The following is a 70,545-nucleotide window of genomic DNA, read 5'->3' as shown; positions in this document are numbered from 1 at the left end:
GTCTAAGAGTTTTCTGTCTGTGTTTATGGGTGAGATTAGCTTGTAATTTTCCTTATACTGTTATTATCTGGTTTTAGAATCAAAGTTATACTAGTCTCATAAAATGAGTTAAGGAATGTCTTTTCTTGAATGTTTTCTAGAACTTCCTACATGTACTACCTCTTGTGCCCACCTCACATCCTTTTTGCCCTCCAGCTATGGCAGCGATAACCATGTTGGTACAGGTGTAACGTGACAGAATCTTGCCTCAGCTACCCCACCAATCTCTCACTTTCTGTCCTATGGCTTCTCCACTGTGGATGTTGAGGGGAGCCTGGAAAAACCCCTAGCACTTGAGGGTTTGCAAATCTGGAAGTTCAAGAAAGTTAATAACCTACGGGGCAACCCGTGACCAATGGAGGATGGAAACTGGTGGCTTTCCCCTTCCATCCCTTGGGCAAACAATTCTAAGGTACATTCCATGCAGCAAGATTGAGCCTTAGTTGCCCATAGTAGTGACTCCCTTGTGTTGGCTGTTCCTCCTTCCCTGTTTCATTTTTCCTGGTCCTCCATTTCCAAAATAAAATATTTCACTTTCCAAAATAAACCATCTACACCCAAATCCTTGACTCTGGCTTTGCTTTCTGGAGGAACCCAGGCCACAACAATTACCTGTAATTAAGTTGTGTGGCCTGGTGTTTTCTTTGAGGGAACAGTTTTAACTGCCAGTTCAATTCTTTTTCTCTAATGCTTATACAACTATTCAGGTTTCTATTTCTTCTTTAGTCAGTTTTAGCAAATTGTATTGTTCTAGGAATTTATCCACTTCCTTGAAAACTTCAAATTTATTGGCATGAATTTGTTTTTAATATTTTCTCAACTATTTAATTTCCACAGCATCTCCAGTTAGATCCCCTTTTCAACTGCTAATATTGTTTCTTTTCAACTTCTTTCTTTTTGTCTTGATTAATCTTGCCATAGGTTTGTCTATACTGTTTCAAAGTTGTTTCAAAGAACCAACTTTTAACTTGTTGATTTATTTTCCCTATAATGTATCTTTTTCAACTTAATTTGGACCCTGTTCATTTTTTTTTTTTCTTACACTTTTCTGGGGCCATTTTGCTTTTGTTCCTCCCTAACTTCTTAAACAAAATTCTTAGCACATTAATTCTAAGCTTTGAAATTTTTCTAATGTAAGCATTTGCAACTATAACATGTGGACTTGGAAGCCACACTGGCTGAGTCCAAATCCTGGCTCTGCCACTTGCTAGCTGTGTGGCTTCATTCACTTTTCCGTGCTTCAATTTCCCCGTTTACGCCTGCCTCAAGGGTTGTTATGAGAATTAAATGAGTAAAATATGTGGAGCTCATAAACCAATGCCTGCCACACAGTAAATCCTAAGTAAATGTTAGTATTATATATTTTCCTTTAAGTACTATTTTAGCTACTTCCATAAGTTTGGATACATAGTATGGTTATTATTAAATTCTTAGTAATTTCTCTTTTGCATTATAATTTATTCTTCAGAAGTGTGTTTTTAAAATGTTAGTTGTCAGTATTTACAGTTTTCCTACCCTCCTGGACCTATGAGAAGATTACACTTCATAGACCCCTGGGAGTTCATCATAGCCAAGGGACTTGCTTTGCTCAATGAAATGTGAGTGGAAGCATTTAAGAAAGCAGCATGCAATTTTCCATGTTCTTTCCCTTTCTGCAGGGATTGGGGAAATACATGTTGAGATACAGGTGCCACTAGGTCAGAGCAGTCTGGAACACAAAGTCACACATAGTGGGCAGCTGCTCTGGAGGGCTCTCAACACCTTGAGCAAAAAATAAACATCATGGTGTCAAGCTACACAAGTTTTGATGCTGTTACCACACCATAATCTAGCCTATCCTACTTGATATTAATTCTATTTTAATTGAATTATGGTCCAAGAATACAATCTGTTTGAAAGTCATCCTTTAAAATGGTTGGGGCTGGATTTATGGCATACTATGTGTCCATTTTCCATAAACGTTCCTTGAAACGTTTAAAAAGAATATTTATTCTCTAACTGTGTGTGCAATGTTCCTTCAATGCATATTAGATCAAGCTTGCAAACCATCTTCTCCATCCTCACTGATTTTTTGTTTCCTTAATCTATCAATTCCTGACAGAGGTAGTAAAAATTTCCCACTCTGATAGTGGGCTTATCATTTTCTTATCATCTTGTCTTCTTGTTCTATATTTTTGGGGCTATGTTATTAACACACACAAATTTAGAATTATTTTAGCTTCCTGATTAATTGACTCTTAACAGCTTATGTCTGGAATTCTAAAAATCTGATCTAGCTTCATCCTTCACTGGAACATTTATTTAATTACAACTCTGGGGTTATTGACATATTTTGATTTATTGCTACCATCTTATTAAGTGCTTTATCTTTTTTTATGGATATGTAAGGATATTGACAACAACACTGGAATAGCAGAGGAATTGAAAATGCTATACATTGATCAATGGGAAACTAGCTAAATTGCATATACACAATAAAATACCATGAAGAAAGCAAGCACATATATAGTTTTTGGTTGAACCATATACCATTCTAAGTGCTCTACATTACATATACTATCTCACATAATTTCCCAACAATACTACTACTATCCCATTTTACATATGAGACAAGAAGTTAAGTAACATGCCCAAGATGACACATATATATATATTTTTTCTATGTCATAATATTGACATTCAGTCCAGTAATCTTCCTAAGTGCTTTATCTTGATTTTTATATTCATTTCTTTATACTTTTCTTGACTTCTTTTGTTCCCCTTTACTTGAAGTTATCCACTTAATATCATTTTTTTAATGATTAGCCTAGCTATTTCTTTATATTCATTCTTACTTTAATAAAGTGTGCAATGAATCAATTTCTGTGTCTCCCCCTTGAACAATACAAAGATCTTGAAAACACATTAAACTTAATCATCCCTACCCAACCTACCTGCTTTTATCATCGATTCTTTTAGTACTAGCCTTCCCCCACTACACATAAATAAGACGTTATAATTACTATTTTAAACAGTTACTGTTTGTTGGGATTTACCTAGGTATTCACCAATCTCTTTACTCATCATTCCCTCTTGTATTGCAGATGGTCAATCTAAGATCATTTACCTCTGCTTGAAATAAATCCTTGAGAATTTCCTTTAAGTGAGGGTCTGTTGGTTATAAATGCTCTCAATTTTTACTGGAAAATATTTTTGTTTTCTCTCATTATTGAAAGATAGTTGCATTGATATAGGATTCTATGTCCATAGTAATTGTCTTTCAGCACCTTGAAGATACTGCTATATCCCTGTCTTCTGATCCGCATTTTTGCTGTTGAGAAGTCAGCCATAAGTCTAATCACCATTCCTTTGTCGGTGATCATTCTCCTTGCCGATGTTCACAATCTTCTCTTTCTTCTTTGATGTTTAGTTTCCTATGGTGTTCCTACACGTGAATTTTTTCTTATTTACCTTCTTGGCATTCACTGAGCTTCCAGAAGTTCTCTACAGTTCTGGAAACATCTCAGCCATTGTCTTTGAATATTACCTCTTTCCTATCCTTCTATTTCATTCCAGAGCTCTAATTTGGCACTGTTCGATTTTCTCTCTCCTTTATGTCTTTTACTCTTTCATATTTTCCATATCTTGTCTTTGTGGATTACATTCTAGGTCGTTTTTTCAGCTCTAGCTTCCAGGTTACTAATTTTTTCCTCAGCCATATCTAATCAGCTATGAAATCTATCCATTGAGTTTTAAGATTCAACACCTATTATTTTTTATCCAGAAATTTTTTTTGCTTATTTTCCAAGTCCAATTAGTTATTTATAGTCTCTTATTTCCTGCTCACTTTTTTGAGTTTCTCTTTTGTTTCTTTAAAACAAACAAACAAAAACCTTGTATTCTGTGTCTAAAACTTTAAGTATCTAATGCCTTTGTAGGTCTATTTCTGCTGATTTTCACTCAACGTGCTTTATTTCCATGTGTGTTTTGTGACTTGGCCCATAAGCTGTAATTTTCCCTGAGATTTCACCTGTGGCAAGCCTTTGAGTACTAGGATGTGGCTGAGTTCCTACAGAGAGGATTACAATTGATTCAGCAAGTTACCTGAATAGTACCAACCTAGGATAACTTTAAGTTTTCTGTTTGAGTTTTTGGTTTTTGCTTTTTGGGGTTTTTTTTGTTTGTTTTTGATCACATAGCACATGAATTTGGAGTGCAAACCCAGCTGAGCACTGGCTTGTGGTTGTGAATTCTGAGGGAATGTTTATTATTTTTCCTACCATCCAGAATGACACAGGCCAAATTCCTTGCTGCTCCTTTCTATATGGAGGTTTATTTCTCATTCTCTTTACACAGAGAGTTCTGGGGTATACCCTTTGAGAGCCCAAATTTATGCAGGATAATCCCTTGGCCAAACCTCTTGTCCCATGACCTGTGAAACCATCAAAGTAAAATCTCAGGGTTCCCAAGACTCTCTCAGGGTGAAGGCCAGCTTTGGTCCTTGCTTTCCAACCTGTGTTCCTATTTTCACTTCATTTTGAGTTCTGTAGATTTCTTTCTTTTGTGCTAGCTTGGTGATACATTTAAGATTAAATGTTGTTTAATTTAAATGATTGTCTTTAAAATTTTTATTTCAACTGAAAGGGTCATTCAAGGTATCTAATCCATTGTACTATTAGAAACGAAACATCTTTTTTAGACTGAGGTTGAGACAGAGGTAATGCAACCTTGACACATACAATTCTTTGTCAATTGTTCTGGTTCCAGCACCACTCGTCCTCAAGTGCCCTCTACTTAAAGGGTGTATGCTATTTGGGAGAAAGAAACATGGCAATAAATCCTTAATTGCTGCAGATCAAATGAAAATGTATAGTATAAGGCAGTAAGATAACAAGTGATTAGAGGGGAGACTATTATTAATCACAAAGCAGGAATTGTATCTCCTCACATTCAGGGGTTTGACAAGGAAGTAAACCAGCTGTAGGCACCAGATTAGCCTCTCTATCAGGCTAGATTGCATTGTCACAACTGACAGGGTATATGGTATCAGTCCACAGTCTAAGCCTCATGGAATGGGAGAGAAGATGGGAGAGTGAAGTAATGTAGAGACATGTGTTTCTCTAGAGTTCCAGCTCCCAACATGGCAGAAGTGGTTGAATTACTTTGATCATCTCTAGGAAGCTACGGTGGAGATTTTGGTATTTGCCTTTGGAATTCACTTCTAATTCCTGTCAAGATCAAGCATAAGGTTCTTGGGAAGAGAAGAGGACAGGGAACTGGGATACCAAGATTACTTCAAGGACACAGAACAAAGACTCAGTTGCTATAATTCATTGTACTGGGTCTAGCATCCTGCTCGGGAACTCCATCTCAACCCTGTGAGGAGCCTACAGCTGGCGTTTTCATGCCTGGGCACCTGGACTACTTGCCTAAATGTTCTCTCTCAACTCATCCTCACCCATATTTTGGGTTTCACTGGAAGGAAAGGCAGGGAGAATGTGGGGGAGTGTTGGCAACTGAGATACTATTCTCCTTTCTGGGCAGGTCCAAGTCGTAGACACACTGATCATCAGCCCCTGATGGCCTTCAAACTCCCCATTTCTTGACAAATGAGGAACCTGGTGATGAATAAGGTACAGAGGCACGTGAGATATGTGAAGTAAACTGGGGAGCAGAGGGAGGGCAGGAAAGAAGGATCTAGGGAGGAGTAACTGATTTGTCTGGACTGAGAAGATGGGTGGGAAAAAGGAGGGTTAAAGGGTAAAGAGATGGAAACCCCTGATGGTTCAGGCCTCTTCAACACATTCTTTCTGGGCTTGGCAGCTGGCGCTCAGAGGTCAGGCAACCCCTTCTTCCCAGGTTCCAGAAACCCTAACTGAGCGACACCTCTCCTCGAGAATGTGGGTGGAAGGAAGGTCCTTGGTGGTGCCCAAGTTAAGAATTTAAAGTCTATTCTCCTACTTCTAGTTACCCACAAGTGGCCACCACACCCTTTCTCCCAACCCTGGTAGCCACTGTTGGGAGAGCCTGTCCTGTTTGCCTCTCTGGTTTAATCTGGTTGGGGACCTGTGGCATCAGACTATTGGCAGCTGTGGTTCCAGACACACACCACAGTCAATTCCACCTGTATCTTGCCTCAGACTCTGCTTAAATAAGCCAATCAGATCAAAGAATTTAGCTTCCCAGCCTTCAAGAGATTCTCCCTGCCCACCCCCCCACCCCCACCCCCACACAAAGTGCTTCCATTTCTCCACAAAGCAGAGGGAAGAGGATGCACGGGGTGGTGGAAAGAGCAAGACCTGGATTTCAAGGAAGGAGACTTGGCCTCTAGTCCCTGCTTTGCAACTCACCATTTATAAACTTGAATGGGTCACCTAAACTTGCTGAACACTCTGGGTCCAAATCCTGTTTCTCTGTTCTCTAGAGCAGAGATCTCCGAGGGAGGATATGTTACACGATCCACTGGGTATGGGAGGACAATATCAAAGACTTCCTTTTCCTTTCTTTTTTTTTCTTTTTTAAAAATTAAGCTTTAGGACTTCTCTGGTGGTGCAGTGGTTAAGAATCTGCCTGCCGATGCAGAAGACATGGGTTTGAGCCCTGGTCCAGGAAGATCCCACATGCCGCAGAGCAACTAAGCCTGTGCGCCACAACTACTGAGGACTGCGCACCTAGAGCCCGTGCTCAGCAAAAAGAGAAGCCACTGCAATGAGAAGCCCATGCACCACAATGAAGAGTAGCCCCGGCTTGGTGCAACTAGAGAAAGCCCATGCACAGCAACGAAGACCGAACGCAGCCAAAAATAAAAATTAATTAAGTATTTAATTTAAAAAAATTAAGCTTTAGTGTGTTTAACATACAGATTGACACTGAACCCTCACTTGGTCCTTGTATCAGATGGTCTCCATGTCAGGTATGTTGGGTGAGGTATCTGAGTGCAAAGAAGTGTTAGGGAAGTCAGTAAAAAGTATCAAGAACATCAACTGAAATACGAATTTACATTCATTAATGTTGATGATGAATCTCACCCTAACTGTGTAGTTTGACTTGAAATATGAGTTAATGATAGAACTTTTAAAGTCATATTCATATATGGGGATGGCAAAATTTTTTTTGCCAATAAGGTTTTACAATCAGAAATGTCTAGAGACCACTTCTTGGCTGTAGGACATGTGGATGATACAAAGCAGCACAATACCACTATCATTTAGTCCAGAGTAAACTCTGTTGGAAGTGGAGATGGACACCAGAAACAGCAGTCTTAACAACGGTGACATCTCTAACAACATGGAACGATGAGGCAAATCCAAGGAGAGGGGCGTCCATGCTCAGTAGTGTTCGTCCCAGGTCAGAGGCCAAAGGCAAAGGAAAACAACTGTCAGTAGCCACATCTTTCTGGAGTCAAGGCCCCAGGGAAGAGTTGTTTAATGCATTCCCGGGCTGCTTACGGAATGTTCTTCCTGTTCTTCTGGAGAAAGAAGCACGCACGCCCAGGATCGGGCTTGTGAGGCTTCTGCTTCTTGGTATGAAGAAAAGGAGAGCTTTGCATAATCGCCTTCGTTGGAGACTCTCCTCTGGGTAAAGGGGGCTTCCTTAGAAAACAGTCAGTCATTTCCTACTGACTTCTTCAGCAGTGATGTGACACTAAGGGCACTCTCACCTGCTCCCAGGATACCTACTCCCACGCCTCAGAGCCTCTCCACCCACCTGCCTCACTAGGCTCTCCAAGATATGCCTCCCTAGAGGAGCAAAATAAGAATTCCCCAAGGGCCAGGGGATAGGGTCACTTCATTTCCTATTAGAGTGATCGTAATTGTTGCAAAACTTACAGCCACAGACCCTAGGTGGGAAAGAATCTTGAGCCTCTTGTTTATTCCATTGGTCTCTGTAGTTGATGTCAGGCCTTGAAGAGTCATCATTGTCTGCTGGGGTTTGGATGGGAGCCCAGCAAATACCTGGGAGCCTAGGAGTGCTCTGGAGCTCCCTCTGCTTGGAGACGCAGGTGGGAGTCTCCACCTTCCTTCGTCCGGCCCCTAGGCTCTGCTTAACCATGCCGGCAGACGCTGTGTGCAGGCCAGCAGGCAGGCAGCCTAGGGCTCAAGGATGTGGGAGCAGATGGGAAAGACAAGTGCCAAAAGCCCCGAGGATGGAGACATGAGCTGGGCTACTGGGAATGGAGCCCTGGAGCCACATGCATTTGGATTGAACAACCGGGGGTGAGCTACACTTTCTAGGGCAAGCGGAGTCTGTGGACACTCACTTCTCGTGACATTGCACAGTACTCCTCCACAGCTGTCCTGTTCTGGGGAAGTTAGGATCTCTGAGATGCCATAAACCTTCCTGAGGCTGAAAGAAGCCCCCACGCTAGAAAATGCAGGAGCATGGTAGGATAACAGCTGAGTTAAGGCCATAAAGGCAAACATTGGGTAGATACACATTGCCTCAGTGACCTAATCCTGACAATGTGGCCTTGGAAGTAGAATCCTCCAAAGCCTTGGAGCCCCCATGGGCTTCTGAGGGTGCTCTGTGCAAGCCAGGCTGGGCTCCCAAAGGCCTTTCTGTGAATCTCATGTTGCAGGATCTAAATGAAGGGATCTCATGATAATAGGGACTTTTTCAAACTTTGGGTCACAACCCACTGTGGTCTGTGAAATCAGTTTGGTGGATCCGAAAAGATCTGAAAGACAGAAAGACAAAAAGAAGGGAGGAAGGGAGGAAAGAAGGAAGGAAGGAAGGGAAAAATAATGGAAAACATTGCAGGGCATCTCTTGTTTTATAAAATGTATATCTGCATGAGTATACTAGGTCATGACAAAAAATTGTTTCTTACTACGGGTTGCAGTTAAAATTTTGGTAAACACTGTCCTGGGAAGACCCTTTTGTTTGGGTTGCTTTCATTGCTTACAGCTTCTTCCATTTATTCATTCCATTTTCACCATCCGGAACATAAACAGAGAGAACAGCCCTAACATGGCTTAGAAAAGATAAATAAGTTCACCTTTCTGGACTTGATTGTTTTTAATCTCTAAAACAAGAGAACTAACGGGGATGGCCTGGTAGCTTCTGTCTTTATGAATCCATGACTCTGTGTCTCTCAGATGTTCTGGAGTTTGCTGAGTGAGAGTCTTTCCTTCATTCCCACCATACCTATAACCATAAAATATTTAAGGAGAAAAAACGGCCCTAAAAAAGGGAAAAAGAAACAGATGGGAGTGCTCCAGAGAGGGCTCAAAGGGCACATTTTTACCTGGAGAGCAGCCTGGAAGAAGACAGGGTCTGGAGGGACAGGTGGGAGGTATTGGGGGAAGATAAAAAGAAGTTGGTTAGGGATAGAGAGATGGGCTGATGAGTGCGTATGCTGGGCGCTGTGATCACATCCATAATCCTGCAAATCTGTCTGACTCAGAACCTCTGAGTTCTCCAAGGCTGGTTTGAGAGGCAGCACGGAACAGTGGAAAGTGCAGAGAGATCTGAGTTCAAGTGGCTCTGTCACTCACTGGCTATAAGAGCTTTGGCAACTCCACACATCAGTTATACAACGGGGAGAGTACTTTCTAGCTGGCCTGACTCAAAAGGTCATGATGAAGATCAAACGAAGAGCTGTGAAAAGACACTGCCAATTACTGTGGAACACTTAGGACTCATCTTCTACCACTTTTTGATAAGGTTTATTTTCAAGATGCCAGGTTCACCTGTCTGGCCAATTAAGCATTACGAAAGTGACTTCTGAGTGATCAACCTCTTCCAGAGGCTCATGAAACTTTCTGAGGATGTCCCAAAGTGTTGGTTGTTAGAGATTTCCTCTGACACTTTCCTGCCCACGAGATTCACTGCTAGCTTTCCCATGATGCTCTGGGCAAGGGGATTCTTTCTTTTACTTTCATTACAAGCAGCTAATCCATCCATCAGACTGGCAGGACCTCCAAAGGGGCACTTCCTTTCATCTGTTTCTCAGAATGGATAGCCCATTCCCAAGGTCAATCAAACAATCTGTGTCTCTTCTATTTTTTTTTTTTAACCTGTCCAGAGAGAAAGTGTCCATGATACTCCCTTAATGAACTGTTATGGTGCTTAACAAACGTCACTGTTTGAAGGTCCTTTTTTCTGTTTAGCCTCAGTCCATTTCTCTTGATCCAGTTACTGAGAGTCTGAGAGGGGCTGCTTATCATACAGTCTCGCATAACTGTTTCAGAAATGGATCAGAGGCTATTTTGCTGAGCTCTAGTACTACCCTTCATTGAATAGGTATGTAATGTTGGGCAAATCAACCTCTCTATACCTCATTTTCCCACCTGTTCAGCTTGTCCCTCTGAGCCATGGTTTCCTCCTCTGTAAAAGGTGAACGACAACATCTTCCCTGCCTAAAGGGGGTCACCAACTGCTGGATGACTTCCTGGGCATCTCTATTATAGAACATTACATTGTAATTACTATTTATTTCTATATTCTCCCACTGGACAGTGAGCTCGAAGGAGGGAACCACATCTTTTTCGGCTCTCCTCTAGCGTCTAGAGTGGTGCCTAGCACATAGCCAAGGAAACAGAGTTAATTTTTAGCCAAGATTTTCCATGGTGAATTTTCCGCATCCACCTACAATCCCAGGTCTCAGATGTACTTTTTTTTTTTTTTCATTTTAACATCTTTATTGGGGTATAATTTATTTACAATGGTGTGTTAGTTTCTGCTTTATAACAAAGTGAATCAGTTATACATACACATATGTTCCCATATCTCTTCCCTCTTGTGTCTCCCTCCCTCCCACCCTCCCTATTCCACCCCTCCAGGCGGTCACAAAGCACCGAGCTGATCTCCCTGTGCTATGCGGCTGCTTCCCACTAGCTATCTACCTTACGTTTGGTAGTGTATATATGTCCATGCCTCTCAGATGTACTTTTTACCTCCTTCCATCCCTTCACACCAATGTCGGATGGGATGGATGGTTGTGTGGGGCTGGGGTCCAGGGCCCAGGGAAGCTGAGACTAAACTTGTTTGGATGAGGTTCGCGACGGGCCGAGAACGTGGTCGGCCGTGGTCGCGCCCGAGGGGACATCGAGTAGGGGTGACAATGCAAATCCAGCCTCCTCTTCGGCCCCGTTTTCGTTCGCTCTTTTATACCAGCGTGTGGGATCGGGCTGGGCTCCCTGACGCTCTGCAGGAGTAACACGACGGCGGGCTGCACTGGGATTCTCCAAGAGCGCTCAGAGAACCTTTGGTGCCCGCCGCAGCTCCTCTCCACCCCCACCACAGAGCCCCGCAGACGACGGAGAAGTCCTGGCCGGGTCAGCCCAGGTGGGGGTGACACACCTGGAAGAGGCGTCCGCAGCAGGCTGGGTAGAACCACTGCGGTGGGGGGAGAGGGGAGGCATCACGGATTATCGCAGGCAAAATCGTGGATCTGCACACACATAACCATCGAAAGCTCTCACGCACGGAGGGCAGAGTTTGCCTTGCCCCGTGGACGGCAGTCTTGGAGGACTGGGCAGAGTCTCCCAGGAGACAGTGCAGTGGTTGATTCCAAGTCAAGATGGTTGCAGCGCAGTTGGAGCGCTGGGCAAGAGAGGACTAGATCTGTGGGCGGGGCCCAGGGGCGGGGTGGGGCGGGGCCTTGAGAGGGGCGGGGCCAGGAGCTGGGCTGTCTCTGCTTGTCAAAAGGCAGCCGCCGATCCCCAGGCGCCGGGAGCGCGGAGCAGCGTGCCCACACGCAGTACCAGGTGCGGACCCGGGACCGGCGAGGAGAGGGGGCCCCAGTATCGGGATTAGGCGCGGGGTGGGGGCGTCGGGGGTACCGGGTCTGAGTGCCCGTGTGCAAGCCCTAGAGTCTGGGCGAACTTGGCGACCGAGATCTGGGCTGTCGTGCCTTGAGGCTGGGGCACTAAGGGGACCCTGAGGTCTGAGAGAAAGCTGAAGTTCGTGCCAGGCTGGAGAGGGGAGCAGCGACCTCCTCGGGGCTCAGGCAGCGGATCACAGAAACGTTCCTCCAGCAGGGTGCTCGGCACTTGGGCAACAAGAAACATTTGTTTCCTTCCTCTGTCGGGCCGCCTCGGCATGAACTGGAGGAATAAGAAAGGGAGGGATGGGCTCTGTAGGGTGCTGAGGTCTTCTGGGGATGGAGTGTGTATAGCCTTGCTATCTTATAGGACCCACGCATGGTTACCTGCGATGATGGAATTGGATCTTTTAAGTAGAGTTTTTTTTTTCCTTTCCTTTTCTTTTCTAGCTTTTTTTTTTTTTTTTAAGCCACCAATTATTTTAGACCTGGTTGATCCAGTGCACTGGACTTATTTTCTCAGGAAAGCCCATCCATAGATGTCCACAGGAATTCAGGGGCAAGCATTTAACTGAGGAGGGGGCTCAAGGAGTAGCTTCTATTGGGGGAGTGAGGAGTCCCACATCTGTGGGTGGCGGATGAAGAGGATTTCAGGGGAAGTATCTAGGAGGGAACATCCTATGGTCGCCGGGGAGCAGTTTGACCTGGCCCCCCTCCCCCCATGGACCACTGAGGCTGAGACCTAGGCTGCCTGGGCTGGGAGAGCCCTGGGTCTCTGAACCCAGGCCCTTCCCTCATCTTCTCCTCCTCTTCCTCCTTCTCCATGCGGTGTGTGAGTCAACCTCCTGTCTGGGCTCAGCAGCCAGAGGGGCCAGAGCCCAGGCAAGCAGTTGGGCAGGCATTTTCTGAGCATTGCAAAAGCTCTCCTGGGCAGAGTTCAGCTCTGCACCAGCTCCCTGCTGGAAAGCTGGCTTCCTCATGGCTGGTGGTGGCCACTCCTGAAGGGGACACTCTGCACAGCAATGATTATGGGATGGCTATGGTATGACTCCAGAATGGGTTGACTGGGAAGGGATTGTGGCTTTGTGGTAAATCCACATCTCTTATTCTCCTGGGATCAGGAGGTGCATCCCAGCACGGCAGAATTTTCCAGCCCCTCATATGCCATTTCTGCCTAGTGATCTTGTTAGCTGCCTATGTGTGTTAGGGAGGTGGGTGTGCACAAGAGATTGGGAAAGACTCTGGGATAAGGGAAGCCGTGGTGCTGGCAAAGGTTTTAAGTCAGGCTGGGAAGTGGGGGTGGTTTGCTGAGGTGGGAATGGATTATCTGGACACTGGAGCCTCAACTTTACGAACCAAGAGTGCTGTGTTTCGGGGGGACCTTCCTCATCCCACCCCTGTCCAAGTGCTGGAGGGGATTGTGAGTCCTTCTGGAATGGTGTCAGTATTGTATGCAGCCAGACCAGGAGGCTATTAAGACTGCAGATTTCTCTCTGGCTTTTGCTTTGGGTGTTTTAGATCCTTGAGCAGAAGTAGGGGCCCCATTTGGCCCCTACTCAGTGGCCTCTCTGGACCCATTTGAAGACAATCCACAAGCAGGCTAGGGGGCTGACTCAAACTGCAAACAGCTGGGGAATTCACAGCCTGTGCTCTGGCTGGGTCCCATGACTTCAGTTTGGCTGTCCCTCATCAGCCATGACTTGGACCCTTTCCAGGGTAATGGATAAGAAAGGGGGGAAGAGAAAAAGGATGAGAAAAGAGGAGAGTGGGGTAAGGAAGGAGGGAAAGAAGAGGGTTAGGGTTAGGGAGCTTTCCTCACCACTCACAGCCAAGACCATCACACTCTATTTGTATAAATACTGTGGAAGGTCTGATGCTGTTTGAGGTGCCCTAGTTACTTGTGTTCATGGTTTCTCGGTCTTCTTTCCCTATTTGACCTCAGAACTGATCTCCTTTGGGCACCGAGTCCCAGAGGAAGCACCAGGAGGACCTCTTGGACCCACACCGTCCACTCCCAGAACACATAGCCAGTGTTAAAACCAATGTCTTTCACATTTGGAGGAAGGCCTGGGGTCTAGTGGGCCAGACCAAGTGGTTATCCAAGACAGGAGAAGGACTTGCAGTTGTTCATTTCTTTACCCCACATCCTGAGGAGGCAGAGGTCATCCTGCCTGAGAGCCAGAGTTTCTCTGCAAGAAACTGGCCGGTGCTTACATCCAGCAGGTGGGCTCTAGTGGCCAGAGAGCCAGAGTCATGAGCACCTGGAGGTCTGAGCTAGGATGGCACTCCAGTGTGTTGCTGGACAGGATGAGCTATAGGAGCTCCAGCTCTCCATTTGTTACTGTTTACGTCTGGTTTGGATGCAGGTAAAGAGAAGTAAGGAAATGACAAGATTTTCTTAAGAGCCTCTTGTGTGCCCAGCATGGTACTAGGCCCTCTGAGGGATAACAGGGAACAGAGCCCACCAGACCGGGCCTCTTCCCCCTAGACGGTCTGAGCTCAGACTGGGCAGTGGCTGGCGGTATCTTCTTCCACTACAGTCCAGTTCTCAGGGGGTCCAGCTGGACAGGAGCCAGCCTGGCTGTAGCTCTGGACCACTAAGGTCTTGCTTCTAGTTATGCTTTTCTCCGGTTCCCCATTGACTGTCTCCTGTCTCAGTGCCCTCTTGGATGTGCTAGAGAGAGTGACTGTATAATTTATTGCCCAAACTGGGAGAATTTTGAGAGTGAAAGGGGTGTGATGAATAATTAAACCCAAGCTGTTCAGGACAAATTGGAACATTGAGGCATTCTAGCGAACCCCACCCCAGACCCAGCGGAGGTCACGGTGATGAGGGGAAGATGGGTGGGTGTGGGTTTAATGAGGAGAAGATGGGGGTGGTGCTTAATGATGAGGGGAAGATGGGGGTAGCCTGCTCTGTGGTGTTATCGCTAATTGCAGTCTCTCCCTGAGGGCAGCACTGCCCTCGGCCACCCTCTCTCTGGACTAGCCTAGTGTTCACTCCCTTCCCCTTGCCTGCGACTTCCCTTCACCCTTGACTTGTGAGTGGCCTCCCTTTGGTTTTCCTGCCCCACCCCTACCTCAGACAGGGACAGGAAGGCCTGCCAACTTGCCTTCAGGTGCCCCTGGGGAACTGGGATTTATACTGAAGCCAAGACTCAGCCTCACGCTTCCTCTTCTCTCTTCCCCCAAACCTTTAGTCTCTTCATTCTGTCCGTCCATCTTCCCAGACCTCCGGGGGCCCCACTGTCCTGCGGGAAACTCAGCATTAAAGCGGGTAGACAACCAGGAAGGGTAGGGTAGTCAAACCTTGCCCATGTGGATAAAGGACACAGGTCACTTGTAATCAGGTTCTGGGGAAATGGTAAGCAAAGTGGAAGTCAGGGCCGAGAGAAACTGCATAGCAGGGGAGGGAGCCAGGTCCCCTGGACACTGGAGCTTGACTCTTGGCTTGTCTGACTACTGGGGAAATGGTCCAGGGTAGGGACAGACTCCTCTCAACCCCGACTAAAGGGGTTGGTGGTGGCAGGTGACTGCAGCCTGCTGTGGAGACATGTGGAAGAGAAACTGCCTTCCCTCCTTGGTCCTTGTGGCCCAGATGCTCAGGGTGGGTTCCCTGGAGAGTCCCCAGAGGTTCAGCATGAGAGATGGGGCGCCGGTCATGGGGGTGGAGCCTCCTTGATGACTGTGTAGTGACTCTGTCCACTGTGGCAGGAAGGAAGTCGTTCTCATCACCGACAAATGAAAACGGCAGGTGAAGACCTCTTGGGAAGTCCCACCCTTTGAAGCAACTTATGGGGAGGGGAGAGGAGAGAGCTTCAGGGGTGGCAGGGGTGGCAGGCTGGTAGGTAAATGGCAAAGGCAGAAGGAACAGACGCTCGGGGAGTCTGAGTGTGTGTCATACCTTCGCAAACCTGCCCGACAGGTCCCGTGCCAAGGAATAGACCAAGCTGTCTATTCCACAGTCTTTGCCACACAAAGTCCCCATTCTGCACAGGGCAGGGGCCTGGTCCTGAGCATGGCGTAGGCAGCTGCACCAGTGAGAAAGTGGAGTTTGGGCAGGACCCAGCAGCCAGTTCCTGGGAAGCCGCTGCCTCTCATTGGCCTTCTGATGACAGGTTGAACCTTTGAGGTGTTATGCAAAGTGTGATATTCTAGGCCCTGTGAGGCACCCATGAGGCCCAAAGCTTAGCTGGTGACACATCCAGTGTGTGCCACCTGCTGGCACTGGAGCTGTAGCTCCAGGAACAGCTACTTACAGAGCACTCAGCCCAGTGGTACCAGGTGCTGGGCCCCAGACGCCGCGTGCACTGCCCCCCAGAGCTGTCACAGCTTGTGAGACAAGAACCACCGCCATGTTCATTTTACAAAACTGGGGAAACCGAGGATTGGGGAGGTAGAGCCATGTGCCAAGGTGACACAGCTGGTGAGAGGGAGTGTCAGGACTCACACTGGGTCTGTCTTAACCTCAGGGAACCCTGCCACCTCTGCCCTTACCAGGTGGCCGCAAGCATTCAGGGCCTGCCTCACACATAATAGGCCTGCAGAAATGTCCCTGAGCAGCAGGCTTAGATTATGTAGCAGTTTGAATGAATTGACCTGGGAGCAAGTTCAGTTTGTCCAAAGGTTACTCTGGGGACAGTGGCCTCTCAGAGGAGGCTCCCTCTGCCATACCCTCAGGCCTCGGTGCCTCTCTGGCAGTCTTGGGTACCTTATTTGGGTAAAAACAGCAGACAAGGGCTTCCCTGGTGGCACAGCGGTTGAGAGTCCGCCTGCCGATGCAGGGAGCACGGGTTCGTACCCCGGTCCGGGAGGATCCCACATGCCGCGGAGCGGCTGGGCCCGTGAGCCATGGCCGCTGAGCCTGCGCGTCTGGAGCCTGTGCTCCGCAACGGGAGAGGCCACAACAGTGAGAGGCCCGCGTACCGCAAAAAACAAAACAAAACAGCAGACAAGAACCCGAGGGAGATAGCTCTGTGTGGAGAGATTGCAGGGATCAAAGAAGACTTGGGAGGTCTGGAAGGCAAATAAGAAACTCTCAGTTTCAAACAGACCACTTTATTGATGACCTTCTATGTGCTAAATGCACCAAGGAAGAAAAGGCCATTGTCCCACTGGCCAACTGGGAGCTATTCTCACCTTGTTTACCTCTTCCTCTCCTGGCTACCCCTTAAGGAACACTCCCCAACCTACCCACCTGGAAAGAGAAACAGACTCCAGCCTCACCTGACGGCCTCTGCCAGGCACTGTGCTGATCACTTTCCTTGTCTCCTTTAATCTTCCCAGCTTTTCTTGGGAGTAAGTTACTAGTGTTCCCTCCAGCATGCATACGGGAAATGAAGGTTTAAAGAGATGCAGTAACCTGCACCATGCTGTAAAGTGAACCCATGACCACAGCTCTACGCTGTGTGCCGGTGATGGGCCTGGCTGTACAAACCACTCTAAACGCCAGAGCCAGAGCCTGGAGACACGTAGAAGGAGGAGAAAACACTGAGCCAGCCCCTCAGCTGGGGTTCCCAGGGTTTCTTGGTAAATGGCTGAAATTTTAGGCAGTGCTATTAGGAGCTGTGCTAGCCGCCTTGCAGAATGGGAGAAACGCTGGTTTTGAGTTAGACACACTTAGGTTTAAATTCTGGCTTTGTGTGTCACTTTGTAAGGTTGAAATTCTGGCTTTGTCACTTTGTAGCTCGTGACCTTGGGCATGTTTCTTAATCTCTCTGAATCTCAGTTTCCTTATCTGTAAAGTGGGATAAGAATAACTCCCTTGCAGTGTTGTGTGAGGATTAGAGATGATACAAGTGGAGCGCCTGGCACGATGTAAGCCCCAGAAGAGCTTGTGCAGACAGTCATTCACTAGATATGCGCTGAGCACCTACTGGGTGTCAGGTACTATTCAAGACACTGGGAATTTAACAGTGAAAAGAAAAGACTCTTGCAATTGTTTTCAAATTTCGTAGACCAGAAACTTATCATTTCTGAGAGGTCCTTTTAGAAGCCAGGAATGGCTAAACTCAGATTCAGTAAATTGATTTCTCTTGCTGTTATTTGTTAGCTGATGAGCTTGGAAAAGTCGTTTAGCTTCTCCAAGACTCTATTTTTTTAAACTGTGAAATACATCATACACACAAGAGTATACAATAGGCCTATGTATACATTAAAGGGTAGTGTAATATATCCTGACCCACCACCTAAGTTTGGAGTGGAACGTTTACAGAAGCTTAAAAGCCCCCTTTCCTCTTCCCAGTTGCATCCCCTTCCTCACTCTCCACCACACTGTAACTAATATTATGAATTTTAGTTAATATTTTCTTGCTTTTCTTTGCAAGTTATCATCTCTGTATGCTTTACAAAACAGTGTATTGTTTAGTTTTACATCTTTGGAGTCTACCTACACGTGTATTGTCTGCGATGCACTTTTTTCACTCAATAGCGTGTTTCTGAGATTCATCCACTTCGAAGCACACAGCTGTATTGATTAGTTTTCAGTGCAGTGTCGTATTCCATAAGAATATGCCACAATTTGTTCATCCTTCCTCTTGTTGATGAGCATCTGGGCTGTTTCCGGTTTGGGGCTATTATGATAAGCTAATACTGCTAGGAAGATGTTGTGCTTGTCTTCTGGTGCATGTGTAGGCTTTTCTCTAGGGCACATACCTAGGAATGGAGTTGATGGGTCACACGGAATTCCCTGTTTGGCATTACTCTACATGTCTTCCACAGTGACGGTACCAAAAACACTCCTTTAAGTAAACACTCCTTTAAGATAAAAGTTCCCATGGTTCCCCATCCTTTTTAACACTTGGTATAGACTTCATTTCTAAAATGAAAAAGTTGTACTAGATGAGCTTCCTTTTTTTTTTTTTCTCGGTACGTGGGCCTCTCACTGTTGTGGCCTCTCCCGTTGCGGAGCACAGGCTCCAGATGCACAGGCTCAGCGGCCATGGCTCACGGGCCTAGCCACTCCGCGACATGTGGGATCTTCCCGGACCGGGGCACGAAACCGTGTCCCCTGCATCGGCAGGTGGACTCTCAACCACTGCGCCACCAGGGAAGCCCTAGATGAGCTTCTAAAGTCTCTTTCGGCTATAATAAGTGTATCATTCTTAACCTCAGGACCTGGTTTCTGGCTTATGTGTGTGCCTGTCTGATGTGTGGTGTACAGGTGGCCCCGTAAATGCCACAGCCTGACTCTGAGAGCCCTTTGCGAGGTCTCCAGGTGCAGCTGAAGCCCTTCCTCACTGGACTTCCCCTGACAGTGGGTGAGGGATCCCGTGGCTCTACATCCTTCCCAACACTTGCTGCTCTGTTCAGTTCAACCGAGAGGCTGATGTCAGGGCTGAGGACATACCAGGTGCTCAATTAATACCCACTGAATTGCATTTTTGCCAAATGGATTGGGAGGGATGTATATTTTCCCTGAGCATTGATTTTAAGAACAAGACATGCAAGTATCAGAATCATGTATGTGCTAGTTAGTTAACACATGTATGTGTTAGCTAGTGCTAACTAGAGCGCTGGGGCTGGGGACAGGGATGGGATTTATGTCTGTCTTGGGCTTCTTGATCATTTGAAGGCTCTAGGTGAGGTGAACCGAGGTTAGTAGTCTCCACTGACCAATTGTGCAGAGTCTGGCCTTGAAATTTGACCCTCTGGCTTGTCTGGTTGGAGAGCAGGGGGCGTCTGGAAGATGGGGTGAAGAGAACAGAGGAGGTGCCAAATAGGCTGGGCAGAAGTAACTTCCCACCTCTGGCAGAAGTTCGGAAATTCAGAGCCTTTTGGAGCAAAGACCTCTGCCCCGAGGGTGTTTTCCAGCATCATCCTGGCCAGCCTGGAACCGTCCCATTCCCCCTCCACTGGCACTACCTGCTACCACAGGAGGAGGTGAATGCCCACAGAGAATCCCCTTCCAAGAGTTGAACACTCTGCCCGGGAGTGGAGGGTACCGGTTTGAAAGGTGTTAGATATACTCAGTGTCCTGGAAGCCAAATAAGCAGCCAGCTGCCCACCCACCCAGCCACCCACGGGACAAAAGAATGTGGCTGGTCGGGCAGTAGCATGGGCCACCCCAGCCCACAATCCCGTAATTACCCATCGAGTCTGTGCCTGTCAGCTCCACGGGCAGGCGAGTGCCTCTGCCCTGGGCCTTATCTTGGTCACCAGGCCCATGCTGGGCTCAGCGGCAGGGCCTCACCTATCCTTCAGCCACTTCTACCCCCAACTCTGCCCCAGTGTCTCTCTCTGTACCAACCTTTGACCCTTTTGAAGCTCGCATATCGTATAGTAGCTGATAATCATAATAAACAAAAAGGTTACTATAACTTAATATGTTCCAGGCACTGGGTTAAATGTTTTTCGTGCATCTTCTCATATATGCCTCTCAATAATCCCATGAGGTAGGTAATATTGTTATCCCCACTTTACAGAAGAGGAAACTGAGTTTGAACAAGTTAAGAGGCTAAATTTCTTGCCCAAAGCCATCGAGCTCCCAAGTCAGAACCGGAACTTAAATTCAGGTCTTTCTAAGACCCGACGTGGGGTCCTTCTTCGCCTGCCACTGCCTGTCCTGCCCTGCGTCCCGGTCCTTCAGCTCCCCAACCCCTTCCTGTCTGAAGAGGGCTGGAAAAAGAGGCAGCAGGTGGTGTCAGTGGAGGGGGAATTGGACGGTTCCAGGCTGGCCAGGATGATGCTGGAAAACACCTTCAGGGCAGAGTTCTTTGTTCCAAAAGTCTCTGAATTTCTGGACTTGTGCCAGAAGAGGGAAGTTACTTCTGCCCAGCCTATTTCGCAAGCTTGCCAACTTCTTGGGCGCCATGATGTTGAGAATTGGGGGATGGGCTGCCTCAGGTAAAATTCCATTATAATGAATGCCATCTAAGATCTGAATGGCTTGGTTAAAATGGAATTATTTTAACCTGGGTGCAGTGGAAGAACTCAGATATGCAGCCTGAGAAACTAGAAATGAAATGGAGTTGATTCACCCTTGAGTGTCTCTTAGGGAGGCTCTGGGAGGGTTTGGAGCCTAGGAGAAGGGTCAGATGCACCCCAGTTTCTCCTTGAATGCCAGGCTCCCCGGTGGTTGGGCAGGACTTGGAGGGAGCAAGGCTGTGACTGTCCAGTTGTCTATTTCCCCCACTGTGCTGTGAGCCCCTGAGAAGATCTCTGAACCCCATCTCTGAGGTGTCACCACTCCACACAATACCTAACTCATCATGGATATGCTCAGTAGATGTCTATTGGGTTGTTTTTTAGGTAGACCGGGTCCCCTAAGCTAGAAAAGAGAGTTGGAGGGCAATCACTTCGTGTGACTAAAACATCCTTAAAAATCTGGATTGCAGCTCAGATGAATTGAACCAACTGTGCATAATAACAAGCGCTAACACTGAGCAGGTGCCACGCACCAGGCCCTGTGCTGAGCACTTTACATACATTATCTCATTTAATCCTCACAGATGAATGAGGTAGGTATTGTTATTTTTCTCATTTGACAGGCGAGGGAACGGAAGCGTAGAGAGCTCAGGTCATTGGCTCTGGTCACACCTCTGGCAGGGAGGGAAGGCAGGGTTGGCACCCTGGCAGGCTGCCTCCAGAGCCTCTTCTCTCAAGTGTCTCCCTCATCACAGAGCTCGGCTGAAGCTGGGGGCTTGTTCCGGGAACTAGGGCCAGGTAGGTAACAGTGAGTGCAAACCCTGGTGGGATGGCACAAGCCTGGTCTAGAGGGACAGCCCCGCCTCAGGCCAGCAGGGTGGCCACTGGAACTTTAGCACAGTGTGGCCAGATTATACAATATTTTTAATAGGAAGCGGGACATCCAGGTTTTTTCCAAAAGTCAAATCTCTCTCTTTTTTGGAAACATTGACAGCCAATCCAAAAAGGTATAATCACTGGTGGTGATGGGTAGGGGGGTGACAGACAGAACTCATTCATGGTCAGGTTTAGCCTGTAGGCCTCCTGTGTGTCCTCTGGTAGTTTCTTTCCTTTAAGAGATGACTGTTACCTGGAGAGGGACCAGGAAAGCCCTAGTGTATATAGAATTCCTTACCAAAGGCATGAATGATTCCTCTCCATGGGTACTCCTCCCATCGTGTGATAATACTTTACAATGCAGAGTGTTTCTTTCTAGAGAGTTATAATGAAATCTTTCAGTCTGATGATAAAAAATAAATCCTCCCCTTTCCTCCTTATCTTTCTCTCTCCCTCCCTCCTTCCTTCCTTCCTCCTTCCTCCTCTACTGTGTCTTCCCAGTCAGATATTTCCCTATAGATATTAGAAGGAAGGTTCGATGTAGAAAAATCAAAAGGAAACTAACAGTCAAAGAAAGGGTCTCTAGCCCCCGCCCCCCCCTCAAAAAAAAGTGACATTTTTGGATTGGGCTCGGTAGGCAATGAATGACGCTTATCAGGCCGGGTCTGAAACCCTCACTGCACTGTGGGCTCTCCCGGGCTGTGAGGACCTCATGCTGTCAGAGACGGGATCACGCTCCATGTTATACTTCAAAATGTTTTCTCACAGCTTTTCCCTTTATGCCTGAGAATAGGCCTCCCTCTCCCTCTTAAATACCTGGGAAAATAATTGTAAACTAAAAACTAACATTGGTATGCAGTATAACAATTTTATAACACACTTTTTTTTTTATCTCAGCTGATACAACATTCCTGTGTGATAGGCAAATGGGTGTAGAATCCCCTTTTGGAGGCTTGGTAAAGTAGCAATGTTTAATTCTTTTCCTTCCATTCCATAAGACAGCCATAGCCAGGAAGGATTGAAACCTGGTGTGCGGGGAGCCCCTGGCTCCCCCAGGCCTTCCCATACCTGCCGCCCTCACCCCTCACCTGGCATCCACAGGTGGGAGGGTAGGCGGGACAGCTGGTAGTCCGGAGCCCCTGACTGAGGTCTCCACCTCCCTGAAATTCCCGCTCCAGGGTGAGTGTGGTGTGGGGCACGGGGAAGGCCCTAAACCAAAGAGTGGCCCGTGGCCAGCCTCCTCTCCACGCCCACCCCGACTGCCTGTCACCCTGAGCTATTATTCCCCAAGCTGGGCAGAAAATATCTCACTCAAGAGAATTATTTTTGTCTCTGTTAAACGTCAATCCTGGATTACTGAAAAGCCTGGCTGCAGAAGTGTGTTTCAGGACAGGAGGAGTACTGGGAAAAGTGGTGAGTCGGGGAGCAAAGGGGAAGCGGTGGGTGGAGGGGTACCACCTCTTTCCCCAGGGGCTGCGATGGCCTTCTTCCCTAGAAATCTGCTCATAGGGCTGCCTGACCAGCGGCCACTCCAGCTGACCGTGTGCAGCCTGCCCAGCCAGCTGGAGTGCAGTTCACTCACAGCTCCTTTGATTGAGTGCAGGCCCTGAGCTGGTCCATCAGATTCCTTCTCCAGGGATGTTTGCCTCTGCCCGAAGGAGTGTTGAGTGAAGGGAGTAGAAATTCTGTTACCTGGTGTGGAGGTCCAGGTGGGCAGCTGGGGGGCTGCAGACAGCCAAGGAGGGAAAGAAGTTGTTGCTCTGGAGTATAGACCTCCTCCCCCTCTTAAATACCTGGGAAAATGATGGTAAACTAATAACTAACATTGGTACGGAGTATAGCAATTTTATAACACGCTTTTTTTTTTTTTTTTTTTTGCGTTACGTGGGCCTCTCACTGTTGTGGCCTCTCCCATTGCAGAGCACAGGCTCCGGACGCGCAGGCTCAGCGGCCATGGCTCACGGGCCCAGCCGCTCCGCGGCATGTGGGATCTTCCCGGACCGGGGCACGAACCCGTGTCCCCTGCATCGGCAGGCGGACTCTCAACCACTGCGCCACCAGGGAAGCCCTAACACGCTTTTTTTTTAAATCTCAGCGGATACAACAATCCTGTGAGAGGATTGTTGGAGACCTGGTCTCAGCTTCTCCTGTACCCTGAGGCAGCATTGAATGCCACTCTGTGTGGCGAATCTGTTCCATCTTTGCCCCTGGGTACCAAAGAAAAACAAGGAAGAGGAAGATAGCCAATGGGTAGGGTTAGGGTGGAGGGTTTAGTTTGGAGAGGGTTCATGGGTTAGGACAAAGGCCACTATTTCCTACCACTTTGTGGCCCCAGGGAAGAATCCTCCAGCGGTTTGGCCTGAAACATTGAAACAAGAGGGTTATCTTCAATGATAGCTCTAAGGGGAAGGCTGTGCTTGTGTCATGTCATGGGCCAGCAGTGAGCGTGGACGTCTGGACCCAGGGTAGGGGCTGGCGTGTGCCCACACATGCAGCGGACTTCCCACACATGTCCATGGCGCAAGTTGTTCGTGACCATAGTGTGTGTGTGGTTGGTGCCCTTAGAGGGATTCCTGGCAACAGGGAAGTGACCTTGTTGACTGGGAGAGAGGAGTAAGCCGAGCGCGCTGGTGGACGCAAATGTGGGGACCGGTGGGTTCTGTGGTAAGGCAACCGCATCTGGCCACCCTGGACAGATTGATGCATCAAATAAGGATTGACTGGTGACGTGCCACTGAATTGTTCACAACTTCCATCACAACTTCCATTGTTGAATCTTTTGTTCTTTCTTTGGGTTTTCTCTCACAAAAAGTATGTTTTCCTATTTAGCTGGGCAGGATTTTCCAGAATTCTCTCCTCTACCTCTCCCTTCCAACTCCATTACTGATGGAATAATCCCAGGGGAAAGCATCCCCCCCCAAAGGAGAACAAGGGGTGTGCATTAGTGCAGTAGAAGAGGCCCGCTGCCTTCCTGACCTGGGGGGCCCTTTCTCCGTGAGCAGTTGGGAAGGAGGCCCATTTTTACTTCCTTCACAAATCTCAAGGTCAATTCCGGTTGGAATGGGAAGCTGAATGGAGTCTGAAAGTCTTTGGCTGCAAAATATCATTGCAGTAATTTAAAATTCCTGGTATTCAAGACTCAGTGTGTTTACGAGAAGTACACTCGGTAGAGGAAAGAATGGAATTTACTTCCGACTGAAATGAGTGTGGTCAGTTGGTTTATTCCTTTCTTGCGTCCCCTCTCTCTCTCCAGCCATATGGAGCTAGTTTCTCCGCCTCCAAAATGCTCTTTCCCTTTTGCCTCATAGCCTTTGCTCACATGGTATCACCTGCCCGGACCCCTCTTTACCCTTCTCACCACTGCCATGTTAAACTATGGTCCTTTCTGTCTCAGTTAAGGCGCAGAGAAGTGACGTCCTCTAAAGAGCCTCTCTCCCTCTCCTCCAAGACCAGGCCAGGTGCTCTCCCACGTGCTCCTGTCACACCTGTGCCTACCTGTATTGCAGTGGGGATCTGAGTTGGAGATTCCTGTTTGTCTCCCTCAGTAGACTGTAAGCTTCATGAGGGCCGGGTCTCTGGGCGGCTCACCGTGGTGTCTCTGAGTCCTAGTATACAGCATGCCACATAGTCAGTGCTTAAAACCAGGCAGGGGTCACCATCATAGATAAGGCATCAGAGGCCAGAACCAATACCCAGCACAGTGTGAGGCCAAGAAGAAATGCTGTGGCCTCCTTGGCCCTCCAGTATGGTCCCCAAGAAGAGATCTACACAGCACAGCAGGGTGGCTGGAATTCTGACTAAACAGAAGCCCTGGAAAAGCTCTATTGGGGAAATCATTCACACAGGAACTGAATAGCAGCTTGCGGGTGTCTGCTGCTACCCTCTAAGGTAAATGGGAGCCTCCCCACTTGGCCTCTTCCTGGGAAGCCTCATGAATACGTGAGAAGTGTTCACCTCTTCACTAATAATGCAGAAGAGAGACAGGATGCCTTTGGGTAAATCAGCCCCTTATGGGACTGGAGCTGTCTGGTAGAGAGTTACCCCAGCCCCACCCCTCTCAGAGGACCCTGGGATCCCTCATGGATTCTGACACAGGCCTCAGAATCTATCCTAGAATAAGTGAATGGCTTTCCAGGGCTGCCAAGAGCCAGGGTGGCTGCAGCCCTTACTGCCCCGCCCCCGGCTCCGACCCCCTGGCCTCTGCCAGCCTTTCCCATCACTCTGCCTTCCAATGCCTGCTGTGGTGGCCCTGAATGGGGCGAGGAAGTGCCGCTGCCCTGATAACCGAAAGGGGGCGCCCCCGGGCTGCTGAGCAAGGTCCCACTAAGGGGAGAACAGATGCCCTATAAGCCCTGGATGCCGGAGAAGGTAGGAAAGAGACTCACGGGGTGAGAGAGGGAAAGGACGCGCTATGAGCAGAAGCAGTGAGCAATCGGTGGCACCTTGGGAGTCACGGCCTCATCTTCCTTGTGGAGGAAAAGTCCAGATGTGTAGCCCAGCTTCTCTGCTTGTCAGGGAGAGATTAGAACCATCCGTTCTCCCTACCCCGAGCAGCCGGATTTTTAGGAGTCGCAGCCAAACGGGTGGGGTCGTCCGTTTTTTCCCAGTTCGGCAGATATGTGGCTCTCTGGGCAATGTTTGTTTGGGGTGGAGCCTCGGGGATGGAGAACAGGCTTCCTGGCCTCCATGGCACCTCTCTGGGCCCTGAACTCTCCGCAGTTGTACTAACAACAGTAACCGCTCTAATAATGAGAGCAAACATATAAGCTCCAGTGTGCCGGGCCCTGTGCTGAGTGCTGCGCAGAGATCTTGGTCCCCGTGACCACCTGTGACCTGGGCACTGTCATGTCCCTATTTGTAGATGAGGACACAGGGACGGGTTCTGGGGGAAGCTGGACAGTAGTCAGGTAGCCAAGGGTGTCAGGCTGGCCGAGGTGATTGTGGAGGTGAGCAAGGGATCTGATGCCAAGGATCCCGAATATCTCGCTTGGAGTTGGCAGGACCTGGGACTTGGGTACTACCTTTCCCACAGTGCAGGAAGAGGCTGAGGGATTCAGAGATTGCATTGATCCCAGCAGGCATAAACTTGGGCCTACATGAACTTGGGCTGGGGACCAGCAGTCAGAAAGATGCTTAAGCTGGGGAGAGGGTCATGGGGCACTAAAAACTGGCCTTGGGAATCGCTTGGGAGAAAGAAGCAGCTCTCTCCTGTTGTCCTGGGGCCATTTTTTTTTTTTTTTTTAGAAAATCAAGGAAAATCCCATTTGGCCATCGGTTGCATCAGCGATCCCAGGGGTTCAGGTGTCCCCAGAGGAGGGCTAGATCTGCTCTCCCTGTATTCTTGGTCCTCTCCCTTTGGGCTGCCTCAGTTTCTACTCCTTGGTCTCCAAGTCACTGAACAAAGAGCCTCCTTGTCCCATCAACTTCCACCTGTGGCAGATGCCCCAGGGAAGTACTCCCACCCTAGTATCCCAGGAAAGCCACCCAGAGGAGCGAGATACGCCCAGGCCAGGTGTATCCTGCCTCCCTCTAAAATAGTCCCGGACTGTCTTGAGTCCTCATCCATTTTTTCAGGCCAGAGAAGCCGGATGTGGGAGCAGAGTTGGTCAGGCAGGAGAGAGTGGGTACCCCTCACCCACCACTTTGTTTTTCTGTATTGCTCGTAAGGATGGAGTCAGTGCTGGGTGGCCTCACTGCAGTCTGCCTCAGGGCCTCCTCGTGGCCTCTCCACAACTCCCCTCCTCTGAAGAATGAAATTCGTGCCCCCTTCCGTGGCCTGTTTCTCTCCCACCTCACTCTGTTCCCCTGGGAAGCTGCTCGGGCTGGTGATGGGAGGTCTTGGGACCTGGCCAGGGTGGGGTTGGAGAAGCATCCTCCCTCCTTGTGTGGCCTTTGACAACTCGCTTCCCCTGTGGTGGCCTCAGTTTCTTCTGCTGTAAAACCAGAGAGATTGGGCTGCAGCTACAAATGGGCCAGTTCCCTATGCTTCACCGGCCACTGTCACTGCCCACGCTTTCCGGCGGGGACGGGGCATGGCCTGCCTGTTACCTGAAGAACAGTAATCAACCCAGAAATCTTGTTGACAAAGCTGAGGGCTGAGTTTCCACTGGAAAAAGGCAGCTTGCAGGAATAATTGTTGTTGATAAGAAGTGGAAATATATCTAAGTAAGCTACGTATCTCCTGTCCCACTGCCTAGAGCTTCGTGGGTTCCTGCCTCTGGGTTTTGCTCAGCTCCAGGAAGCTACCAGTACTCCCAAGAGTGACAGGACCATCTGCTAAGAAAGAGCCTTGATGAATGGCCAGTAGAGTGGGAGTCTGTAGCATGGCTTCTCTGGAGTGACCTGCTAACCCGTGACACCGTATGGGGTGTCAGTCCATGACCTTTACCAGGTTCTCAAAGGCGAGGTATATTCCCCAAGAAGTTAATTAAGAAGCGCCTTCAGGGGTGAAGTTATTCCTGAAACTGCTGGGTCATCAGCCACTTAATTTCCCATCCTTCAGTCAGTCGTTAAACAGTTTGGTCCACCTCAGGCGTGTTCTTAGAGCTGCAGTGCTGGGGGCCAGCCTCCCCTGGAAACAACTGAGCCTAAGACAGAGGCGGCAGGCTGCCTCGGCAGGACTTACTCACACTCTTCCACAGGGCCCTTTTCTTGGGCTGGAAACTTCTCTCCAGGTGAAGCCAAGAAGGCAGATGCTGTCCACACTCACCACCTCATTCACTGCCCTTGTGGGAATCATGATCGTACCTGGGACGTTTATGAGGTCTAAATCAAAGTTAAATGTAGCCAGGCTAGCTTCCTGTGCTTCTTTTTCTAACGTGTGTGGTAGTATCACACGATGGCCCTACCAGCGCCTCCTCCAGAGACACTGTGGGAATGGCCTAGTAGATTCATCTTAGATGGCTGCGGAGGGCTGGTCTAGGACCAGTGGTTGAAAACTGAACACTGTTGAAAACTATTTCATCTGTGCATAATGAAGAACTTTCTAAACATAGAGCCATCCAAAGAGTATGGATTACCGTGGGAGATAGTTCTCCAACAGAAAAGATATTTAAGTCCAGGCTAGAAAACTGGCTAGAACATTATAGAAGCGATTTGAGATGGTTGGAGTAGGTGGTGTTGAGTTTCCTTCCAATCTTGAGATATTCTGAGATGACTGGTATCCTCTGGGTTTTACTTTGGAAATTGTAGTCTTCAGAAAATAATTTCCGAATGTCCTCAGCCATGTTTAAAGTGTGTGTGTGTGTGTGTGTGTGTGTGTGTGTGTGGAGGAACTGGGGAGACAGTGGGGAAAGAAAGAATTGGGCCAAGATCTAACTCTACAGTACACTTTCCTCTTTCCTTGCCCTCATTTCCACTCTATCCCCCCTCAGCTTCTTCTGGGAAGTAATGCTGAGACTTTCCTGGAGAAAGAATGTGGGCTTATGTTGGGGATGGTGAAGAAGGAAGAAAAGGCATCACCTCAACTGGCCATGATACTGCTGTGCCTAGGTTATGCTAGGATAAAGAGACAGCAAGTAAGAATTTGGGTAGGTCATATAGCGTTCAGCACTCTATGGGCAGAGTTGCAAGGATGATGAAATGAAAACAACAAGAAAAGGGTGTGCACGCATAAGCACATGTGCACTTGTGGCTGGCATGCTCACAGGCCCATCCGCTCCAGAGAGAGCCCAGCGTGTGGTTGATTCCATGTGGGCCAATTTTAGGAAGAAGAGGAATTTTCTCCCCCTCTGCTGGGAAATCACTTAGCTTTGCATTTCTTTCTAGAAGGAGAGGGAACTTTGAGCTAATGTCAACAATTAGAAAGCCCGTTTTGATCAGTCCAGTCCCAACCGTGCTGAGGGAGGCCCCTCTCCTGGGCTCCCAGTCCCCACAAGACCCAAAGGGGCCACATCACTCCCGCCCTTCCTGCCCCTTAGCATCTGGGGGTGAGTGGGCCTCACCTGTTACTGGGAGGGCTGGGGAGAGCGCTCAGTGAAGGAATTTCACTTCCTGAATGGCCTTAAGGCCTCATCATGATGGGAATTCAGCCTTGGAGTTGCATACTTTCAGAGCTAGAAAAGACCTTAGAAGTCAGACCTCTGTCTGCCGCTTGGTCCTCCTAGAGTCACAGCTTTACTGCCCTCAGGACTCCGAAGAGGGTCTAGTGAATGCAGCAGAGTTAAACTGAGCCCGGTAGCACACTTCGATCCTTGTCTTGCCAGGGCTTTCCCCAGGACACCCTGCAGTCCCCACCCTACAAGACTGTCCTACGTGAGACTTTGCCTGGGGATGCCCATGCAGCAGAAGTCACTGGAAGTTGGGGTGTCTGTTGTGTGAGCTGACGGGCAGATGTGTGGGAGAGGCAGCTGTGGCTTCGATGACTGGAAGGAAACACATTATCTCCTCATTTCTTGCTAAAGCAAGGTCAGGCCTGGGGTCAGGCTCAGGCAGGGGTTTTTTTGCTTTTTTTTGTTTTTATTTTTTTTATTTTTGGCTGTGTTGGGTCTTCGTTTCTGTGTGTGGGCTTTCTCCAGCTGCGGCAAGCGGGGTCCACTCTTCATCGCGGTGCGCGGGCCTCTCATTGTCGTGGCCTCTCCCGTTACGGAGCACAGTCTCCAGACACTCAGGCTCACTAGTTGTGGCTCACGGGCCTAGCCGCTCCGCGGCATGTGGGACCTTCCCGGACCAGGCCACGAACCCGTGTCCCCTGCACTGGCAGGTGGATTCTTAACCACTGCGACAGGCAGGGGTTTTGATGTAGGATGCTGACCCCGGAGGAATGGAAGCCAGGGGCTTTCTGCAGAGCTGAGCTGCTACCCCTCTGCTTCTCCGAGGCTCAATACTAGGGGTTTGGGTATTTCTAAAGCAGGGCAGGAGGGGTTGGCTCTGGGGACAGCCCCAGCAAAGGCAGTGGGATGCTCTTATACTCAGAACATGAATTGGGGGTGGGGGGTGTATGACGTGGCAAAGTGGGTGGTGTTAAGCTGGGGGTTTTTCCACTTGTTTTTTTTCGCCCTGTGTCTTTGCCCCACTTTCCATGCACTTGGACCTACAGGCTAAATCTAGGACAATCTTTTCCTAAAAGGACCACCCAGTAGTGCAAAGTTGCATGGGGAGGAGAGGCCCATCTTTTGAACGGGGTTTTCCCAGGTAAGAGGGGTTGGCTGGCAGAAGAGAGATCCTGGCTGATTTGGGAGCCTTGGAAGGAAAAGTGCCACGACGTTCTTCCGTCATGACCTGGGGATTGCCATGTCTGCTCCTCCCTGACTTAGTGGAAGTGAAGGGTGTCCCGGGCACAGGGTGAGGAAATGACTGAGTTATCTCCCTTAGGAAAAGTAGAGCAGAGACTCGGGGCTCAGCTGCCTCGGTTCAGATCTGGGCTCCAAAGGCAATCGTCTCTGTGCCTCAGTTTCCCCATGCCTAAAATAGGGGTAATAACAGTACCCGCCCGCGAGGTTGTTGTGAGGATTAAATGAGGGAGGGTACAGGAGGAACTTGAAGCAGTGCCCGGCGTGAGTATTAGCACCTGTGCTGGTGATTATCGCTGGGATGGGTTGAGTTGGCAGGAGGCAAGGGCAGCCCTTGGCCATTGTGGGCAGCCAGCCTGTCCTCGTTTGGTCCCTGGCATCACCACTGGCCTGGCCGTGGGACCCTGGGCAAGTCTCTCAAAGTGCCCTACCTGGAGTTTGGTTTTGCCATCTGTAGAATGAGACTGCCCCTCATCTCACAGGACTGTTCGGAGGTTACGTGAGATGCCGGGTGGCACATAGTAGATACTCAAACACTTTCTCTTTAAGCTCAGGGCTGGTAGGCTACCTGGATCTCAGGTCTGACTTCTAAATATCTTAGGGGCTGAGAGCAGGAAAGCAGTAGTCCTTTCTGTACCCATTTGGTCCTTACCTCAGCCTTCCTGAGGAGCAAGCAGGGAGTCTGGGAAATTGCTAAGGCCATGGGATAGAATCTAGAAGAGCCCGGTTGGCTGGGGGGCCTTGGGCAGTACAAGCAGAGGGAGCAGAGGAGAGCCTGGCTTGGAGGAAGCGGCCACATGTCTGTACCCTGCAGGTACCCCTCCTCCACCCACGGCGCTTGGGAGTGGGCCAGCCATGTTCATGTTATCTCAGCAGGGTCCACTGACACTTTCCTCAGTTGTTCCTTGGGGGTGGGCAGTGCCTGAGGGGCTGGTAGATGGGTCAGTGGGCTGGCAGTCTTTGGACTGGGCCCAGGTCTTGGATGCTCCTTGGACTCTCCCCTTCTCTGCCTAGTCGGGCCACTAGGAGGCAGTGAAACAAAAGCTGGGGGTCTGAACCTTCCCCACATGGAGTTTGCCTGAAAGGCCTTCGCCAGGGTTCCGGGTCAGGCACCTGCATATCTATTATCTCCCCAGCCACTTCCTATTGGCGTCAGCGAAGGGAGGAAGTGTGTGTGTGTTTGTCTGTCTGGGTGGGCAAGTAGCACTGAGTGTGGGTGGAAGTGGGAAGGGTGAAATTCCACCAGCCCCACCTTGGTGACCCATCACGCCACTAAGACCCAGAGTCTGGACACTAGAGTCAGCCCACCGTCTGCCTTCGCCGAGGCCGGAGGTGTTGAGCATGTCTGGGGAAGAGCTAAAAGTGGCAGAAAACATCCTGTTTGAAAGCAGTGCGTTGCTGTATTTAACCCCTGCAGCACCTGCCCCGCCTACACCCAGTCTCCACAGACTGCAGATCCCAGACACCTGTCTTTGAAGCTATCCCAAGAGGCCAGGGCTAACCTGCACCATTCCCAGCTCCCGAGTGGCCTCTGCCATCGCCCGGGCGCCGGTCTCCTTCCCGCTCTCAGCAGCCTGCCAGGCCCCCCTCTGGCTATGCTTTTCCGAGCATCCCTAAAACCCCGGCGTGGGGCCGTGGGAGCAGTCGCGCTCCCTTGGAAGAAGCCCTCCCTCCCTCCCAGCCCTCTCTGCTGCGCTTTCCATTTGCCCATGTGCTGGATGCCACTCCCACTCCTTCCCACTGCTCTTGCTGCCCCCGGCCTCAAGGGAGGGCTGTTCCTGGCTGCCGCTGGGCTCCCACCCCTTCAGTCCTGCCAGGGATGACACCCCCAACAGATCACTTCCGTCAAGTTTTCAGTCCCTGATCTGGGGACTAAAGCCCCTGGAAAGAGCCTCTCATCCTGCTGGATGAGCTCTCTAGCGGTGAGGTCAGCGCTGAGCTGTAAAGTGCTTCCCCTTTTTCATTTCAGGGTCCTTTTGGTTGGAAGCGGCTGTGAGCCCTCACAGAAGGGCCCTTCTGCGCTCGACTTCCCTTCCCTCCTCTGCTCCTTCAGGTGGGTGTTTCCTCCTCAGCCTCCTCCTGGCTTTCTGTTATCCGGGGGCGAGGGGAGGCGGGCATGGGCAGGCGGCGGGCAGGGGGAAGAGGAGATACTCCCTTGCCCTTGGCAAACGTGGGTCGGTCCAGTCCTGTGTCAGCAGAGTCCTCAGCATCCCGCGGCCAGAGACCTGGAGCCAGGCTGATCGGGGTGAGGCCTCAGAGGGAGGGGCTTGCAGATGCCCAGGCCAGGACCCCAGGGGGCCAACCAGCATGGTGAGGTTTCCTATCCAGCTCCCAACTCCTTTCTCTTTCCTGCCCTTCACGGTCTCTGCCTGTCACTCCTGGCACTGCCAGCTCTCAGGCCATATGTGCCTGGGACTCTTCTCCACCTCTGGACTCTTGGTCCTGGGCCCTGGCTTCTTGGTAGCAGCGCATAACCCCAAGCAGGGCTGAGTTTTCTCTCAACTCACCTGAAATTGTCCTGTTCACTCTGGGCCTCCGGCTGCCGGGTCCAGCCTTCTGTCAGGCCTAACCCAGGGCCTGGGGTCCCACCCCCGGGCCAGGAGCCTTCCTGCCATCACTCTGTTGCAGGAAGGCGCAGTTGCCCGGCTGTGGTGCCGTGTTGTTTCAATTCTCTTGCATCATCACATCTCCAGTGAGGCCAGATGATGCTGAATACTTGTTGGACTGATCTGACTGATTCCCTTCCACTCTCACATTTAACTTCTCTTTTTTCCACCAAATCCACCGGATGTTTGGTCGCTGGATGACACGGACTCTGTAGCAACATCACGATGACTGGGAATTGCATCATCTCAGCTGACCTGGGGTCAAGCCACAAGCATCCTAGACAGTTTCTCTTCTTACCCCAATGGTATTGGGCCTCTGGGATCCCTGCCCACGTCTGGGTTGTGGGTGACACTCCAGGAGCCTGGAATCAGCCTGGACTTAATATGGGCTATAGGGACAGTGTTGACAAATCCAAAGGCACTCTCTTTTATTTTTAGTTGTTTTACAGTTATGCAATGTTTTATGTAGCATATAAAACAGAAAATAGAGTTTTAGTAGTAGTAATAAGAATAATAAGACACTGTATACCTACCACTCAGAGAAATGGAATATGGTTGCTGCATGAGGCCTCTGCATGCCCTCCCCAATCTTACTCCCTCAAAAGTTTCTGTTATCATTCCTTTGTTCTTTTTTTTTTAAAGTGTTTCTCTCTCTGTCTCTGCATGTGTGTATATATATAAACATTACCGTTTAACAAGTATCAACCTAGCTGTGATAGGGATGGGCAACAGGGTCACTATTATTACTTTAAAGTTCCCAGGAAAAGAAGAGCTGAAAGAGAAAGTTAGGGAATCCAATACATCCGTCTGTGATCAGGGCCCCTCTGCCCCTGCAGGACTGACAATACCTGTCCTTATCTGTCCAGCTTCCTTTGTTTGGCTTGAAGCTCTTGGTGAGATTTTTCTTTTTGTAAAATTAAGTATCTGTTTTGTGCACTTTGTAATTATAGTTGCTAGAAAACCTCAGTGTTTGGGCTTCTCTGGGCCTCGTTTGTAAAACAAGTGATAATAATAGTACTTGCCTCACTGGGGTGAGATGAAGATGGACTGAAATAAGACCTTACCAGGCATTGATGTGTCAAACCTCAGCTCAGATTGAGAGCCTAGTCATTGGAAAGAAGCTTGGAGCTTCCCAAGGGCCCCCGGAAGCTACCTCTCCCACTTAAGTGGGAGGACGTGGCGCCAGGGTAGGAGGGGTTAGGGTGCTTGTCTCCTCACCACTGGCTTTCTTGTTTTTCTTCTGTCCAGAGGGACCCTCCTGCCCTGGAGCCAAGGCACTTAAACCTGTAACAACCCATGTGAGAACTCAGATAAAACTGGGAGGCAGCAGGGTCTGAAACCATTTCAGGGAGGCAGGAGGGACCCCAGAAGCAGCTCTGAGCTGACAGCAGTGGGGGTCAGAGGCAGCAGGTGAAGCCAAGGCCCCAGTTTGCCCAAGGGAAGACCTGTCAGCAGCTTCCTGAGAAGGATCTCCCAAAGCTATATATTTTGTCCCCTCTATCTCTTCCCCCCTTTCTTCAAGTGTGAAATCCATCTCTAGATAATGCCTATTAATACAAGCCATCTCTGAAAACAAAATTAGTTCACTGTATACGACTCACATTACTCAGAAGGATGTTCAGAACAATGTGTTGAATTGATATTGAAAAAAAAGAGAGAGAAAAAGAGTGATGAATTTGGCACCAGGACCGCAGGAGCACAAGTCCCGTCCGTCCTGAGCTGCAGGGTGGCGAGGACCTGACACGATAGGGTCTGATTTGGGCATGTAGTCTATCCTCTTCCCCTCGCCCTGAAGGAAAGAGGGGCTGAGGGTTTCCCTCTGCGTTGGAGGCTGTTGGAGGGCCCTCGTCCCTCCTGGAGGGGACACTAGGCAAGAGAGGCCTCTGACCTGCGGCAGGTCCGCTGCTGAGGTGGAGCTGAGGCCAGTGGTGTGCGTATGTTCATTCGCATAATCCTTCCTCACACCCGGTGAAGAAAAACACATTCTTCAGATGAGGATAGTGGGGTGCAGAGAGGCTGAACATCTCACCCAAAGCAGCCCAGCCTGTAGGCAGCAGGCGCAGCCTCTGCTCCCTGGCACCTTGGTTCCAGGCCACGCCGTGAGCATCACTGCAGCGCCCCTCCACAGGTTTGCTCCGAACTGGGTTAGGAGCCCACCTTCTGCTCGAGGCCAGCGCAGTGTCAGGAGGGTGAGCTGGGGACCGAGAGCCACGAAGGGAGGGCACCAAAGAATCCTGCTCCGGCCTGGGCCCCGGGGAGCTGCCCAGCTTTGCTGAGCTCCTGGCGGAAGGGCCGCCAGCCGGCCCTGGCACTGTCTCACCCCTGCCTGCTGTCCTTGCAGGGATGGAGGCGATGGCAGCCGGCGCTTCCTTACCTGACCCCGGTGACTTCGACCGGCACGTGCCCCGGATCTGCGGTGTGTGCGGAGACCGAGCCACCGGCTTCCATTTCAACGCTATGACCTGCGAAGGCTGCAAAGGCTTCTTCAGGTAAGTCCTCCCCAAGGGCGACGGGGAGGAGAGCAACGGGGTTTCCCAGGAAGAGACCCTGCGTTTTCCGCGTCTCCTTCCCTACCAGGCCCGGGAACACGCCAGCTCTCACAGCCCCCGGGGGCGATAGGGTCTTGAGGCTGTCTTCTTCCTCCTCTGCCCTCAGCTCCAGCTCGTCCTCTGACCCCCTCTGAAACTGCTTTCCTGAGGTGGCATGTAGGTCCCCATCCTTCCATTACCCCTTGACCCGCAGCCCCCTGCACCGACCCACATGTCTGTCCTCCCGGAGCAAACCTCCTATCAGTTGATGATCACAGCTTCCTAATCCAAGAGGCCGGCATGGCCTCGGGGAGGCCCAAGAACTTGGCCTCAGAGCTTGCCCTCTCCCCACCCCCCATCCAAATCAAACCATTCCCTGGAACAAGGGAAACTGCATCCCTGATTGGACCTCCATAGTTGATCTGTGCCCAGATCTGCATCCACGGCTTGCTTGTCCCAGGTTGGAAAGCCAACCTTAGGAAGCACAGGCATTCCTGTTTGGTCAGGGCCAGCTTCTCTATGAGCAGCCTTCTCTCTTCTCATGTGAGCCCAGCATTACCAGTGTAAACAGTGTGGGAAAGTACTAGAAAGGCTAGACAAAGGCTGTTCCCATCCGGAACCAGGGAGGGAGCATAGGGAAGTGATGAATTACAGGATGGGATTGTGAACCATGAGAAATTGGCATTTGGCATATTTTGGAGAGAGAGAGAGAGAGGGAGAGAGAAGCCTGCAAGAAGGTGGCCAACAAAGAGCTTCTGTATAATGGTCTTGTTGGAGGTGAGTAAAACTAAGGGCAAGACTTTAGCCATCAGAGAGAGGAAAGAGTCAATCAGGTCCAGAACAAGGACTCCCATTTCCCTGAACGGGCATCGAGGGCAGAGTGAATCAGAGGCCTCAGGATGTCTGCGGTGCTCTCCTCCAGCTCGGGGACCCCTGGGCTCTATATATACAGGCTCCCGACTCACCTGCCCTCTGTCTCGGGAGCTGGCAGGCCTGGAGTTTCACTGCCTTGAGCAACCGCTGGGCCACGGGCAGGGCTCCTGTGGGTGCTAACTGCCTGTGTGGCCTGGCACTGGTTGCCTACTCAGCTCGGGAACCAGACGGGCAGCGTCGCCGGTTCCAGGTCCGGTTGCCACGTCTCTTGTTCCTCTGGCCTGAAGCCCGTGCTTTCTGCAGGGTGGGCCTTCCCAAGCCCAGGCCTCGTGTCCCAGGTGCCACCTGGACCCTTTGCTGCTCGGGCCTGGGGATGGGGGAGCTGCCTTCAGAGTGAAAATGGAGAAGGGGTCTGGGTGCTCGCTTCAGGGCCTGTTTCGCATCTTAAAACCAGGCAGAAATGTGCGGGCTATAGTGCTACCGTGCCGTTAATTAACTGTCTGTCTTTGCTCAAATCTCTCGACTTCTCTATGTTTCAGTTACCCCGACCCCTCTAGGATATAGAATAAACTGAGGATTAATGAAATAACATATACAAAGGTGTTTTGAGAAACAAAGCACAATAGAAATATATACATATTTGAGCCTGATGGGTCAATACTGATGTCCTTTGTGGAACCTTGCCCTAATAAACAAAAGCCTCTCCAACCATCCACCCTCCTTTCGTTTTCTCTTTCACACACTGCCTCCCAGATTTTAATGAGCATCTGTGATCCGAGCATTGGACTAGGAGCTAGGGACATGGAGACCCAGACAAAGGTCATATCTCGTCAATCTGTAACCCAAACGTCTCCAGCTGCTCTCAGGGCTGTTTGGTTGATTCATGGACCCCACCCCAAATCCCCTCTCTTTCCAGGTCACCACCCACTGGGGTTCTGCTCTGAGAGATGGGACTCTTAGGTGGCTGCTTATTGGATTATGACATGTGGGAGTTCCTCACTAGAGTAGCTCCGACCCCTGTGCACCTGGGCTTGCTGCCCTCAGACACACCACTAGGGGGTGAATCCTTGGGACAGACCCATTAGGCATCCAGGTGGAGGGAGGACAGTCTCCCTCATGTCCAGAGCCGGGTGTGGGAGATGCCAAAAGGACAGGGACGGCAGGTTTGCACCTCCAGGGCACCACGGACCAACAGTGTGGCTTGCTGCACGTGGGCACATTATGCCACCGTAACCCAGCCTTAGCCCCCTCTCTCTGAGATGCCTCAGAGTTCTGCTGCTGGCTGCTGGCCACAACCCCCACCTGCAAGGCCTGGCATTACCGGCAGCAGGCTGCTTTTATCTTGTTACCCTGTCCTCGGTCTACCTTATATCTTTACTATCTCTGCCTTGATGACTGAGCCAGGCTGCACTTTCTGAAAAGCCAACATCTCTGTTGTTTGGCTTGAATTTTGTTTTATAAATACACACACAAACGCACACACGCATGCACGCACCGTTGATCTTCACTGTTTGTGGAGTCCGTATCTGCAAATTTGACTACCTGCTAAAATTTACTTGTAATCCCCAAACCAATACTTGCAGCACTTCTGTGCTCATTTGTGGACACGTGCAGAGTGGAGAAAACTTCGAGTCTCCCGATGCACACGTTCCCAGCTGAGGCCACGCAAGACATCCTGCCTCTGCTTCGGCTCTCATGCTATAAACAAGTGTCTTTTTCTTGGTCTATTTAGTGCCACCCTTTTTGCATTTTTGTACCTGATGGTGATTTCACTGTTCAAGATGGCACCCAAGCCTGGTGCTGAAATTCTATCAAGTGTTCCTAAGCACAGGAAAGCTACAAGTTGCCTTACAGAGAAAAGACGTGTTAGACAAGCTTTGTTCAGATGTGGGCTATAGTGCTGTTGGCTGTGAGTTCAATGTTAATGAACCAACAATATGTATTAAATGAGGTGCCTTTAAACAGATAACACACATGAAACAAAGTTATGTACTGATGGATTGATGAAAACGTTGTGACCAGAAGCTCTCAGGAACCTAACCCGTATTCTCTTAGGAGCGATGGTTCAATATTTGCTGATGGTTCAATATTTGCTTGATAGAACGTAACTACCTCAAATAACAAGAATAGACTGTCTATATGTAATGTCTTCTCTTCTTTTCCCCACTCCTTCCCCTACTTCTCCTCCTTTGCTTCATACAAATTCTGTTTGATATTCTTCCACTTCAGTCTATTTCAAATAGTTGTTCGAGAATTCCATTGTCACTTATATCTGTTTGTGAAATCCTGATCCTGGGAAGGAAGGCCTCTGTCAGTGGGAGGTACTTCTCTGTGTCGGGTACCACATCCTTGAGAACACAAAGATAACACAAGTCCTTGCTCTCAAGGAGCTCACTCAACCCTACGGTAGCAGTTCTCAAGGCAAGAGCATTACTCTGGTGTTGAGTCACTGGCTATTTTCTAAGCCCTGGGGTATAAGCCCATTTGACCATTTAGTGTTTGATTGACTTTTAAGTCAAGCTAAACCGCTCTAGAAGCTAGAGCTCTGGTCATCCCAGGAGGTCCAAGACTCATAATCAAACCACAGTGTGATTATGGAGGTTGGTCAGTTCTATTGATCCATGGTCAGACATTAAAGACTATTGCCGGCCAATTCCTCACACACACATATATATAGTGATGATCTGTGGATGTGGATGAATCTCTGATCATGAATGGCTTTGTCCAGATTTTGATATAAGGGAAAGGTGTAAAGGACAGAGAAGAAAAATCAGAAAGACCCTTTTGATCAAGAGAAGGAAGAATACTGGTGACATTTAAGAGGTGGACTTGGAAGGCAAGGTTGAGAAACAGATCACTGCTTGCCTCTGTACGTCATCTCCCTCCTCCTCATTAGGACACCGTGAAGCTGACATGTGCAGCAAGTACCAAGCCAACAAAGACAGTGTGGAGAAATGCCTTCTTGTTCGTGAGCCCCAAGGTTCTCAGGGACCTTGTTAATGACGGGCCTTGGGGAGCACAGGCTGGTGACGATCCAGGAACATGAGGAGTGTTCTGGCTTTCAGGAAGTTCATCCTGACAATATTTGCAGGAGCTGTGCTGTGAAGGGAGCAGAGCAACGGGGCAGGTGTCCAGTGACTCAAAGTGCTAAAAGGCAGTAGAGTAAATAGAGAGGGGAGGGGTGGTCGCTTGGGGCATTCTGTGGGCACAAGTGAATGAGTCACAAAGAGGTTGGTGATGCTGGAGAGAACTTTGTCCAGGCCAGCTTGGCATCTGGCCTCTCTCCATAGCTGCTCAAAGATGTGAACGGAAGAGAATGAGGGGGTCAGCTATGGATCAGCTAAGAGTGATGTTTGGAAGCTTCGGCGGATGAGGCCAGAGTAGTTGGAGAGGGAACGCCACTGGAGGTGTCAAGAAAGGCAGCTGGGCTTCCCTGATGGCGCAGTGCTTGGGAGTCTGCCTGCCGATGCAGGGGACACGGGTTCGTGCCCCGGTCCGGGAAGATCCCACATGCCGCGGAGCGACTGCGCCCATGAGCCATGGCCGCTGAGCCTGCGCGTCCGGAGCCTGTGCTCCGCAGCGGGAGAGGCCACGGCAGTGAGAGGCCCGCGTACCGCAAAAAAAAAAAAAAAAAAGAAAGGCAGCTACGTGGACATGAGGAAGAGGGTACATCTATTTCTGGTCAGTGTTTTATTTCCTTAGGAAGCCAGCACTCTCCTCAGGGCTCACTGGTGTGAATTCCCTCTCGACACACACTGGGAATCCTCTCCGTGCGATGGCAGTAGAGGTGCCAGTGGAGAGGATGGCCATATGTTATCCCCTACTTCCAACCCGCCCACCTCAGATCCTGCCTCTATCCCAGTGGCTTCTCTGTCCTATAGAAGTCCTTCAAACAGCCCCTGCTTCCTGCTCGTGGACTTTGGAGGGCATACTTTTGACGGCTGCTCTGGCTTGGATTGAGATATGGTGGATTCATGATAAGGACCATATTATGTAAGAACACCAGAGGCTTTGGAATCAAACAGATCTTGATTCTAATCTCAGCTTTTACACTTTTTAGCTGCGTGACATTAAGCAAATTATTTAACTTTCCATTGCCTTTTTGTACCACCTGTAAAATAGGGATAATACCTATCCTAATAGGTTGTTGAGAGCATTGGAGAGAATATGTAAAGTACTGGCAGAGAAGGCGCTCAATAAGTGGTACCTATTATCACTGTCCCTTTGTAGTGTCTGAGTTTCTGAGAACAGACAGTCCCTTCCTCTCCTCCATCATGGAACCTGGAACATGTGTGACTTTGTGTGTCAGCAAGGGTCTCTGATTAAAGGTCCCCAAACAGGAGTTAAATATCAGGTATGAGAAAGAAAGGGCTGGTCCGGGGGCTCTAGATACCTTCACGTCAGTCAAGGACTCTGTGAGACCTGGTTGGTGCTCAGAGAAACTGGACATTGCTCGCTGTAACTCACACAAAGTCTGTGGGTCTAGACATCAGGTGCAACAATACATGAGGCAAAGCAACGGTACGTTTCGAGTTTCTCTGCCTGCAGAGCCCCACACCAGGCACTCCAGGCGTTGGTGTGAGATGTGCTCTTTGCTTCCAGGGTCTCAGATTCTCACTGCTTTCTTCAGCCACCCTTCAGCTCCCACTGCCCCTCCCTGCCAGCTTCTCTCCCTTCCCTTTATTTAGTGCTTACTTTGTACCAGGTCCTGCTTCCTTTATTTAATCCTTACAGCAACCCGCTCTGTAGGGTTGTTTCCATTTTACAGATGTGGAAACTGAGGCATGGGCATGGGGAGATTAAGTAACTTACGCAAGGTTGTACATTAGAGTTTAAACCCAAACAGATCCAACTAACCAAAGTCTGTGTTTCATTTAAATTTTTAAAATAGCTATAAAGGGTGGGGTTTTTTGTTTTTGTTTTTTGTCTGGTTAAGTAATGCCTGTGAATGGTTTTTTTTTAAAAAAGATGTAGACAGTTCAAAAGGGAACATAAGTGAAAAATAAGTCTCCTCCTCAACCCAACTCTCAGGTCCCTACCCACAGGATGAATTCCTGGAAGTGGCTTTACTGTGTGAAAGGCTCTGTGCACTTTATATATTGGTAGATACAGGCATACCTATGCAGATACTATGTTTTTTACAAATTGAAGGTTTGTGGCAACCCTGCATTGTCAGATGATAATTAACAGTGTTTAACGATAAAGTATTTTTTAATTAAAGTGTATTCATTGTTTTTGTAGATGTAATGCTACTACACACTTAATAGGTCATAATATCGTGTAAACATCACTTTTATATGCACTGGGAAACCAAAAATGTGCGTGACACGCTCTGTTGCGATATTGGCTTTATTGCGGGGGTCTGGAACCAAACCTGCGATGTCTCAATGTGTGCCTGTATTGCCAAATTGCCCTCCAAAAAAGAGGCCTGCGCTCTTTACCAGTGCTAACCTACCTTCCCTTAAAGTTGGTTTTTCTTTTTTAACCCACCTGCTGAGAACCCCTTGATGTCACCACACACAAATGTGCCCAGTGGGTCTCATTATCAGACCACACAGGCAGACCTTTCATATCAGGAGCTCTGTAAGACATCTGCATTCAGACTGGGCTTCTGGGATTTCTGTGACACTAGAGCTGCAGTGGAGACAAAGCTCAGAGCTAGTATTTGGCCCCAGTTTTGGGTTTTACAAGGTGTGTCTCTGCTGTCAGGGGTTACCTACTGAAAAAGCACCCTCCTGTCCCAGGCCCGAGACCCTGGCCCCAGGCGCTCGATGCTTTTGTGAGCTGCTTGTCTCATGTTTTGATGAGTTGGTCTCTGGTGCAAGAATCCGTCAATGTCTTTTCTCACCCTGGCTTTCTAGAAACTGCGTCTATATTTAGCCTGGTTGCACCACCCCTACCACCACCCCCCTTCCTGAGCTGGGGTATAATTGCCAACCATCCAGAAAATGACAGGGTCCAGGCTGAGGGCGCTGCTGAGGAAATGGGCTCCCTTGGAAACCCAAGGCTCCTGTTTCTCAAAACCAAACCAGCTCCCAGACAATTAGTGTTAGGAGGAAGGTAGGGCAGGGCATGGACCTTCAGGACAAAGCACAGAGCCAGGCCTGGCCAGTCTGGCTGCCCTAAGTCCTCGTGGGCAGAGGCTAGCTGACAGCCACATGTGTGCAAGTGCCCTTAGAAGGCGGGAGAATGCGGAAGAACTGGGCTTCAGAGACCAGGGAAACTGTGTCCTGCCAAACAGCCATGCTGGGCCAGACAAGCCAGAAAGGCCGGCCCCAGAGCCCAGGCTCCGGGAAGGGCCTGGGTCTGACTGCTGGAGTTGGTGAGAGAGCTTTCCCCGCCCCAAAGGCTGACCCCACAACCCAGAGCATGATGACGTTGTCCGTGATGTGCAGCCTCTGATTCTGTCTGTAGAGGAGCCACGGAAGGGCTGGTTACTGTATGCTTTCATAATAATAACTTCAGAGCTCCATATGTTTACAGGCTGCTTTCTGCTTTGCTCAAATAATGTGCAGACACAGTACAGGGTTGGTGGGCTTCAGGACAAGGTGTGGCAATGGGTGAAAACCACAGGCTGCATTCTTACCACCCGTCTGAGCCCTGCCGTGAGCCTGGCCAGTAGAATTTCTAACATCTTTCTTCCTCCCTCCCTCCCTCTCTTTCTCCTTTCCTTCCTTCCGTCCTTCCCTCTCTGTCTCTGTCCCTTTCTCTCTCCCCCTGTCTCTCCCTCCCTCCCTCCTTCCCTCCTTTCTTCTCTCCCCCTTCCACCACCTCCTTTCTCTCCATCTCTCCCTCCTTGTCATGGTCTTGGTCCTCCTCCTCTTTCAATCTCAATCCTGTTGGGCTTCATACTCCTAATATAAGGTTGAAAGCAAGGACACTGGTCCCCCTCCCCCAGTATTTTCTTTTAACCCGGCTCTGCAACCTCTGGATTCCCACCCCAGCCTCTCTGGAATCCACTGCTGTCAGACAAAGTTGGGCTGAGCAGCTATCTTCCACTCTCCTGTGTGTGGAAGCCTGGGTTAGGCTTCAGATTTACAATATGAGAAAGGTAAAAGAAAGAGAGTGAAGTTTCAAAATCTTTTTCCAAGCAAATTTGCAGTTGGGGGAGGTGCGCACTGGTGAGGGGCAAGGGGCAGGCCCCGTAGAGCCTGAGGAAGGAGAGACAGGCCTCGAAAGGACGCTGGGGCCCCCTCCCACCTGGGGCCTCGGGAAGCTCTCAGCCCCCAGCGCAGGGATGTGAGAGGCTTTGGCTCATGTGTCTAGAGGTGCCGTGATGTGTGTTCTTCTTGGTGCCCGCGGCCCTAGAGAATGAACAGGGTGACCTCTGAGCCAGACAAGACAGTGGGTAGGAGGACAGAGCAGCCCCTCAGCTCAGCCCCCAGGCTAAATGTGTGGTTGTTTAAAAAAAAAAAAAAAAAAAAAGGAAATGAGAGTTTGCTCCAATTAGAAACTTCTGGTCCTTGAGTAGGGTTAGAGAATTATGGGCATTCTGGGGCCCGAGCATTTGTGGTATAACAGGTGGCGCCTCAAGTGGGAAGGAGAGAAGGGAGTAAAAGGGGAGCCAATCTCATGTCCGGGAACATATCGATGTGCCCTGTGGTGATGACAGTATCTCATTTCAGGTTAACCAAGGTGCTTCTGTGTTCTTCTGTTCCTCTGGGAAGCTGCGGTAAACGTATGGAAGCACAAGGAAAAAAGGCTTTCTGTTTCCATAGGCAAGAGCCTGGGATACAGTCTCTCCCTGAGGAGTCACTGCAGGGGCAGGACACGGCCTTCAGTGGGCTGGACTGGGGGCTAAACCACCCGAATAGCTAGCACTCCTCCACCTCCCCGTATTGCCCAGTCTGCTGGTGACCCCTTGGGTGTGAGGGTTGTGATGGGAGGGTACCAGGGCCGAGGTCCAAAGCCAACAGCACCTGCTTCCCAGGCCACTGGGTGTCGTTTGCCTTGAGCTGTGCTCAAGGGCCAGCTGCCTGAAGCCATTCGCCTGTGAGCTCAGCTTCATCGAGCTCCTTGAGTTTCTGGGTATGAAACAGTATGTCCAATCCAGGAAGCTAAAAGCTGAGCCTCACATTCCTAAGGTCCCAACTTGGGAGCCTCAACTCTTTGCTAAATCGCCTCAAGTAAGTCTCTTCACCTCAGGGGTCCTATCCGTAAAATGAGGGGCGCCCTATGGGTCTTAGAGTCTGACTACCTATGGCTTCCTGTTCCTCTAGTCTCTTCTCCCCTCTCCCATGGGTCAAGCTGGTTTGGTCCCCGTATGTCCATGTCGACTGATGAACGTGTTTGTCCTAAATCATATGTGTTCCAGTGACACATAACTAGTATATGACAACCGGAGAAGACGATATCGGTAGCTTATCTCCACGAGAGGGAAAGGGTTGAGCCCGGACCTTGGCTTCTAAGGCTTGGGCATCTCCACAGCTCCTTGAAAGATGCTGCTGCTCACAGAGAAAGTGATTCTGCCACCATCTTTCCCCAGCTAAATCCTGGCACCTGTCCTGGGGCAGAAAAAGTGGGGCCTGCCCTTGCTGGGGCTGGGGAGAGTAAGAGGAACCTCTAGGATACAGATGCTGAGAAGCCTCTGGGGAGCTGTCCTTTACGCAGCCTCATGAACGTCCCATGTGCTGTGGCTGGGAGCAGGGGAGAAAGCCAGAATTAGGAAAATGAGCCTTTGGGCTTGCACGCATGCCTGTGCACGCACACACACACGCACACGTGTGCGCACACACACGCACACGTGTGCGCACACACACACACATTTACATAGGCTGTGGGGTGGAGCGGTAGGTGCCAGCTAAGAGCTAAGAGCTCTTCGGTAGTTTTCTGTTCTTACAGAACTCTTTAACTTCCTCTACCTTTCCGAAAGCCAAGGCCAAACCTCGAGGCACCCACCTGCTCATGTGGCTGCTTCTCTTTCTGGGCAGCTTGTCTGGATGTCTGAAGCTATGGTTTGGGCCCTTTCTCGCTTCTCTGTGCACCTGTGCACATGTCTGTCCCTGAACCGGGGATGCTCTAGTCGCAGATCTCTGACTCTAGAAGACTTAAAGCTGAGACCAGCTTCATCGCCTCTCATGATGGCACTAAAGGCAGTGAGGGCAACTCTGCAGATTTCAGTATTAAAAATTTTTTTTGCTAGCTAATTCACTCATATTTCCTGTGTAATAAAAAGAAAGGGAGTAGGAGAGTACTGTAAAGGTAAGTAAAACCAATGATGGGGGCAGAATAGGAAATGACTGGGCTGGGCCGCCATCCTCCTTGGGAGACATAGAGCCCCGGTGTGGGGGGTTGGGGGGGCATTGGCAGGTCTCCTGATCACAGCCCTCTCAGGCCACTCTCCCACAGGCAGGGCCGAGGGGCTGGGAAGCAGGTGACCCAGCCGAGGGTCTGTGCTCTCTCCGCAGACGGAGCATGAAGCGGAAGGCACTGTTCACCTGTCCCTTCAATGGAGACTGCCGCATCACCAAGGACAACCGCCGCCACTGCCAGGCCTGCCGGCTCAAGCGCTGTGTGGACATCGGCATGATGAAGGAGTGTGAGTTTCAGGGGCGGGGCCTGGGCGGGGCGAGGGCGCGGTCAGGGGGAAGGTGGCTGCCGTTTACGCAGGTTTGGCCAGCAATGTCCTCTTGCCCTTCCTCTGTAGCTGCTGGCATTTGGGGCCTGAGTCGGGAGTCCGGGCATGAGTGGGACCAGCAGCATCAGGCAGGGCGGCTTGAACTCCAAGATCAAAGGCCCAAGGAGTCCTGCCAGCCTTTTTAGGATCCGTGTGTGTGTGTCCTGAGACCCAGGAAGGGCCCGTCCTGTGCGAGCCTGTGAGGAGGGACAGGCAGGGCACTGCCTACATGAGCCCCCCCCAGGTTTGTCTTCCTCTAAGACGTCATCGCCATTCTTACAGCAGCCTCTTTCCAGGACCTTCGCGGAAAGGATGAGGCTCAAGGACCCCAGCGTTCTTTGGACTTTGGGAGAGAGGGCTGCTGTGAGTGGGGAGGGGCAGGAGTGATGGAGAGGAGAAACATTCAGAGCCTGGCTGTCATGGGGGTTCTGCCCCACCCTAGCCTTCCAGCCACTCAGGCCCAGTGAGCAGATCCGAGGGCTGGTGTCCAGGACTAGGTGGAAAGATCCTGTAAGGGGAAGCCCTAGACTCTAGGAGGACCCTCTAGATCCAGATGGAAAAAGAGGATCTATCCTCTAGGACTTCCTGCCCAGCACTGGCATTGCAGAAGAGGACCAAGGTGGCACGTTAACGTGTTCTGACCCACTGTTAAAAACAACCCTTGGGGGGCTTCCCTGGTGGCGCAGTGGTTGGGAGTCCGCCTGCCGATGCAGGGGACACGGGTTCGTGCCCCGATCCGGGAAGATCTCACATGCCGTGGAGCGGCTGAGCCCGTGAGCCATGGCCGCTGAGCCTGCGCGTCCGGAGCCTCAGAGCCTGTGCTCCGCAACGGGAGAGGCCACAGCAGTGAGAGGCCCGCGTACCGCAAAAAAAACACAACAACCCTTAGGGACTTCTCTGGCGGTCCAGTGGTTAAGACTCCGTGCTTCCAACTCAGGGGGCACGGGTTGGATCCTTGGTCGGGAACTAAGATCCCACATGCTGTGTGGCATGGCCAAAACAAAACAAAACTAAGCTAAACTAAAAATAACCCCTGGACTTTGCATCTGAGCTCTAGTGCCAGTTACTTGGTAAGCAGAGTAACCATTGAATTCAGTAGACCCTGGGAAGGGCTGGCCAGGCCCTCCCCTGGGCTGGAAGCAAGGGCACTGGGCTGGCCTGGTCATGGGTGCCCTCTGCACACTCTTCCCTGCTCTGTGCCTTTTGCTCACCCCCGTCTGTGAACTGTACCCTGATCCCTTCCAGGGCCGGGGATGGGGGCCGTGCCCTGCTAAGCTATGGGCCTGAGGAGACTCAGGAGGGACATTCAGATACAGCCACCCCTGGAGGCCCTCCTGGCCATGGGGCCAATTCTGGGGGGCGGGGGTGGGCATTGGAGACATTAGGTACAGGGAAGACGTGTCTGGAACAAGGAAAGCGCCACAGGACAGGGCTGAGGGGATGGGAAATTTCTTCCTTGATGGGAAAAAATGCTCTGTTTTTGGGAAACAGAGGCCAAGTGGTGGCCCCAGTGAGGCCTCCTCGGGCTTTGACAGGCTCCCTTCTGGTGGGCCATGGCCCCTCACTCCCGATACCAGCTCCCCAGCCAATGCCAGCAGCCCTGGAAGAAGCTTCCAGGCCATCGTTCCTCCTCGCCCCCATGGGAGCATGCAGGCCTGGGCACGCTGATCACTCCTAGCCCGGGTCCCCTGCCCCACCCAACTCCTGTTTATCCTGGAGTCATGGAGGCTCAAGGCCTGGGTGCCTCGTGGAGCTTCTCACACGTTGGCTTAGTGCAGCCTGCTCTGTTCAAGGTGCTGGGCTGGACGTAAACAGGAAGCAGTGTGTGCCGCCCCTGCCCCCGCCCCCTCTGAGCACACAGCCTCCACAGGGCAGGGGGCTATGGTTCTAAGGCTCCAGCCAACCAAGAATGGCCCAGGGTTACACCTGGAGCTCAGTAAGGCTCTGCCACGGGAGTTCTGGTCAGGGCCAGCCTCACTGATGTCCCAGAAGTGCCTCTCCTTTGTCTCAGGAGAAAAGAGATGTTCCATCCGCTTAGAACAGGAAGCACACTTAGAAATCATCTGAGACCCAGAAAGGCAAAAATATTAATACCAGGATTGGAGTCAGAAAGCGTGTTGGGACTAGAATCCAACTCTTTGTCCCTCCTAGATCACTCCTGGTCCCCGTGGAGAGCACTGCATCCACCGTGATGAGCAGGCCTTAAGTGTTTCAGGGTGCTTCCACCCCAGGAACACCACATGGTGGGGGGCCAGCAATCCAGAAGTGGATGCCCACCCCCAGCCCCTGGTCAGCTTTGTGCCTCAGCCAACCTAATCTCAGCCTCAGTGCCTCGGACGGAGCCCCGTGCTCCTCTCCTGCTCTATGCCCAGGGCAACCCTGTGCCCACCACTCTCGCCATGCTAGTGCAGGGAGCTGTGCTGAGTTAGGGATGGGCTGGTAGAGCTGCGCTTTTGGGGTCTGGGCCCCAGAGCTCCATTTGTAATAGAAGTGTTGGGCCAACGCGAGGCTTATTCTTCCCACTGCCCCAAAGGGAAGGTCCTCCAGGAAGAGCTCTATTTCCTGCCTCAGGTTAGCCAGCTTTGGGGGGCCTGGAGCTCCCCAGCTCAGGTCCCCTAGGAGAGCTGCTTATGTATCACCCAGGCTGGCTGTCATCACCAAGGCCTAGCCTCCTAGAGACAGCTGAGTGTCAACATTAGTAAAACCACAGGGCACCCCAGGGCTCCCTTTGAAGGGAGCTGCAAACCCAGGCTCCTTTCTGGTTGGGACAGGGAGGTGGCCGTTTCCTAGAGGAGGCAGAAGAAGCTGAGGAGATGCCTGTGGGAACCAATGTTTATTGACCACTTACTGTACCAGTGTCAGGCACTAGTACTTTCTTGTGAAAGTCTGACAACAATCCCTAAATATGTAAATGCTTCTGTTTTTATTTTTTGTGATAGATGAGCAAATTCAGAGAAATTAAAATATCATGCCTCCAAAGCTAATAATCTAGGCCTGTTTCCAAAGGTCAAGCCTGTGGGCTCCACCCCAGCACAGCCCCTCGGCCCCCCTCCCCTTTTCTCCCCGCTCCCCTCAGTGGGCCAGAGCGCCTCCACTGTGCATGTCCAGGCACTGCCTGGGGCCCTATAGGACGGGCGGAAGAGAGTTTGTTCCCACTAAAGATTCTGTCTCTCTTCGAGTCCAGGTTGACTTGATGTCCTTGGAGCCCAAGACATTTCACAGTTGAGCTCTGGCCTCTTGTAGACCTGGCCTGCACATGTGAACTTGTTTAATGTTTTTATACATGTACATCTTTTCTGCCCAGCATGAGCACAGCCCCTGGCACATAGTAGGTACTCAGTAAATATGTGTTGAATGATTGAATATTAGCTCCCCATTATGCTTCTTTGTATCTCTGCATCTCCCACTGATTTATATATCAGGAAGATCTCCCAATCTGATATTGTCAATGTCATTCATTTGGGAAAATTTTATGCCTGTTTCCCTAATGCTGTTCTTAGGCCACCTGTGGCAAACTGAAATGTTTTTACGTTGTTCGTGCTTTCAGATCTTGACTCCCTAACTCTATTCTAGACTTTATGGAACAGGGAATATCTTGCATGGGATTAACTTGAGCAAAGCCGTTTGCACACTCAGCGAGGACCTGGGAAGCGACTAAGTAGCCATATGGATTTCGCAAAACCCCCGCGCACAGCTCATGTCCTTTATTCACTGGAGAGCCCATCGATGGGCTTTTAACTTGAGTGGCTTTTAACTTCAAAATGTGCCTCCTAGTGAGAAATAAATTTCTATTGTTTAGCCAAAAAAACCACAAAAAATAAAACAAACAAAAAAAGTGTCCTCCTACATGATAATAATGGTATTTTTAGTAGCAATTCATTGAGAAAATGATTCTTTAAATCCTATGAAATTAACAGCCCCTTTAAACAAATGACTTATTTCATAAGTCACAACAACATCTGCATATGTGAGAGAATTATGACTTATTAGTCCCCAGAAAATGTTGCCTGGAGGGAGGCCCATGGATTGGCAGCCTTCATTTGAAACCAGCGGATCTTAGCATTTCTCCCTCTAGTACCGCACATGGGATGGTGGTCACTGTTCGCTAGAAGTGAGGGAGAAGATCAGTGTCATAAGGTTAACCTCAAATCTCTTAACTTTTTCCTTTTAAGGTAAATCACTTACAAGCTTTGCGACTTTATTTACTTTTTCATACTCTTCAGATGGATTGGAACACCTTGTGTGTCAGGACTCCATGGCTGAGGACCAGGGTCCTGCTGAACATTCATAGCCAATTATAGTCACAGGCAGTATGGGGTAGTGGTTAGGACCTTGGACTGTAGAGCCAGACTGCCCAGGCCCAAATACCAGCTCCACCACTTGTTTGCTGTGTGACTCTGAACAAGTGTTATAGTCTCTCTGGGCCTCACTTCCTTCATCTGCAAAGCGAGGATAATAGTACCTGCCTTAGGGGTTATTATAAGGACTAAGTAATGTGAGTTAATATATAGAAGCACTTAGAATAGTGCCTGGTACATTCAAACAAACCTCTATGTTTATTAACAGTATTTTTTATTACACACAGCTTGATCACCAGGATTTCCAGCTCCCAACAGATGAGAAGTAACTCTTAAGGGGGATAAAGGCATACTTCTAGAGACACACAAATAAGAAGAGACAACACATAGCTGAAGAGAGCGGGCTAGACTGGTATGAAAAGTAGTACAAGAACTCAGAATCACAGCTGGGTGAGTCATATAGTGCATATAGGAAAACAGCTCCATACAATTCTGAGGTCATAACCTTGTCCCTGCAAAGTCCAAGAATTATTCAGAATGATGCCTCTGAACCGTCAGGCAAAGGTTACATGATGTTACGGGTGTTCTGTTACAAGGTATTCTGTCTTGAAAATACTTCTGTCACAATGATTTAAATGAAAAATGTAAGCTTTGCTCAGTGATCTGGTGGACTGGCATGCGGCGTGTGCCATTCCGACGTGGTAGGGAACGCGCAGCATTGCTATACTTCGCACCATTCTTTCCTGAGCCAGGATGACGACCAGCACATAGTAGGTACAGCCAGTGTTGGTGTGTTGGGCGTCCAGTGCGTCAGACTGTTGAGGAAGCCTCGCTGGGCTAGCCTTGGTGCGGAAGACACAGGCATTGTAGGATGTGGCCCCCACCCTTAGGTAGCCTGCGCTCCAGTGAAGGAGACCTTGAACTTCTTAGGCTCTCTCTATAAAGGTATTTACTGGGACCTGTACTAACCGTAAATGTAACAGAGTGAAAAACGATCGGGTGCCAGTGTGTGTGGGAAAAACGGCTCACTGCACATCAAGGTAATAAGAAAGCCTCTCGTCGTACGGGAGGGCTGTGAACTGGGTGCTGGAGAACCAATAGAGCTTGCATGGCTACTGGGGAGAGAAGACCCAGCTGGACAGGCATCCAGCACAAGGAGAAATGCAGTGGCAGGTCACGTTCACAGGTCAGCAGTCCCAACGTGACTAGAGCAGAAGCTGTGTCCAGTGGCACCGGGAAATGAGGTTGGAAAGTTAGGAAGGAGGGGAATCACGGAGAATCTTGACTTTAGTTGGGGCATGGTAAGTAGGAAGGATCCAGAAAAAGTTTCTGAGCAGGAGAGTGACATCATAGAATCACAGGGGCTTATCAGAGCCCTGTTGGGGCTGAGAAGCATGCCTGTGGGCACACAGAGCCTGTCCACCCCCCCCTCCGGCTCCAGCCTCATCACCTCCTCCGCCTGCCCCGCAGGTGAGCAGGAAAGACCCGACACCTAATCTCGGCTTCCCCAGGCTAGGGCCTCGCACCCTGCCTTAAATGGGATGCTCCCTCGCCCACCCTGCTCGATCTCTTGGGGTCTGAGCAGACACCCTCTGTGGGAGGAGGGCTGGCAGCTCTTCGGGCAGGTGAGTCAGTAACCTGGGCGTGGTGTCCACCCCAGTCTTCCTCTTGGTATAGTTTGTTTCAGCTCTGGAAGAAACAGGCCATCTTTTGCAGCAGGCTTCCCTTTCCTGCTGTGCCCACTCCCACTCCGGACAGGCTCTCCCTCCCCGCCCCCGCCAACTTCTCTCATCCTTCCCCCACCCAAGGGGCCTAGGCCAATAGGCCTTTCTCGAAGCCGGGCACCCACCCACTCTGGGGTTCTGGTTCCTTTTCTTGCTCTTGTGAAACTCTCAGTTCTGTGGGCAGATGCCCTGGTAAGACCAGCAGAGAGCAAGCAGCTGCAGACTGAGGGCCCCAGCGCCCACTCCTGCCGTCAGCGCTCTGCAAGCCCCAGCCGGGAGGTCTGTGTGCCCGGCTGCTGTGTTAAACACCCCTGCTCCCAGCCCCGCCCTCCCGGCAGCTACCCCAGCACTGGGAGGCCCGGAGCCCCTGCACGGCCTGCAGGGGACAGGGGATCCCCGAGGCGGTATACACTGGCCAATTGCTGGAGAGAGCTTCCCAGATTACAGCTGTGAGCTGCTATGCTTGGGGACTTCCAGAGGACTCGAAAACTTCCTTGGGCAGTCATTCCAAGACTGGATTGGCTGAGGCAGGGGTTGTTTGGGCCCAACCAAAGAGGCAAAGTCTTTCTACGTTGGTCATAGTAGATCACAAACATGGAAACTTGGATGTGGGGAAGGCCGTGTGAGGTCTTCTCAGCACCTCCTAGCCTCTGTCGCCGTGACTGTGCACCCTCCCTCCCCCCAGTGTCTCCCTCAGGATCAGGAAATACAGGGTGGGGGTAGAAGCTACAAGAACAAATGTTTGGTGAGCGTCTGCTCTGTGGTAGGCCTGCATTCAGGTCTCAAAGCAGTCGGTCCTTTGAGGTAGGATCCCCACATACGCATGCCTTATGGAGGAAGGAACAAAACAGGGACTTAGAAGAGATTATATGGTCCAAACTTCTCATTTTAGAAACAAGCAAACAAAAGCCTGGAGAGCTCAGTCTGTGCAGAGTCAGACACCTTGTTATTGAGATCCCAGGCATCCCATCTCCCCAATCCTCTATCTCCTCCTCTCTCACGCGCCTGCCTTTTCAACATAGAACACGCAATCTTCCATTCGTATTGTGGGCTTGGGGTCCCCGTGGCCGGACGGCCCGGTGAGCTCCAAATGTGAGGCACAGCCCCTTCCATCTCGTGCCTTTACCTGGAGGAAGGTTCCTTGGAGGTGCTGCAGGGGAGCCCTCCTGACTCCCCCCTTCCTGCCCCACAGTCATCCTGACTGATGAAGAGGTGCAGCGGAAGCGGGAGATGATCCTCAAGAGGAAGGAAGAGGAGGCCTTGAAGGACAGCCTGCGGCCGAAGCTGTCCGACGAGCAGCAGCGCATCATCGCCATCCTGCTGGACGCCCACCACAAGACCTATGACCCCACCTACGCTGACTTCAGCCAGTTCCGGGTACAGCACAAGCCACCAGCAGAGCCCGGGCTTGGAGGGGGACGGAGGGCAAAGGGGCATCTGGGCACAGAACCTGAGAAGGGACGGAGGCTGCTCCGGCCTTCTGACACTGGGGAGGACTCCCCCTCCTGTCAGAGATCAGGGCTGGGGTAAGAAGGTGACCTCCAAGTGTGGGCCTCTGACGCTCCACCTTTCCCTCCAGCCTCCGGTTCGAGAGGGTGAGAATGAAGGGAACCATCCCTCAGGGCCTTGGTTCATGCACACGCCCAGCTGCTCTGGAAACTCACCCTCCGCCTGCTCAGATCGCTACACCTCCTCTCCAGGTAAGTGGGACTGCGCGCCCCCTCCCAGAGAGCCCAGCGCTTCCCCAGCCCACCTGTCCTTGGCTGCAGCTGGAAGGACGGCACTTACATACTGTGTGCCAGGCAACGTCCTCAGAGAAAAACCGTTTTTAGAGAAGAGGCGGGGCTTTCCTGAGGGCCCACGTGGAGGACTCTGAGGAAGGGGCCAAACAGGGGTCTGGTGGGCAGGGTCTACCTGCAGAGCCTCTGTTCTTTCCTCTAAGCCAGGCTTCGGTCCCTGGCTCCCTCCCTGGGAGTGACCGGATTCCTTTAAATGGTACTTTGAGCGTGGGCCCTTGGGGTTTTTTTGTTTGTTTCATTTGGGGTTTTGTTTTCTCCAGTTTTATTGAGATATAATTGACATACAGCATTGTATTAGCTTAAGGTGTATAACATAATGATGTGATATATGTATATATTGCAAAATGATTGCCACAGTAAGTTTAGTTAACCTCACATAGTGACAAAGATGTTTTCCCCCCTGTGATAACTTTTAAGACGTACTCTCTTAGCAACTTTCAAATATAACAAACAGTGTTGTTAACTACAGTCACCAGAGCCTGAGTCTTTGGAAGGTGGAATTCAGCATGGAAGGAGAAGATGTGGGTCCCACTACAGCCCGCCTTCCCCTCAAGCCCTGGGGGGCCCCTAAGGCCCTGGAGGACCTGTCCCTTCCAGCTCATCCTTGCTTTCCTCTTATAGTCCTTTCCTACCTTTCTCTTCATCTTCCTGCCTCATCCTCCCCCTGCCCTTCCCTTCATCCTTCTACCTCTCACCCAACCCAGCTGCCCTCTGGTTGGGGCCTGTAGAAAGGCAGGGATGGAAAAGCCCCCTCCCCTCTGGGGAACTAGAATCCTCAGGTATGGTACTTCCAGACTCATTGATGGATCTGTGCCCAGATCCAGAGTAGGTGGGAGGGCTCCCTGTGTCAACTAGACAGAGAGAACAGTGGAGTTGGCCGTGTGTCTACTCACCTGCATGGACCACTGCACAGATAACTGATCCTCTGAGCCCCTCACCTTGTAGTTAACCTTGTAGTAACCCCTCCCCTGTGGTAATTTTCTCTACCCACTTTCCTGCTCTTTTTACTCTATGGTATATTCATTTTTATCAATGAGGGCCAATCTGGGGACTTCCCTGGTGGTCCAGTGGTCAGGACTCGACCCTTTCACTGCCGAGGGCACGGGTTCAATCCCCGGTCGGAAAGCAAAGATCCCACAAGCCTTGCGGCACAGCCGGGAGAAAAAAAAAAAAGAGGGCCAATCTGCATGCTATACATTGGTCTGTACTTCAACTTTTCATAATAATTTAATATTATTTAGAAGTTTTGATTTCTTATCATAGGTTAATTAATTTGAGGTGGTTACCACCCCCCGATGGTATGTTCAGTATAGCATATATTTATTGAAAAATTCAAACTAGTTAACATTTTTAACTTTAAAAAAAAATTATTATATGAAAGTAATATGTGTTCATTGTAGACATTCAGAAAATATAAACTAAATTATGTATATTATATATAATCTTTAATCCTACCACCCAAAGATAATCACGGTTAACACTGTGATGTTATCTTTTCCCAATTTTTTTAACACATATATATGTTCAGAAATGGAATTGTGCTGTGCGCAGTCTGGTAACTTGCTTCTTTCTTTTATAGTATGTTGTCATATCTTCATACCATTCAGTACACGCCTAGAATATAATTTTTAAGGGTTGCATAGTATTCTGGGGTGGAATGTACAATAACATATCTAAACCCCATCACTGGGCATCTAGATTTTTTTTTCCCAGCTCTTCATTAAGATAACAGTATGCTTGTGGCTCAATATTTGCACTTATTCTGACTTTTTCCTTATGTTGAATTCATGGAAGTAGGATTACTGGTCATAGAGTGTACATAATTGTAGGCTTTTGGCCATCACGGTCAAATAGCTTTCTAGATTATTTGCACAAATGTATGGCTCCTTTATACCCCAGAGCTGCACAAGGATTGCCTAATTCCCTGCCTCTTTACAAACACTGGGGCCAACATATAAACGTACTTGCTTCTAGTTTAGAGGTGAAAGGTAGGTGTTCTTCTTGGCCATTCTTTGATCACTAGTGAGGTTGAACATTGTTTTCCACAAGTTTATTGGTTCCAAATGCACCTTTTTTTTTTTTTTTTTTGCGGTACGCGGGCCTCTCACTGCTGTGGCCTCTCCCATTGCGGAGCACAGGCTCCAGACGCGCAGGCTCAGCGGCCATGGCTCACGGGCCCAGCCGCTCCGCGGCATGTGGGATCTTCCTGGACCGGGGCACGAACCCGTGTCCCCTGCATCGGCAGGTGGACTCTCAACCACTTCGCCACCAGGGAAGCCCCCAAATGCATTTTTGATTTGAGATCATTAGGAACAACATGTAAAATCACATCTTAAAGAAGGTCTCTTATCTCAGTGTCTCTGATATTTGATTTTCCTGCCCCACTCTGCTGAAGGAAGACACAGGGAACCCTAGGCGGAAGCCTGGGCTGAAGTGACCTTGGAGAGAGATGGTGACTGTGGGATTCCCAGTTGGCCCTGCTGCCAGGGTGTAGGAGGGCCTCGCGGTGCCTTGCAGAAGCCTGGCTCAAGTAGTTCCTTCTCTTCCCTCATCCTTCCCCAGATACGATGGAGCCAACTGGCTTCTCCAACCTGGATCTGAGTGAAGAAGACTCTGATGACTCTTCTGTGACCCTGGACCTGTCCCAGCTCTCCATGCTGCCGCACCTGGCTGACCTGGTCAGTTACAGTATCCAGAAGGTCATTGGCTTTGCCAAGATGATCCCAGGGTTCAGGTAAGGAGCTTCTGGGACATCCAGGGAACAGAGTCAGAATCCTAGACTGAGCCTGAAGAAGGCTCGGAAACTACCAATCTACTGCTTCCCAAAATACAGCCTCAGGCCCTACCCCAGACCTCCTAAGTCAGAATCTCTGGGCAAGGCCCAGGAATCTGTATTTAAGAAGTGCAGCCCATCCAGCATTACTCGGCAGGCCAGCACTGGAGAGCCATCCATCCCTTACACTTTCTATGTGATGGAACAGGAACCCAGTCAGGGCTCCTGTTCCTGGCCAACACCAGGAACCCAATCCTGGCCAACACCAGGATTTCTAGTGTTGGAGCCCACGTGTCAGAGCCGGGTTAAGAACTCTTAGTTCACTGCTGTGTCCACTCCAGCTGCCTTGGATCTATTCCTCATATTATCCTTTTCAATTAAACCTACAGTAATCCTGCACACCCAATTCTGAAACCAGGATGAAGTGATAGAGAGGAAAAAGGGTTGGGCTTGTGATGTAATTTAGGAATCCTAGAGGGAGACGCACTTGTACATATAACCTGGGCATCTTTCACCCAATTTACCCTTCACTCAAGGCTGTTTCCTAATCATACTGAGATCTTTTTTGCCAAACTGGGTAAATATAAGGAGTTCTACTGGAGTAAAGACCCTCCCTTATGGATTCATTCATACAAATTTCATTCATTCATTCAAATGTTCTATTGTTTTGGTAATAATGCTATCTATAATACTTATATTTAAATGGTCATACAGTGTTAGCTATTCTTAAAAGTACATAAAAGTTGACGCTTTTACTAGATATGTTGGGAGGCAGTTATATCTATATTTGTGTATATCAATAGCTTCATTCTTTCTAAAAGTTCATTTGGAACATTGTCACCTAATAGATATACATTGTGGTCAAGAAATAAATGAATAAACTTCCCTGGCGGCCCAGTGGTTAAGGATCCACCTTCCACTGCAGGCGGAATCCCTGGTGGGGGAACTAAGATCCCGCGTGCCACGTGGCATGACCAAAAAAAAAAAAAAAGAAAGAAATTAATTAATATCGAGCAATACTCTCATCATTTCAAGTAGTAGCAATAGTGGCAGCTCTAGCAGAAGGGGTAGAATGCTTCCTCAATACTGATGCTTGGATTCAGCGCTAGAATACTGGGAGAGGGAAAATGACTGGACGTTGGCCAGCTCTGGATGGAAGCTAACACGAGGTGCCATTTATGGTTTGGTGAATCTCTGGTGCGTAGGGAAGCCATCAGCTACTGTCTAAATTGCTGCATTGCCAGCTAAATGATGGTAATTCACACAGCTAAACCCAGCGCATCCCAGTTTGTTTCTGTCCTGAGACAACCTGCTCTGTGTTATTTTATGCCTCACACCAATTCAAACACCAGGGATTCACCAATGTTCTTTCCTGGAATTAATGTGAAAATTATAAAGGAGAGAAACCATCAAATGGTGTTGAGACACTCTTCCTGTATCGCACGTTTTGGTTGCATCAAAAAGAGTAAAGGCCACTCTGCAGGCAGAAAGGGTGTCATCTGTGAGGTCAGCATCGCACTGGGCCTGGGATTTACCCTCGAGTCTTTCCTTGGAACTGATGGCAACATTCCGCTTAGTACAAGTTCCAGCTCCCTCCCCCACTCTTCTCGTTACTGTTTGCAAACTGCACGTGTTCCCAAAGTCTTGTTTTGTGCAAACAGCTAGAGAAAAAACACTTCAAGGTGTTGATGGATACACTGTAGCAGGCGGCTTTCATCCTAATTCCAGGAGGAGCAGCCCTCATCTACACAGTCCCCAAACCTTGCCCAGTGGGGAGCTGGACCAGAGGGCACCTGAAGCCCTGTCCAGATGCTAAGGTTTGGTGGCTAGGATTGCCCACGTGGGAAAACTGTCCTAAAAAGAAAGTGACCCATTTAACCGGATTACCCCAACGCAGCCCCCTCCACTAAGTGACCTGAGCCCCAGTTTTTCTCTTGGCCCCCATCCCTTCCCTTCGCCACATATACCCTCGCACAAAATAGCACCACCTGCCCCTCAATTCCTCTCCCCAAGGATGAGTTGAAGTCTACCCCCTCCCTTCCCTTTCAAGCCTCATCCTTCAGAGTTCCCTGGTCTAGCCCTGCAGTCCTGGCCGAAGTGAAGTATATATGAGCAGGTATTGGAGCCACCCAGCTATGGAGGCAAAATCAATTAAATCGATCCTAAACACGCTTGGGTTAACTTTTCTGGCTTCAGCATGTCTTGAGAAGACCCAAAGTGGAATGTTTTCCAACAAAAATGGAGCAGGCTTCAGCAAGAGCTCTGTGGGGACTTTTACGTGGATGCCCCCTGGGAATGGGTGGAGCTGATGCTGCACAAGGACGGGGGCCAGAGCCCAGGCTTCCATAGGACCCAGGCGGGGGCAGCCCAACAGTTCTCTGGTTCTGCCGGTTCCTGCACTTAGAGGTTCTGTTTTTCCAAGAAGTGAAAGAACAGTGGCTGCGTCCCTGGTGACTTTGATCTTGCTGCCTGGAGGCGGGGGTGGAGGGTGTGGGGAGGGAAGGATGAGACATCTGTGTGGGTGAGTGGAGGGGAGAGTACAGGACAAGATTCCAGTGTGGGCGGGACTGGATGGGCTGTGCTGGGTGTGGACTGCCCTGTGGTGTGGCCTTGGCCCTGCCCCTGGCTCCCACCTCTTCTCCCTCAGCCTCTCGGTCTGCACCCCACAAATCCGCCTCCTTCAGCCTTGCAAAAGAAATGCATGGAGGAAGTGGTGTCAGGAGCAGAGACTCCATGGCCAGGCGCCATCTTGGATCCGAGAACCAAGGACGACAGGTTTCACTGCCCAGAGGGGCGCATGAGGGGCCAGGCCCCAACAACCCCAGAAGGCTAAACGCCTTCGACCTCACTGCCATTTCCATCCCCAGGGGCTCCTTCTTGGGTCACAGGCCTGGGGTCATAGTGCTTCCCTCCTCCTATGCCCTTTCCTCTATATTCACTTATTCATCTGTCCAACAATCAGCTTGCTTATTACATAACCTGTGAGGGATAAAAGGTGACTAGGACACAGTCCCTGGCCTCCAGAGGTACAGTGTCTGATGGAAGAGATAGACATATGAATAGCCGCGGTGAAGAGATAAGGACGCCAAGAGGTACCGAGGGAAGGCAGATGGGGAGAGGCTGGACCCTGCCTAGGGGTGTGGGGAAGACAAGACATCCCCAGAGCACCTCACAGGGGCCCAGAAGTGGCCACAGGTGTGGAAACTGATCAGGGTGTAAATATTACTCAGGTCCAGGGAGGAGGCCCAGAGCCGGAGCTGGTGCCCATCACAGCAGGAACGAGGTCTCTTACTGAGTTCCCCTTTATCTCCACCGCTACCACCACCCACTACCATTTCCAGTTCTGGCTGTGAGCTGCACTTAGAAAGTCCCTGTATTTCCAGGCTGTGGGTGGTAATTTGAGGTCATTCTAGGTTTGCTTTCATAGAAGTAGTATGTCTGGATCACAGCAGGCAGTGATCCCACTGAAATCTCTCTAGCCAGGCACGCATAGGATGTTTGTTCACTTCTGGCCATCCATTTTGAGTGGGCCATTGAACAAAAGGTTATATACAAAGATGTTCCTCATGGAATTCCTTATAACAGCAAAACTTAGAAGCAACGAAAGTGCCCAAAAATAGGTGGGTGGGAGACTGTATTTTCCAAAGATTTGATAATGAACATGTTTTACTCGTATAATGAATTAAAACCCAAATGAGGGTGGTGTTAGTTTTTATTCTTTCAATGTGGATTGAGCACCCAGAAAAAGGTGACAAGGATGATGAGACATCTAGATGCCATGGCATCAGAGCTATGTATTCCAGAGAAAAGGCAAGTAGGGACATGGTGGCTTTCCTTAAATGGTTAAAGGGATGTCCCACGGCTAATGGAGAAGTCTGGTTCTGTGTTCCTTGAGAGGACAGAACTACAAGCAATGGATGAGTGTGTGATCACGTGGCTTAGAGCCCAATAGAAGAGGCTATTAACCCAAAAACCAAGCACCTCATGGCTGTATCCAGAGGCCAGAAGCTCCCTGGCACTGGGGGAGTCCTGCAGAGGCTGTGTGAGAGCCGTCTGTCAGAAATGCTGAGGAAGGAATTGGACCACATAGCCTCTAAGTGGGGCCTTCCAACCCTAGCACTTTGTGATTTTCCTTCAGTGCAGGCCCTTTGGCGGTCATCTAATCATGCAAGCCCTTTTACGCCTCCTCATACATCACCTGTTGATACAGGACTCTCATCAGTTAAGATCCGTTTCCCACCTTTTTACTTTCCAAAGTGCAGCCACAGGGGATGACAGCCCATCGACAGGATATCCAGGAGGAAATCCACAGAAAGAGAAAGGGAGGAAAAAGAGGAAGCAATTTGATCTGTGAGTCCTGCCTTTTCCTTGTCATTGTTCAGACAAGCCCAGCTCGTGACTCAGAACAGTGGAACTACTCATGAGCCTCTTGACTCATCAACACATAGCTGTTGACCCTCTCCTCATGCTCAGGGCTCAATGAACGGTGTGAGGGCAACACTAAAGTCATTAAGAGGTGGTGCTGGCCCTCAGGTAGCTTACGACGAAGAGCCAGAGACAAGTATCTAAAGGACAGAGGCAAAGAAGGGGAAAGGGTAAAATAGGATTACAGGCAATGTGCAGCAGGTCGGAAAGGAATGGCTCTAATTCTATGAAGAGAATTGAAGGGTGGAGGGATCCAGTGGAGACCTCACTGGATTCAGGACCAGAAAGGTGGGGTGGAGCAGAAGATGGGCGCTCTAAGCTGGAGCTGTCCCATGTTCAAAGGCATGGTGGCATGAGAATGCCTGAATGTGGAGTAGTCCGATGTTGTTAGAATGGAGGGTTGGTGGAGTCTGTGATGGGAACGGGGGCTGGAAAGACAGGTTGGAGCCAAGTTACGGCGTATGGGCTTGATCCTGGGGCATTTGATAGTCAGTGGGGATTTCCGAGTGCAGGAGTGACACGTCCCTGTAGCAGTAGTAAGAAAGGTGAACGGGAGACTTGACTCCAGGAGTCCAGTAAAAGGCAACTGAAAAAGATGCTGGAGCTCTGAATCAGAGCAGCCCAGTGGGAGTGGGAGTCCAGAGATGTCCTGGAGACAGAGTTGACTTCACTACCGGAAGGACCGAAGGGCAGGAAGAGGGAGAGGGAAAGAAAGCATGGGAGCCACTGGGGATGGCTCTGGCCATGCTTTTGCAGATGACCATATTCATGCCATAGCCCTGGGAGCTTCTTCAGGCTCTATCTTCCTAACCCTAGAAGAGCCATGGCTGCTCCGACCTTGGAGACCCTGGAAAGTCACTGGGTTTTCCGTGTCTTAGTAGCTGAGCTACATCAGTTGGCATTTGGTCACAGCTTTGGGTTGTTCTCAAGTCATTCTCCCTCAAGAAACAGCCTCGTTCTTTCCAACCAGGCTGCAAGCTCCTCGATGGAGGACCCAGGGCACATGCTGGTCACCTGGCAGGTGTATACCTGTCAAAGCACTGCACTGATTTGCATGAACCAGTAACCTGACCTCCCCCCTGCCGCCCCCTCCCTGGCAGAGACCTCACCCCTGAGGACCAGATCGTGCTGCTGAAGTCGAGTGCCATTGAGGTCATCATGCTGCGTTCCAACCAGTCTTTCACCATGGACGACATGTCCTGGACCTGTGGCAGCCCGGACTACAAGTACCAAGTCAGTGATGTAACCAAAGGTGCGGCTGGGCTCCGCCTCCTCCTGCCCCGGCTCCACCCCTCCCAGGGTCATGGGACCCACCAGGCACATCAGAGGGAGTGCGGCAGCACCAGGGAGAGAAGGGTGAGGGTTGGGCCGGAGGTGGGGTGGGGTGGGTGCCCACAGCAGCTGGCCGTTCTCTCTCATAGCCGGACACAGCCTGGAGCTGATCGAGCCCCTCATCAAGTTCCAGGTGGGGCTGAAGAAGCTGAACTTGCATGAGGAGGAACACGTGCTGCTCATGGCCATCTGCATTGTCTCCCCAGGTACCTAGCAGTGTGGGGAGCAGGAAGGAGGAAGTCCCGCTGGGGGCCAGCAGGGAAGATTGGAGGGAGAAGTGAGCACAGGGAGAGACCAACAAGGAACCACCCACTTTGCTGGGTCTGCCCAGCCCGTGTGCTGTGTGTATGTTGACGGTTCCCTCACTGCCCTTGGCCTTGCCCTAGCAAGACCATTGGTGATTCATGGGTGGGATTCTGAGGAACCAAATAGATGGGGCGTCTCAGGCCACAGACAGTACTCAAGCTCTGCTCTTGTGTGAACTGGACTGACCTCTGCTGACACTTGAGGTCCGCTGGGGATGGGGCACAAAAGCCTGGGGCCTGATAGGAGCTTCTGTTGGCCTGACAGACAGTTTAGCTGACTGATTTTGGAGGCAGGGTGCTGTGATCCTTGAGCTTTTCTGCCTGTTTGGGGTGGGAAGAGGGAGAGAAGCCGAGGAGGGAGGTCCTGTGGTTCTGGGGATGCTGGATTCCTGATGAGGCCTCCACGGGGACTGTGTTCAGAGAACAAGCCAGTGGCCTTTCTCCAGGGATGCTTTCCTGGGCTGGGGGCCCAAGGAAAGGACATGGGCACCCCTCCTCCTGGCCAGTGAGCATTCACTCACTCATTCATTCATTCACTCAGCAATGATTTACTGGGCTTCGGGCAGGAACCAGGCACCATGCTGGGCATAGGGACTCAGCGGCAACCAGGACACAGACTTCTCTCCCAGGAAGTGTAGAAAGAGACATGAAACAAATACTTTATTTTAAAAATAAAGAAGTACACGATACATGATGCTACAGAGGGTATAGCAGAAAGTGGGAACCTGATGTCGTCTGGGGCATGGAGGTATGGGGTCATCAGGGATCGCCTTCTTGAGGAAGGTCCTTTAAGCTGTTACCTGAAGGGTCAGCAGAGTCAGGCAAAGGTAAGGGAGCTGAGTTCTGGGCAGAAGGAAGACAAATGTGAAGCCTGGAGTGCAGAGGGCATGGCTCATCGGGGTCCTGATGAAAGATGGAGCACAGAGACAGAAGGAGAGAGAATAGGTGGGGACAGGCCCAGATGGCCCACAGACAGACCTGAGACTTGATCCTAAATGCAACGGGAAGTGGCCAAGGGGCTGGGGAGGACTGTGGTGTCACGGGTCAGCAGCCGTCCAGGAGTGACCTGGGAGGATGCTGAGGCTGGGGGTCTGTCTGTGTGGGCGGGGGGAGGCCGAACGGTGAGGCAGCTGTGGCTCAGAGCTCCTCGCCCGCCCCTCTGCCCACAGACCGTCCCGGGGTGCAGGACGCTGCGCTGGTCGAGGCCATCCAGGACCGCCTGTCCAACACGCTGCAGACCTACATCCGCTGCTGTCACCCACCCCCAGGCAGCCACCTGCTCTACGCCAAGATGATCCAGAAGCTAGCGGACCTGCGCAGCCTGAACGAGGAACACTCCAAGCAGTATCGCTGCCTCTCCTTCCAGCCCGAGTGCAGCATGAAGCTCACGCCCCTCGTGCTCGAGGTGTTTGGCAGCGAGATCTCCTGAGTAGGGCAGCCTGCCCTGGCGCCTGGGCGGGGCTGCCTCTCTGGGGCCGGAGGCTGCCCAGCTCTCCCCACTCCTTCTGGAGTTCAGCCCCTCCTCTCCCACTTCCCCTCTCCGCCCAGCCCATCCTCCCTGCTGCCCAACCTAACACCAGGTCCCCCTTACCTGCAGGCCACGGGCTGCCCCCAGTGCCTCGAGACCTCAGTCATGAGGAATTGCTCTTTATTTGACAAAGAATCTCGAATGGGGACAGAGGGCAGAGGCTGAAGGTGGGCCCGTGCCAGGGGATACCCCCTCCCACACTACAGAAGTAGCGGCTGGCTGGTGCCGAGGGAACAGGCAGGAGGGAGAGACGCAGCCATTCCTCAGGGACAGAGATACCCTCACCTCTACCCAGCTCCAGGCCCACACGCCCAGAGCCTGGTGGGATCACCCTTCCTTCGCCCCACCCACGATAAACACTGACCCATGACCCACACCTCATCCTCCTGCCACTCTGTCCTGGGCAGTGTGCCACAATGGGGCCTTCTCCCTCTGCCTTCCTACCCTGGCCTGCCTAGGACACTCACTGCCAAGGAAGACCAAAACCAAGGTGACTAAGGTCACAGCCTCCCCTCATCCACCTCTGCTGGCCAAAGGGCATTTGCCTAACCCCACGGTGCCCACCTTCTTCCCATCGCCATGGTAACATTCTCCTCCAGAAGTAGCTGTGGTAAGATGGGCTTTCTCCCCATGGCGGGGGCCACTGGCCCAGAACCCGTGTGCTGAGAGGCCAAGGAGGGAAGAGAGCAGGGCCCAAGCAGTGAGGGGACAGACAAACCCAGCCTGAACGTAAGAGTAGTCGATGGAGGCCACACCCATCCTGCCGCCAAGCCCACAGCTCCTCAGCCTGGAGCTAAGGGGTTGGCCGAGGCGGGGGCTCTCCCTCCAACAATCCCCACGGCAGGACTGAATGGCCCCCAGGCTTCAGAGAGTTGTGGGCACCATCCTCATCCTCACCCTGCCAGTGCCTCACCTCCCACCCCAGAGAGAGAACCGGCCGCAGGCTCCAGGGCCCTTGCGCAGCGGCCGAGGGCGCTGAAGGGGCCTGATCCTGGGATGGCCAAGGGTGGTGACCCAGAGGCCATCCCACTGTCTGAGGCCCCCAACAGCCTGGAGAAGCAGGTGCTGCTCTGCTTACCAGCGGGGCTTCATCTTTCCCACCTGGCAGGGTGGGATGGGGGAGAGGAATTTCCAGACCCCCAAAAGCCCAAGCCCTCCCTGCCCACCTAGTTCTGCTTCTAACACTGCTGTCTCCCGAAGGCAGTGCTTCAGCACCCAGGGTCGCGGGACAGCGGGTTGGCCTGGTGGCTGGTCAGTGAGAGCACTTTGGCGGGGGTGGGGGGTGGGGGGAGTCGGGCGGCGTACTTCCTTATTCCCACCCCCCACCCTGACGTCAAAAGGGACCTGTGAGTCAGGGCAGGGTAGGGGCACCGAACCTCAAACTCCCCCTATGCAGAGCAGCTCAGCAGGTGGGCACTCACAGCCCATGTACCCGGTTGGGCTTCCTCTGGGGCGTGGGTGACAGGCATGCCGGAGCAGAGCAGAGAGGGCTCCTCCAGGAGCGACAGAGGGTCCTTCAGATCATGCTCAAGTTTGGGGAGTGCAGCCGCGCTTGCTGTCTCAGCCAGGAGGAGGTGGTGGCAGCAGGATACCCCTCTGCCTGCGTCCGCTGTTCCCTGAAGACCCCGGCAGCAAACCAGCTTACCTCCACGACAGCCGCCAGTGTTTCGTCATCTGACAGCCACCGTCCCTATTGCAGAGCCGTCCTTAGACCCAGCGTGATGTCTGTTAGATGCGGGCTGTCTTCAGACTCCATTTGATACCACATTCTAATATAGCGGGTAGTAGGCACCACTGAAGAAGCGATATTTATGGGTGATGACGGACGTTGTGAAAATTCTACCCGTTAATTACTGTTGTTGTTATTTTACAAATTAGGGAGAGACCCCTGGGATTTGATTTTAGCTGCAGAACACATTGGTCCGGTTGTCAAGTCAGTGGTAGAAAGGGCTTGAAAATCTCTGACCCAGTTCAATCCCCTTGTTAAAGAAAGCTGACGCTGAGAAGGTGTGACTCACCCAAGCGCGTGTAACTAGTTCAAAGCAGCCCCAGGACTGGACCCGGGCTTTGGACTTGGGGTCCAGTGCTGTTTTCACTAATCATGCTTGAGCTCAGACTCCATGTCCCATGCGCCTTGTGGCTGACCTCATCCCTGGGGGAAGCCCTGGGTTTTACACGGAGCGCGTCCAGATCCCAGATCCCTGCCTTGCTTCCCTGGGTTGTCACCCCACTGACCCATCAGGAGGAGGAGAAGGGACAGCTCAGCCTGTGTCTCAGTGTGAATCACACCCCCGCCCCAGTGTGGCCTTGGCCGGATGGGGTCTCTGCCGCAGCTCGGTGTAATGCTGTTGCCTTACCAATAAAGTGCATCTGTCCTTGTACTGTCTTCACCCTCCCGGCGCTCCCCTGGACCTGCCTTCCCCAGGGAACATGACAGGACCCACTGAGAACGCCAGTTCCTCAGCCCTGGGGCCCGTGACGGCTCAGTCTAGTCCCAGAGGGAAGTCCAGCAGCTGGGAAGATGAGAAAAAGTGAGGCTCCCTGGGGCTGAATTGGGAGACAATGTTATCATCTTTTCTGTTTTAGAATGAGAGAATGTGAAGGTAGACATTCATAAATCTCAACCTTTTTAACCTATATTATTGGAAAGCTAGGAAAGTCTGCACCAAAAAATGCCAAATAAACAAGATTCTGGGAGATAGGAAAACCCTTCTCTGGCCGACTGGAAGAAGTGGGAGAATCTGAATGAGGCCAACAGGGAAGCTTGGAACGTACAATAGATATGGTTAAATCTGGGAATAAAGCAGCAAAGAAAGCTTTGAAGAGTGCCTCCTGCGTGATTTCCAAAGAGAAAAAAAGTTTGCCAGAAATTCGTCAAATAAACCAATGAAGAAAGCTCTGCTATGGTAATAAAGATGGCGCATACTTACACAGCACTTACTTTGTGGCAAGTACTGCTGTAAATAAATGCTTTATGCAAACCAGCTTGCTTTATCCTTATAAGGACCCTAGGGGAGATGGACGACTGTTACTCTCATTTCGCAGAGGGGATAATTTGCCCAAAGCCACAGTGGTGGCAAGTGAGAGATAGGGTTTGAACCCTTGGCAGCTGGCTCCAGAAGCCATTAATTACCTACTACCCTGTACTGCTTCGTATTGAGCTGAGTGGGCTGACAGATGACAGCTAGTCATGCCAGCTCTCTATTAAAGTGGATGTAAGGGAGATTCCCATTCCTAAAGTAGGCCTTGGGACAGAGAAATTGGAGGTGCTGGATCCAACAGGGCTGTACTCTCAGGAAGCATTCAGTCACATGTGTTGGGTCCATTTCTGTGTGGCCCTTACCTGAGAACCTCAAGAATAGGAAACCAGGCAGCTGTTGACAAAAATGTGTCTTGTATTTGAAATGCTGTGCCAGTGACTTGGCAAACTTCAAGTGACTCCTGTGAATATATAGGACTCCCAAAGGGCCCTGAGGAACCAATGTACCCCCTCCATTTCCAAAAAAAAGGGGGGTTTATGATAAAGGGCAGCTTTCGTTAAACACACAAGCAAAAATAACTACCCAAAGACACACGTGGTCATCTGCAGGAAAAATCATGCAAGGAAAACATAACCAATGTATTTATTTACAATAAGTTGGCCTAGGGACCTGTGGATGTGATTTAATTTTTCAGAAGCATCTGAAAAGATTTCAAACCAAATGTGTCAGTGGGGGAGGGGATGGGAATAGAAGAATTGGGGGTGGGGCTTGAGGGCCGTTTTGTCAAGAAAAGCGAACGGACTTAGGGAAAGGAAACCAGCAGCTGCATAAACGGACACAGGCTCTGGCAGGGGAAGCGTGAAGACATGTCCTTAGAAACTGTTAGGAGACTCTTATTCAGCATTTTGATAGATGATCCAGAGGAACACAAAATCTCCACGGCCGTGTGTTACAATCAACTTTTCCAGGTAAACAGAGAGGAATGCACCCACTTAGGAGAAAGCGATTTTAAGTTTTCACATTCCAAGTCTTGGGTCTACATCTGTGCAGAAGGTTCTATTGGACGGCGTTGGTCTACACAATGCATTCTTATCTGGTCCTATGTTTGGATGGTATGTTGCTGTTGATCTGTTGGTCAGATGGCCACCGAGTGTTCGACACCATATAGAGGGTATTCAGGGAACATCCTCCCTTTACGTCAAGCAGTGCTGCAGCGGGACTGCTGTGAACACGTCTGCTCCTCGAAAGGACATAAAGAAGAAACATCTCACACATCATGAGGTTGATAGGCTCAGAGCTTCAGGTGGCATAAATACGTCACCGCTGTTCCAGGAAATACTGATTCCTTCAGTCCTGGGGACAAGCAGACAGGACCTGCCTGGAGCGACCAGATCCCTCAGGTCAGGGTCTCTAGCTTCAACCGGGGGCTCCCTGGAAGCTGTCTACGCACCTTGGGCCTGACTGCCTGCCCCGTGGCCCTGCAGGGGACAAGGGTGATGAGTGACATCTGGCACTCCTAGTACGGCCAAAGGGCTGCCTCTTCATGCCAACGAGCATCACTGCGGGCAAGAAGCCTGTGAGGCTCCTGAAGGGGTCTGTGCTCCAACTGACCAAGAAGCACCGCAGGATGTGGGGCAGAGGCTGGGAGTGGTGCTGGGGGGTTGTCACTGCTCCAGACAGCTGCTTGGAATCTCTGCACTCAGACATGCCGTATATGGTATATGAGATAGTGTTGCAGGTCGGGTTCTGGGGAAGCCAACTCTGAAATGTAGATGGGAGTGCAGGAAGTTTACTGGGGAGAGGTCTCAAGCTTGGGTGGCAGGGAAGAAAGTGGGATTGGGTAGAGGGAGAAGGGCTGCCAAGCAATCTCAGCAGAGATCTCAACCAACCCTTATGGGGAGCTCTGAAACTGGGATGGCCCTTTGGATTGCCCCAAGTTGAGGTGAGGGAGCGGGCTTTTACATTCTTACATCACCCCGTCCTTGGATGCAGGCTGTCCCCAGGAAAAGAGTTACCTCTTTTCAGCCAAGGGCAGGTAGGACTGGGGGTTGTTTCTTCACATTTTGTACAACCTGACGCCTTGGGGAGGGACCAGAATGCTGCCAGGCCCTTCTTTTTGGCTCTAAGGAGGGGGGGGTAGCCATAGTTCCTGGAGCTCTCTCCAGAGGGGGCGGGGGGGGGGGGGGGGGCGTTCCCAGCCTCTCCCCAGCTCTGGACTGTCTAGTGGGTTTTTTTTTCCTCCCGAAGTCATGTTGAGCTTCACCACTAGGTGGTGCTACTGCCCTATAGGGACAGGTTTGGGCCGCTCGCCGGGCCGCTCTCCCCAACTCCCTCCTCCCTCTACATCCTGCTCCTGCTTTTATAACTCTGTGAAGGTGCCTGGCCTGCTGTGCCTGGGGCCTCTGAGCACCTTCCCTGCTGGTCCCACGTCCCCTCTGAGGTCCAGCTTGGTTGTGCAGTGCTTTTAGTGTCTCCAAGCACAAGTGTCTCCAAGTGTCACACTGAGCCCAGTGCTGTGGACACAGCGAAGAATAGGACAGTCGCTGCCCCCCAGAAAGGTACAGTCCAGGGGGAGAAGACAGACCTGCAAACAGGCCATCACCAAGCAGCACAAGCAGAAGCCGAACGCTTAATGGCATAACCTGCTGGGTCCCTGTCCTGACTCTCCCACTTGCTACCTTGTGTGACCTTGGGCAAGTGACAATATTTTTGAGCCTCAGAATCTTCATCTATACAATGGCAACAATAATAGTACCTACTCCTAGGTTCGTTATTGTGATCTAACCTGTGTAAATCACTTTTCACAGTACCCGTGCTGCCAGCATCACTATTAGGTTGCAGAGTGAAAGGGCAGTCAAACAAGTTTTCATTGCAAGTTGACATTGCTCCAGTCCTCTGACCACTGGTCCTTGCTAGGCTCTCTTTACTGGTTCCAGGGGGATCTCTTTGACCCCCCATACAGATCTCAGCCTCTGGAGCTATGAGCCCCTGCTCCGTGAAT

At 50.6% G+C, this 70,545-nt stretch overlaps 1 protein-coding gene across 2 annotated transcripts; it reads left to right on the top strand.

Moving 5' to 3' along the window:
* Nucleotides 1-11,651: 11,651 nt before the first annotated feature.
* Nucleotides 11,652-66,949, top strand: VDR (vitamin D receptor). Of its 2 annotated transcripts, none has more exons than XM_029205200.1 (10): nt 11,652-11,729; nt 32,726-32,809; nt 35,704-35,851; nt 46,171-46,301; nt 53,594-53,778; nt 53,981-54,101; nt 56,763-56,934; nt 62,499-62,650; nt 62,820-62,936; nt 64,205-66,949. In XM_029205200.1, the coding sequence occupies exons 3-10, from the start codon at nt 35,706-35,708 to the stop codon at nt 64,462-64,464; spliced, it is 1,284 nt and encodes a 427-aa protein (XP_029061033.1). In that variant the 5' UTR covers nt 11,652-11,729; nt 32,726-32,809; nt 35,704-35,705; the 3' UTR covers nt 64,465-66,949. The 2 variants fall into 2 exon arrangements, with proteins under 2 accessions (XP_029061033.1, XP_029061032.1); XM_029205199.1 differs by lacking the exon at nt 11,652-11,729 and adding an exon at nt 61,231-61,323 and having other exon boundaries at nt 32,655-33,667.
* Nucleotides 66,950-70,545: the final 3,596 nt, after the last annotated feature.

This window comes from Monodon monoceros, unplaced genomic scaffold (genome assembly GCF_005190385.1).
Source record: "Monodon monoceros isolate NGI ecotype Baffin Bay Population unplaced genomic scaffold, NGI_Narwhal_1 Super_Scaffold_6, whole genome shotgun sequence".
NCBI classification, from domain to species: Eukaryota; Metazoa; Chordata; class Mammalia; order Artiodactyla; family Monodontidae; genus Monodon; species Monodon monoceros.
This window is presented reverse-complemented; position numbering and strand designations above follow the sequence as displayed.

Excerpts from the sequence above, each read along its gene's own strand:
- VDR (XM_029205199.1), top strand. The coding sequence starts at position 35,706 with ATGGAGGCGATGGCAGCCGGCGCTTCCTTACCTGACCCCGGTGACTTC. Across the intron at positions 35,852-46,170 it reads GGCTGCAAAGGCTTCTTCAG|ACGGAGCATGAAGCGGAAGG; the intron begins GTAAGTCCTCCC and ends CTCTCTCCGCAG. Across the intron at positions 46,302-53,593 it reads CATCGGCATGATGAAGGAGT|TCATCCTGACTGATGAAGAG; the intron begins GTGAGTTTCAGG and ends CCTGCCCCACAG.